At 38.0% G+C, this 60,948-nt stretch overlaps 1 protein-coding gene, 1 long non-coding RNA gene and 1 other non-coding gene across 3 annotated transcripts in view; 2 read left to right on the forward strand and 1 right to left on the reverse strand.

Moving 5' to 3' along the window:
- The window catches only part of LOC125491522 (putative disease resistance protein RGA4), a 4,533-nt gene extending 3,513 nt beyond the window's left edge, over positions 1-1,020 (reverse strand). Inside the window, exon 1 of the mRNA XM_057393920.1 lies at positions 822-1,020. Within this exon, the coding sequence (XP_057249903.1) occupies positions 822-1,020 (199 nt within the window). The remainder of the gene's footprint in view (positions 1-821) is intronic.
- Positions 1,021-22,315: 21,295 nt separating this feature from the next.
- Positions 22,316-22,421, forward strand: LOC125497259 (small nucleolar RNA R71). The gene has a single exon (XR_007273888.2). It is a non-coding gene; the product is annotated as a small nucleolar RNA R71 (small nucleolar RNA).
- Positions 22,422-53,870: 31,449 nt separating this feature from the next.
- On the forward strand, positions 53,871-54,562 carry LOC125496311 (uncharacterized). Its single transcript, XR_007272988.2, has 2 exons — positions 53,871-53,948; positions 54,098-54,562. It is a non-coding gene; the product is annotated as an uncharacterized LOC125496311 (long non-coding RNA).
- Positions 54,563-60,948: the final 6,386 nt, after the last annotated feature.

A 60,948-nucleotide genomic window follows, 5' to 3' on the forward strand; every position in this document is an offset into this window, starting at 1 on the left:
CTGCAACAGTACGCGAGATACTCCTTTCCCTTCCTGCTCATGCATCTTTCACCCGATGCCAGGCTTGCCCTCATATGAGTCTCACCCAATCTCGCCAAGATCACTGACCACTCATCATGAACGACCCTGTCTCACAGCCTATGAGACCCATGTTGCGCATTCACCTGAAACCCAATTTATTACCCGTCGGAAATCAAATCGCCTTCACTGAACCGCAAACACACTAGCTCCACCTTAATCAAGACGAGCCAGTACCATGCCAGTTGCTCCAACTAGAGCCATTTGCACTTACGTCTAAGTACCTAAAACAAATCACCCTTGGCGCAGGGGAACTTCCGTCGAAGTTCTTCTATGCTCGCGCCGGAGCACTCCATCCCGTTCTCACTGGAACGCAGGCAACTCCTCTTGGAGTTCCAATCTAGCTACCTCTTGGTGACTCCTCCCAGAATCACCTCTCAACCCAACACTCCCTGGCAAAGACATGTCGCTCGAGATCCCATAGCTATAAGTTGGCACACAAGTATCGATAGAACCGAACCTTATCATACCAATCTGCTGCTGAGAGACCCTTGGCTGTTCTTCTTGATGACCCTTAGTTTCAACCAGTTGTGTAGAAGTTCCCACAAACTCTACCTCACTGTTGACACTCTCATCCTCAGCCCAACTAGTACTCTCAAACCCGGTTGTTGAACTCATTCCCGTTGACTCTGACCTCTCAACCTGTGAAGAAGCCCCCATAAGCTCCACCTCACACTCAAGACCATCATTTTTCAACCCAGAATGCAGCTTCAACTCAGAATCATCTCTAGCCAGTGCCGTACCCTGCAAATCATACAAGTTACCCACACCTGACTTCACGCCACGAAGTAACTCACAAGAACCCTTCACCACATGCAAAACTCCATCCCCTCCTTGGAATCGAAAACCCTTACGGTCTAACATCCCAAGAGATATAAGATTTCTCTTAAGTTGTGGAACATGCCTCACGCCTCTAAGATCCTTAACTCTCCCATCATGCATTCTAAACCTCACAGAGCCTACTCCAACCACCTCACACACCGTATTGTCACCCAAAGTAACACTACTCTTGCATAAGCTATAGGTCGAAAACATCTCCTTGTCAGAACACATATGTGAAGAACATCCACTATCAAGAACCCACTTATCTTCTAAGCGTTTCTCCTCATGGACAATTAGAGCTAAATCCTCCTCAGAATCGTAGTCAATCTTATTTTGTTTTGCAAAAGAAGCCGAACCATCCTTCTTAGGACATTCACTCTTCCAATGACCCGGTTCTTTACAATAATGGCAAAGATCACTACTTTTAGGACCCTTCGACCTAGGTTTTCTCCTATCCCTACTCGAATCTCCCTTATTTTTCTCAGCATTTGCTACCAAACCTGCAGAATAATCACGATCCTCTACCATATCACCAGTTGCTTTATGACGCAATTCCCTAGTATAAAGTGCCGACTTTACCTCCTCTAGGACACAGTGTCTTTTCCAACCACAAAAGACTCTACAAAATGTTCATAGCTACTTGACAATGAAACCAACAATATCAACGCAGCATCCTCATCCTCAATCTTAACATCTAAATTACGCAAGTCCAGTAAAATAGAATTCAAACGATCGAGATGATCTTTTAGGGACATACCTTCTCTCATGCGTAGGCCAAACAACCTTTGCTTCAATAGCAATTTGTTTGTGAGCGACTTTGTCATGTACAGGCTCTCCAGTTTCAACCACAAACCTGCAGCCATGATTTCATCTGCAACCTCTGTGATGACATCGTCCGCCAAGCATAGCAAGATAGTGGAGTGTGCTCTTTCCTCCATAGATTCCAACTCAGCCTCAGTTAGACCAGTCAGATTTCCCTCTTTTGATGTCGTTGTGAAACCCTTAATCAATGGTTTCCAGATACCTTGTTGTTTCAATATAGCTCTCATCTTTATCTGCCATAGCCCAAAACTATTCCTTCCCGTAAACTTGTCGATCTTTAAGGTTGTTGTTGCCATGTCCCAAAAGCGATTAACCCCGGTGTTAACCTGTAGCTCTTGATACCACTTGTTATGCGGAAGCGTTTAAATAAACCAACAAGAATTCACAACAACCAAGCACACACACAAGAAAACAAGAAAGCGAATAAATGAACACACAAGATTTAACGAGGTTCACTATCAATGTGATAGCTACGTCCTCAAGGCAGGGAAAAAGATCGCTTCACTATGAACGAGACGATTACAAATACAATAGGCAAGATTCAATTGAATGGATTTCCAATTGAATCTCAAAGACTCTCTCTAATCTTCTCTATTGTGTTTTCTCTAATCTCTCTCTCTAGTATTTTGTGGTTAAGAAACCCTAAATATGACAAAACATATTTATATGAAGTCTAAGATACAAGCCCTAAGTCGTAAGATAAAAAAAAACCCGGAAAAAATTTCGCCTCCCCGATAGGTGCGGGAGCACCATCATCTGGTGCGGGAGCACCAACCTGATGTGCGGGCGCACATGCCTCGAGTGCGGGAGCACCAAAGTTTCTGCCTCACTTCTTGAAATCTGTCGTCGTGACTGTGCGGGCGCACCATTACTTGGTGCGGGCGCACCGAACCTGGTGCGGGCGCACCGACATTTGGTGCGGGCGCACCACTCGTGCCGAGCCATTCTTCTCTCGCGCAAGCTGCTGCCTTCCTCCTTCGGCAAGTCACAACTCACATGCCTTGTGTAGCATAACTGCAGGTAAGATCACCAGCAAAAGTAGCAATGTGTGCAAGTGTTGTTTTTGTGACAGCCCACATTAGTGCTTCAGACATACTAATGATTATTGATCACTTCAGGGGGAAGGATTTAGAAAGGGATGAGGATGTAAAAGTGGTGCAGAAATTACTTAATCATGATTTGTGAATTTTGACAATTATTGAAGAGATGGGTTGTTGAAGAGAAGTATGGAAACTGCAAAAGTCTGTAACTTTCACAGTTGCAAGTGTGAGAAGAAACAGAATTAGCTTTGTTTTCACATTATGAATAAAACCAATATAAGCAGTGATGTCATTGGGTCACAAATTAACGGCTATGGTGTAATAGTACAAATGTACAATATCACTATTTGGATCTAAGAAATATCACCAGCCAGCCATAGTTGACCAAATCAACTGTTTGTAAAGGTTGATTGATCAAAGAACCCAATAAAAATAGGCACAAGTAGATTAAGGAGTAATATTAATGTACTTATTATGCCCAATTTTTAAGCCTTTATATTAGTTTCATAATAAATGACACCAAATAAGGTCACTGTATTTGACAAAAATGTACATTGTCATCTTTTTCAAAGTTTCCACAAAAGCTCTATTATGTTAGAAGTGTCTCAATCATGCCTATATAGTTATCTCTAAATTAATAGGTTTTGTTAGTAAAATGTGTTCTTTGTGTTCTAAACTTATGATTTGTGTCTCAATCAGCCAAATTTCTTGTAATAAAGCAGAGAAAATTAAGGTAAACAGAATTTTTTTCACTTTACATCAACAAGTTCAAAACTAAATCAGTTTTTAATTTAACATTAAATTAAAGGAATAAAACACCAATCTGGCACAAATTTTTGACAAAAATATAAGGATATGGTCATAACCTCATAGGGGCATCATCAAGACATTTTTAATACGACAAGCGTACCGTCGAGATTTAGGAAAAAAAATATTGGCAATGTAAAAGAAATTCGAAGAAAAAATAATATATAGATGTTGCTTATTTTCTACTTTTTATACTTCCCCTGAAATTAGTGGAATTGCACATTATCAGACTGAAAAAATATTTTCTCTTTGTATGTTATTTTCAAATATACTACTATGAGTTTTAGATCACCCTTCTAGGTTCTAAGTGCATATAAGATGAGAGAACCAAGGTAAATAAAGGGTCTTGCTAAATGCCGCCCTAAAATTTCCAGTTAACGCCCTGTATTTTTGTATTTGTATACATGGGTTGTATTTCCCTCCCTATATCTCTTTCATCCACAATAACTCCGGCAATTATTCCGGCTAACTTTCCCATCAAGATCACCGACAATTTTCCGGCTAACTTTCCGACGACAATATCTCCTGCAAAATAAATCCGGCAACTTTTCCGGCCAATTTTCCGACCACATTATTGCATTATTAATATTAAGTAAATTTTATAATTCTTTTAATACACAAAATCGGACTATATTTACTTTAAAAAAAAAGTGTCCAGGCACCTAAAGTAGGTGCCCAAACCTGTGGTCAGGCACCTAAATTAGGCGCCCAACCACAGGTGCATGCGCCTAAATTAGGTGCCTGTACCTGTGGTTGGGCGCCTAATTTAGGTGCCTGACCACAGGTACAGACACCTAATTTAGGCGCCTGTACCTGTGGTTGGGCGCCTAATTTAGGTGCCTGACCACAGGTTCGGGCACCTAATTTAGGTGCCTGGACACTTTTTTTTTAAGTCAATAGAGTCCGATTTTGTGTATTAAAGAATGATAAAATTTCATTAATATTTAGGCGCCTGTACCTGTGGTTGGCTCGTTCCGCTTCCGAAAAGGTATCACAATAGGCAATCGGACTCCGTCGCCATGTTTAGTGCAAATCATTTCAAGGTTTTTGTCGCAAATGTTTATGGGAGATTTTGAGAGAGAAGAGAGGATGAGAGAGAAGAGAGGATGAGAGAAAGGAGGAAAGGAATAATGAGGGACGTGAGAGAGGAGAGAGAATGAGAGATAATATATTTGACGAATCCCCGCTCAATATTTCAAAGCCCGCGATTCCGAAATTTCAAATTTTTTCAGGAAGGGCTGCGCTTTTTTAAAAAAGCGCAGCCCTACTAAGCAGAAGGGCTGCGCTTTTTAAAAAAGCGCAGCCCTTCACTTAGTAGGGCTGCGCTTTTTTAAAAGCGCAGCCCTTCTTACCTACAGAAGGGCTGCGCTTATTTAAAAAAGCGCAGCCCTTCACTAGTAGGGCTGCGCTTTTTTAAATAAGCGCAGCCCTTCTGCTTAGTAGGGCTGCGCTTTTTTAAATAAGCGCAGCCCTTCACTAGTAGGGCTGCGCTTTTACGAAAAGCGCAGCCCTTCCTGCGCAGCCCTTTATGTTTTTTCCCCTAGTGCTCATCTACCCCTCTGCTTCCCAGGCCTTACGCATCGTCATCTCTAGTTAGGTAACCGTTAAGAATCCTAGCCAATTAGATTTTGTTGAAGGAAGCACTAGGCGATATTGTTACCAATGTAAATCAATATACACCAAAGGTAACTGTTGGAACCCAAGGAAACACTCAAGAAGGGGGGGAGGTTGAATTGAGTGGTGAAATCTAATCGTTTTTCGCAAAAAACCTTTTGTGGCTCAGTGCCTGGCACTGTGCTGAACACTCGTAAATCGCTGATTTGGGTTTTTTCGAATAATAAACTTAAAGAATATTAGAATTGACACAAGATATAACGTGGTTCAATCTCACCTCTGAGATCTACGTCCACAAGAAACAAAAACTCTTTTATTTCTTTGAATCCTAAAATATCAAACTCTTGATACAATACGATTCCCCTCACTACTAACCCTAGTAATGACTCCCAACACTTAACTCTAAGTGTTGACACTCTCTATAATGTAAAAGTTACAAGAAAGAATGATCCTCAATGATGTGCTTCTTAGTCAAGCAAATAGAGGACAATTACAATTGTGAAATAGTAACTTAAACCTAACTAGCTCAGTGCTATGCTTAGTGCCGGAGGAAATAGTTTTCAGCTTTTAATAGACTCGATTTTTTCTCTGAAAACGTGAGATTTAAAAGTGAATTCTGATTCCCTTTTATAAGACTTGTTTAGGACGAAAATCACTTAAAAATATCTTTATCTTTTAATCCTTGATTTAAGGGATAAAACTTTATCTTTTTCTATCTTTATCTTTTAAACAAAAAAAGATAATTTTCCACATAGATTTTCTTTTTCAACTCAAAGTCTGTTTATATCTAAAAAGTATTTTTCCAAATCCTTTTAGAAAATCTGAAAACATGTTTTAATAAAATTCTGTTTTATAAAAATCTTTTTATTTAAAAAACTCGGTTTTATCAAAAACGATTTTTATCAAAATATTTTTTTTCAAAAACTCGTTTTATTAAAATCTGATTTTTATCAAAATCTTTTCAAAACTCGTTTTTATCAAAACTGATTAAAATATTTTCAAAAACTTGTTTTTATCAAAATCTTTTAGAAACTCGGTTTTACAAAATCTTTTTCTAAAAACTCGTTTTCCTTAATCCCTTTTTATTTCTGATTTCGAAAATCTATTTCCTCTTATATAGATATATAAATTTAATATAATTATTTACTTTCTTAACTCTAAGAAAATAATAACTATACTAACTTTATATTTCTATATTTAGCACATAGCATATTACTAAGTTAGAACATATTACATTTTATTCTAAAGTTACTATTCTAAGAAATTATAAACTAGAACTTCATTCTTGATTCTTCTTTTCTTCAAAGTCTTCGTTTATCAATTTCTTTCTTCATGCATCTGTTGCAACTATTACATACTTTCACGCTACAACATATTATATTAATTTTCATCATCAAAACATAACATGTGCATAAACCATAACATGTACATGCACAACAAATTCCCCCTTTTTGATGATGACAAACTATGAATATAATATTGTTGAATAAACATTTGTTCCCCCTTAAAGTATGCATATTGACTTTTGTTCCCCCTCAAACAATGCATGTAATGATTATTCACCCTTTTAGAACCTATCCGTACATCAGATTTATAGCCTTCAATTATGCACTTTTCCCTACATGCTCGTTTATATTTTATTCACATTATCTCAACCTAGGATATCATCAAGATTCTAGTCAATATTATATGCTTTCTTTTCCCCCTTTTGTCATTCTCAAAAAGTAGCAAAAAGACAAAAAAACATGCACATAGTCAGAATATATCCAAAATAATCCAATAGCTCAACCAAGTGAGCTAGTGATGCTGGTGCTACAACCACACACCATTTCACAATCATCAGAATTATCCAAAAAAAACATCCAGAAAGTATCAAAACATTTTAACAACTACAAGTTTAGCAAAAAAACTACAAAGCATCATCAGAAGTTCAGAGGAAGACTACGAAGGGTTTAGGGTTTGGACATGAGTTAACGGTGTCTTTGGGCAGCAATGGTATCACTTGCTCTTTGACGAGCTAAAATCTGCTGCAACTGCCTGCGCATCTCACGCACCTCCTCCCCGAGCTTCAAACACCCGACGCATGCTTCCTTAGGAACACAACCCCGAAAATCTTTCTTGACCAATTCACCATTCATAACACATAAGTCCATCTTGCTCAGCAGCCCAGTACTCATAACATCAACACAGGTGACCCCCTTAGTGTGGGGACAGATCACATCAAAAGCATCAAAAATCTTAGTAAGCCAGACACCATAAGGATAGTACAGAGAAGATTGAGAGAGGTTTTTCATATGGAGAATCATAAGGTGAGGCAGACTAATAGGAAGGTCATGAATCAACAACCATAGAAGAACCTGGTCCATTATGAGGCATTCACCGCGATTTTCAATGCGAGGCAGAACAGACTTGGTAATCAAGTTACGGAGGAGCTTATGTGGTGCGGAGAGGCGGGAAACAGAAAATATTTGGGCGTGGGTTAGGGGCTGGTCGGATAATGTCTGGCTAATCGTGGCGTTGTCAATTCCCGACAACAACGGCCATGATTGGTGAGGTAATTCCGAAAAACCACTGGAAGGTACTCCTAAAATCTGAGCGAGCTCAGTCACAGTGAGTGTAATCATAGTACCATTAACAAACGAACTTAGCACCAAATCCTCATTAACAGACAAATTCTCATAAAATTCAGCAACTTTAGACTCGTACACCCCATCGTTATAATTCATCAGTTTCACCCAACCTTGAGATTGTAGAGCCTAAAAAAAAAACTTAAATTCTGGTTGTGTAACCCAATCAGTGGGAAAAACACAACCGGACAAAATCTTAACAGACGAGTCTTGCGGTTGTGTAGCAGAGGACTTACCGGAAGTAGGAGGCTTCCGTTTTCGCGACGGAGATGCGTCAGAGGGAGCAGCGGAAGTAGAAGCTTTCCTTTTTCGCGATGGAGTTGCTTCGGAAGTAGCAGCAGAAGAAGACTTGGGTGCCGAAGAATTTGCAGATCTGGTAATGGGTTTGCGCGGTTTCGGAATGTGGAAGGACGGTTTTGATGGGGTGTTTGTGGTGGAGGCAAAGGTTTTGAAATGGCGGCTGGTTTTGGAAGTTGAAGGGGCAGGGTTGTCGGTTTGCGGTGGAAAAGGAGGTGGAGGGTTATCGGTATTCGGTTGAAAAGGAGGTGGAGGGTTGTCGGTTTGTGGGGGAGGAGAAAACGGAGGGGGAGAAGCTTGTGAGGGAGAGGACGGGGGTGTGGGAGTTGGTGATGGAGCAGCGTTTTTCTTGAGGAACCGCCGAGCCACCATTTTTCTTCCCATGGTGAAAGTTTGACGGTTAGAGAAGAGAGAAGGTGGAAAGTTGTTTTTGGTAGGGTTGAGAAATAAAAAAAAAGCCGGTTAGTTTAAGGGGTTTAATGGGGTTAGGTGGGGTAGATGGGGTTTGGTGTTATGAGTTTAGGTTGTAGTCCACTTATCCTTACTTCTTCAAATGCCTTGCATTAATTTTCGAAAAAATTTTATAAAACAATTTTTGAAATTATTTTAGTTTTATCAAAGCAACATCAATGGAAATTTTCGAAAATTGTGATACTTTTGTTGGAATTTTTCATGGAATTTTTCTGAAGCAACTTAGGTGTCAGTTATCAGAACAGCATCAATAGCCTTTTCAGGAGTCTTGGATTAAATCAAACATCTGACTTAGTGTAGGTATAATCTTTTGAACTCTTAAGTTTGCAAAGGGATCAAATAAACACATAAATCAACTAGGCACTAGAAATCAACCCCAAGGCTAATCTTAGTTTTTCAAATCTTTCACGAGCAAGTGGTTTAGTGAAAATATCAGCTATTTGGTCTTCAGTACAAATATATTCAAGGGCTATATTACCTTTTTCTACATGATCACGTAAAAAATGATATCTGATTTATATATGCTTTGTACGTGAATGCTGAACAGGATTTTTAGAGATATTTATGGCACTTGTATTATCACACATAATGGGCACATTATCAATCAAAACACCAAAATTTCTAAGTTGTTGTCTTACCCATAATACCTGTGCACAACAAGATGCGGCTGCAACATATTCAGCTTCTGCAGTGGAAAGAGCCACGGAATTTTGCTTTTTGGAAGCCCATGAGATTAAGCAATGACCTAAGAAGGTGGTTGTTCCAGAGGTTTTCTATCTACTAAAAATCCTGCATAATCTGCGTCAGAAAAACCAATCAAGTCGAAGTTGCCTCCTTTAGGATACCATAGATATAAGTTATTAGTGCCTCTTAAGTATCTAAGGATTCGTTTGACAGTTTTGAAGTGAGACTCCTTTGGACATGATTGAAATCTGGCGCAGAGACATACACTGTGAAGAATATCTGGTTGACTGGAAGTTAAATAGAGAAGAGAACCTATCATACCTCGGTAGATTGTTTCATCTACTTTCTTACCATTTTCGTCCAGATCTAACTTAAGTGCAGTAGGTACAGGTGTAGGATAAGTCTTTGAATCTTCCATACCATACTTCTTCAATAGTTCCTTCACATATTTCTGTTGATGTATCATGATGCCATTATCCAGTTGCTTGATTTGTAAACCTAGGAAGAAACTTAATTCTCCCATCATAGACATTTCAAATTCACTTTTCATTAGTTCAGCAGAATAATGACATAATAATTCTGTAGTTGCTCCAAAAATAATATCATCTACGTAAATTTGAACAACTAACAATTCTTCCCCCTTACTTTTCAGAAACAATGTCCTATCTACTGAACCTCGTTTAAAGCCATTTTCCATTAAAAAGATAGATAGGCGTTCATACCAAGCTCTAGGAGCTTGCTTTAAACCATAAAGTGCCTTATCTAGTTTATAAACATGTTTAGGAAAATTTTGATCAATAAAGCCAGGAGGTTGTTCAACATACACTGTTTCTTTTAAGTACCCGTTTAAGAATGCAGTTTTGACATCCATTTGAAAAAGTTTAATATTTTTAAAAGCTGCAAAGGATATCAAAATTCGAATAGCTTCTAAACGGGCTACAGGGGCAAAGGTCTCATCATAATCAATTCCCTCTTGTTGGTAAAGCCTTGGCACACTAGTCTGGCTTTATTTCGAACAATCATCCCACTATCATCCAGTTTGTTTCTAAAAACCCATTTTGTTCCAATTACTGATTGATGAGTGGGACGAGGTTCTAGATGCCAAACTTCGTTTCTTTTGAATTGATTCAACTCATCCTGCATAGCCAAAATCCAATCAGGGTCAGTTAATGCAATTTTATAATTAGATGGTTCTATTTCAGATATAAAAGCATTGAAAGCACAAAAGTTATGAAGAGATGAGCGAGTTTGGACTCCCTTTGATATGTCTGTGAGTATTAGGTCAGTAGGATGTGATCCTTGGTGTTTCCACTTCTTCGGAGTGAAAATTTCGTTCTGTGGCTCAGTGCCATGCTCTGAGCGTTCACTGTTGTTTTCGCTTTCTTCAGCTTCTGTTGGTTCTGCCAACACTTCTTCTTCGACAGTTTCAGTTACCTCTTCTGCATCTTTTTCATTCTCGTCGCAATTGTTGTTTTGTTCTTCAGACTGTGCCATGCTCTGAGCCTCATAACTTGTTTCAGGTTGATTCTCATCATGCTGTTTGTCTCGTGACTCTCTAATCAGTCCAATAGAGAAGTCTTCGTCATCATCTACCTGCACATCTTGTAAGCTTTTATCAGATTCATCAAATATGACATGGACACTCTCCTCCATACGCATTGTTCTTTTGTTGTATACTTTATATGCTTTGCTATGAGGAGAGTAACCAATGAACACTGCTTCATCACTTCTTGGATCAAACTTACCCAAATTATCCTTGCCATTGTTGTGAACATAACAAGTACATCCAAAACATCTTAAGTGAGAAATATTTGGTTTCCTACCTTTGATGAGTTCATATGGAGTTTTATTCAAGATGGATCGTACTTTAGTTCTGTTATATATATAGCATGCAGTACTTACTGCCTCGGCCCAAAAACTTCTAAGTAAGCCACTATGTAGAAGCATGGTTCGAGACATGTCTTCTAAAGTACGATTCATCCTTTCTACAACTCCATTTCGTTGTGGTGTTCTTGGTGCAGAGAAATTATGATCAATTCCATTGTCATTGCAAAATTTCTCGAAATCTGTATTTTCAAACTCAGTGCCATGATCAGTACGGACAGACAGCAATTTACAATTTGTTTGATTTTGAACTTTTCGAATATGAACAAGAAAAACATCAAATGTTTCATCTTTCCCACCAATGAATAATGTCCAAACAAATCTAGAGAAATCATCAACAAGTACCAACACATATTTGCTACCACCTCTACTCCTTACACGCATTGGGCCACAAAGATCCATATGAATTAGTTCCAAGGGTTTAGAGGTGCTAACAAATGTCTTTGACTTAAAAGATGATCGAACATGTTTGCATCTAGCACATGCATTACAAACTGTTTCCCAATCAAAGTTTATGGATGGTAAACCATCTACTAAATCCATTTTTCTCAATTTGTTAAGCTGTCTAGACCTAACATGTCCAAGTCTTTTATGCCAAAGTAGTGGATTATCTTGTAGGGCACTCATGCATGAAATTTTCTCATTAGGTAAGGTATCTAGACAGATTATATAGACATTGTTTAATCTTTTACCTTCCAATATTACTTCCCTTGTTTTCATATTCAAGATTTGGCACAAATTTGCATGAAATTCAACAACATTACCTTTATCACACAGTTGTGATATACTTAACAAGTTGTGTTTCAGTCCATTACCAACATAACATTCTCGATGGAGTGTGTTAGAGATTTGCCGACGTTGCATATTCCAATGATCTCTCCCTTTTTGTTGTCGCCAAATGTAACACACCCTCCATTGTGGGCTACTAGTGAGAGGAATTGTGTTTTGTCACCAGTCATATGTCTTGAGCAACCACTGTCGAGATACCATAGGTTGCTTCCTCTCACGTTTACTGGTAGGCGTGTCGCCCACCTATCAAAAGTAATTACCTAACCAACTACCCAACTATATATGTAGCAGAGCAAGTCAGGGTCGAATCCACAGGGACAAACGTATCAAACACTAGATATCTTGACTCAATTTAACTAAACGAGTGACAAACAATGATGAAAAGGGTGTTGACTATAACTACATAAACTATGACAATTACTAGAACACACAAGATATAATCAATTAATTAAAACATCTAGAATTAAGCATCACCACTAGCATGACCAATACATGAATAATTTCCATCCCAAATAACATAATCAAGAATCAAGAGGAGTAATGCACCCTATAATTACCAAAGATCTCTCCCGAGTACCAATGGCTACTCTAAACAAGCAATCAAACCTATTCCCATAGAATCATGCAAGAAAGAGGCATTAAGCATAGCATCACAATTAAATTCCTAGCAATCCCATCTAACTATTCCCATAGAAGATATTCATACCATTGATTGGATCAACAAAACCATCTAGATTCAATTCCCATTGAAAATAAGATATACGGAGTCAAATCAAAATCACCTATCCCTAGTATGATAATGAGCATAAGAACAATCCAATCAAACAAGAACAATTGATCATATAAACTTGGGATTAATGGAAGAATTCATATATTAAATATTGCTAGGGTTTTACTTAACCCTAGATTAATGGACTACTCACACATAATTGAAATAGCAAAACAAATAATGAACAAATTAAGAGATAATAATGAAAGGAAAGAAGAGATTAAGAAAACTTAGTCTTTACTTGAAGGAATCAAAGCGTAGTAATCAATGTTAACAATGGAGTAAACTCAAAAGCTCTCTAAAAATTATAAAATGTATTCTCTAGTAAAAAGGCGTAGTTTTTAACTCTAATAAAATAGTATTTATATGTCTCGAAATCCGGCGCAACACGCGCTCAAAACAGCCAAAAGATCGTCCGCCCGACCGGTCGCTGGCGGTCGTCAGGTCTGATGCTTCTTCGTCGCGCCTGGCCGGGCGCCTTTCAGCACAATATCTTCGCCTCGCCCGACCGCCCGGGCGGATTTCGCCCGGTCGGCCCGCATGTAAAGTTGCCTGGCAGCTTAACTTCTGAAAATGCGCTAAGTAAGTTCGCCGACCGCCCGGGCGGATTTCGCCCGGTCGGGCGCGGGAGCAAATTTCCTTGGAATTCAGCGTTCGATTCTGACTAAGTAAGACTCGCCCGACCACCGGGGCGATTCGCCCGGTCGGGCGGTTCAGGTTTTTGGCCAATGTGAGATTTTGCACGTCCCGACTTCTTGTCTCATGTAGCGATTCAAGGATTAGGAAATGCACCAAAATAGCTTTTCCTACAAATCACTGAAAACACAACCACACTACAAGACACACATTAGTACTAAAAAGGGCTCCGAAGAGCGCAATTAATACCAATAATCCATGGGAAATGGGGGTAAAATTCTATATAAAATAGACATATCAAACTCCCCCAAGCTAGACTTTTGCTTGCCCCTAAGCAAAACCTGTCTGAAAATCAACAGTTCAAAGCATCAATAGTAGTTTCACCCCATCATAAAATTCTTGAAATGACAATAGATCGAATCCAAACACACCACAAGTCATAATCGGTAAGGTTCGACAAAAACAAATACCAATCAGGGATAAGAATCAATGAGAGGCCACTAAATATGCGCTGCAAATCAATGAGAAGGATCTCACAAGGGGACTCACCACTCATTTGTAAAGCACTCTCCAAGCAGTTAAAATGACTGCTTCTTTCCATCCCCAGTACCCGTCCCTACTCTCACACTCGTGTGTTTGAAGGGTATATATGGCGCTCAATTGCTCCACTTCACCAAGTTAGTCCATAGGCTTGTATCATCTCTCCACATCAGGTAGTTATACATGCAAACAAATCATATGACTCAATTAAGGTTGTAATGGGGCTTAAGGTGGTAGGTGTGGCAAATATTTGGGAATGTGGTGCTTAAGGTAGTGAAGTATTACTACAACTTTTGAACGAAACATCCCACACATCAAATAAATTGCAACACAACTATGACCCATTTTTCTTTCATCTCACCTCCTTTATTCTTCATATAACCCAAGTAATGACTTCCAATATGACATAATTCAAATGAGATCTCTCTCTTAGAATTTTTTTTTTTTTTTTTTTCAATTTGATTTTCATAATTGCTCTTGGAAATCTTACTTGTCATGTTTTTAGGAGTTCTCTACTTTAGCTACTAGCTAATGAGGATAGAGAAGAATTTCTTTTGCACATGTAATCAATCATATTTGTTCTCTTTCTTGCAATCTTTTCATTCATACCAACAACCAATTTCATAATCCACAAGTTAATCAACCAAAAATTCCTAAATACTTCACTACCAATGGTAAAGAGACGTATTTTTGGAAAAATGAGGAGCTCATAATGTAGTTGTCAAAAGAAACAGGCTCAGCTCAGAGTGGTTAACTAGGGGAAATGAATGCAGGGAAGGTTATTTGGTCTTTTGGTGCAAATTCCTACGTGAGTCATAATCATTTTTGTTTAGACATTGTATAACTAATGCATCAATGGAGAGAAAACACAAGTTCTAGCATCCCTCATGAAGTGGGCATACACACAAGAAAAGCATGACGTTAAGGCACAGAAGCTCACAGTTAAGCCTAAACATGCTTGCAGGACATATAGAGTGCCACAATCTTGATTCTTATCATAGATCTAAGTACAGTTATGCCATGCCTTGGTGATCAATCATTGTTTCGTGTCCATCAACAATCCAAAGTCAAAACAGCATTATGATAGCATGGGGCACAGGGAAACAACTATTCAACCTTGACTTTGATTTTTCTCTCTTTTTTTTTTTTTTTTTTTTAGCAGGCTTACACATCATACATGGTGAAGACAAAACAAACCAAAAGAAAAAGAAAGAAAGAGAAAGAAAAGAAAAACACACAAAACACACCAAACACACAAAAAAACTATGCTAAACTGAACTACAAAAGCTGTAAACTACCTAAGAAGTGATAGAAGATACCATATGTGCAGTGAAGATCCTCCCCCAAGCTGAACTTGGCAATGTCCGCATTGCAACAAGGAGAAGGCAAGGAACACGGCCCTCAGTCGGCCATAGAATCGGAATCAGAATCATCAGCAGCAGGATCCTGAGTACCGGTGCCTGCGCCACTCCCTCCAGCTCCACCATAGGCGGGGTTCCAGGTGTACCAACTGGGTGGGGACCCGCCTGTGCGATCGTACCAAGCCTGCAATAATCATCATACATAGGGAACATAGCAAGGCGTGGTCATCGTAGATGGTGTCTACGCGGCGCTCTAGGCGCTCTGAGCTTGAGTGTTGCAGTCATATTCAGTTCCATACGCTGCAACACACTCATCATCCCCTCAAAGTCAGCAGTAGGGGGAGGGGTTGGGTAGAGGAGGAGGGCATGAAGGAAGAGGAGGGCATGAAGGGGGCGGCCTCTCGCCTACGGTAGACGTGTGGAGGCTCAGGTACGGGACCAGTCTCAGGTGGGTGGGCCGCATCTCCAACAGGAAGGAGATAGGTAGGTAGAGCGGCATTCCCTGTGTGGTCATCCTCTATAAGCGGCTGGGCTAAGGTGGGGTCTGGAAGAAGTATAGACTGGTTAGCGGCAATCATCCACCTATAATTCCGACCACTAGGGACAATGTACCGGGCGCATAAGAAGTGGTCAAGGTCAAGGTAAGAAGGCCCCGGAACAGCATTGGCCCGAATCTCAACATGGCCGAAATGACAGGCGATGTGGGTGACTAGTCCCCCAATGACAATAGGTACGGAGGAACGGACACTGCCATCCTCCTCAAAAGTGGGGTAAGTCGTAGAAATCTTATGCAGATGATGCATAAATGCATACGCAAGATCAAACTGCATAGGCATGGTGACGGGCCACAGATAAGTGCCAAGAGCACTTAGTTCCTCAGTCCTAGAGGTGTTGGGTTCCCACCGCCCAAAGATAGTACTCCCCAAGAATTTTAACAGGAATCGAATGCTAGGATGATGGACCGACTTAATCTGTAAATGCTGACAGTTGGGTGGTCTAACACCAGTGAGGGCTTCCCAAAGTTGGCCTAGCAGAAATGTTCTGGTTTCTTCCTTTCCCCCCTAACGGTCATACCAAATAGTTGGCAAATTGGCGAGGGTCAGTCTCCTATCCACATTGGAAAGCGAAAATACAGGACATGGTCTTTTGAGCGTGTTTTCGAATCTCTAAGGAACTTAGAAATTCTAGGGTCAGGTCCGCATATGTGCCATGGTACAAGGTGAGGAATTGTTCTATTCCCATACCAACAAATAATGTGCGGGTAATTTCAGCAATACCCAAAACATGCAAGAGGTCACTATGAACAAATCGGGTGGGGCAATCATACGGTGCTTAAGTTTTTGAAAACGCACCTTTTGAGCCTCATCCTTGAAAATTATATGAGGAAAGTCAGGATCTACCTCAATTGCAGTAGGTTGAGAGCCACGTGTACCTCGTCGACCCGCCATTAGAGATGATGAAAAACCTGCAAAAACAGAGCAATGGTGGAGAAATTGAGAATTTCACAAAAATTTGAAGGAAATCATCTCATAATGCACATAAAGTTTGAAAACGCAATTTCAAGGTTAATCTAGCAAAAATCACCATAAAAATCAAACCTTTACTCAAGAAAAACCCAAAGAGGAGGAGTGAGAAGAAGGAGGAAGAGGAGAGAGAGTGAGGTGGAAAAGTTTGTAAGTAAGATGGGGAATTTGGTGAGGATGAGTGAAAGATTAGAAATTTTGAAGAAATTTGAGAGTGGAGATGGTGAGGAAAGAGAGAATTGGGGTTAGGGTTTTGAGAGGAGAGAGAAAGAGTGAGAGGAAGAAGATGAAGTTAGATGGGGGGTTTGAAAGAGAGTGAAAGAAAATCAGAAAAAACCGTGGGTTTTATCTCGAGAATCTGCGTCTCGCCCGACCGGGCGGGTTTCGCCCGACCGCTCGGGCGAGAATTCTTCCTTAGTTTTTTCGTGTTTTCTGATTGCTCTTGGATTTGTGCTTGCGCGCCCGACCGGGCGGATTTCGCCCGACCGCCCGGGCGGAATTTCTTCCTTAGTCAATTTTCACGTTTTGAATGGCCCAGCTTAAGTGTGCTTGCGCGCCCGCCCGGGCAGAATTCGCCCGACCACCCGGGCGGTGCCAGTGCACATATTTTTTCGCTTTAGTCCGTTTTTTCTCATGTTCCTGCAGTAGAGTTCCACACTATGCAAATTTTTCACTCCAAAATCACTCCAAAAAAATAAAATAAGAGAAAAAAAAATAAATAACAAATCAAAGAAAAAGAAATGAAAAAGTAGGAAATTGGGTTGCCTCCCAATAAGCGCTAGTTTTTAAGGTCATTAGCTCGACCTCCTCTAGTATCACTCAGGTGAAGGGATGGAGAGTATGATGTCAACTTGCTCAGCAATGGGATCTCCAGCTCGGTAATGCTTCGGTGGCCATTGACTTTGAAAGTATTCCTTGCCGGTTCCAAAGCTCCACTGAACCATAAGGAAAAACCTTGTAGACCTTGAATGGACCGGACCACCGCGAACGAAGTTTACCAGGAAATAGCTTCAGACGAGAATTAAAAAGAAGAACCAAATCCCCTTCCTTGAACTCGCGGCGCACAATTCCCTTGTCATGCCATCTCTTAGTCTTCTCCTTGTACAATCTAGAACTCTCATAAGCATCCAGACGAAGCTCATCAAGCTCAGCAAGTTGAAGGAGTCTCTTCTCGCCCACCGTGTGAGAGTCGAAATTGAGGCTCTTAATAGCCCAAAATGCACGATGCTCTAACTCAACAGGGAGATGACATGCTTTCCCATAAACAAGACGATATGGGTGGTACCTATGGGGTCTTGAATGCTGTCCTGTAAGCCCATAATGCATCATCAAGTTTAGCAGCCCAATCTTTTCGTGTTCGTGCAACCGTCTTCTCTAGGATAGTTTTGATCTCACGGTTGGAAACCTCCACTTGTCCACTAGTTTGGGGATGATATGAAAGTCCCACTCTATGATGCACCCCATACTTCTTAAGCATAGCTTCAAATTTATTCTCCAGAAAAGCTTACCTCCATCACTAATCAAAACCCGTGGAATGCCAAAGCGAGGAAAAATAGTTTTCTTGAAAAATCTACTAACCACACGAGCATCATTAGTTGGAGAAGCAAGAGCCTCCACCCATTTGGAGACATAGTCCACAGCAACCAGAATATACTTGTTCCCATAAGAAGAAGGGAACGGACCCATGAAGTCTACACCCCACACATCAAAATCTCCACTTCAAGAATAGCGTTAAGAGGCATCTCATTCCGACGGGAAAGATTTCCCGTTCTTTGACAGCGATCACAAGAATGCACATAATGATGAACATCCTTGAACAAAGTAGGCCAATAAAAACCACATTGAAGAATTTTCGCTGCAGTTTTATTAGTACTAGCATGGCCTCCACAAGGTAAATCATGACAATGAGATATAATAGAGGATACCTCATTTCCAGGAATACACCTTCTAATCACCCCATCTGCGCAAGACTTGTAAAGGAAGGGCTCATCCCAAAAATACCTCCTCACATCCTTAAAGAATTTCTTCTTTTGTTGAGATGAATATCCATGAGGAATAGTGTCACTAGCCAAATAGTTGGCTATATCAGCATACCATGGGATCTCTGCAGTGGCTAAAGCTAGAAGCTGCTCATCAGGAAAAGTATCATCAATTGGTAGAGCCTCATCACCCTCAGCATCCATAACAATTCGAGAAAGGTGATCTGCAACAACATTCTCAACACCCTTCTTGTCTCGAATCTCCAAGTCAAACTCTTGTAACAACAAAATCCACCGAATCAAACGGGGCTTAGCATCCTTCTTGCTCATCAAATATTTAAGAGCCGCATGATCAGTGTGAATTATCACCTTCGACCCCACCAGATAGGACCGAAATTTCTCCATCGCATACACCACTGCTAACAGTTCCTTCTCAGTTGTGGCATAGTTCATCTGGGCCGGAGTAAGAGTCTTGCTTGTATAGTAGATGGCATGCAGTTTACCATCCTCCCTCTGACCCAATACTGCTCCCACTGCGTAGTCACTAGCATCGCACATAATCTCGAAAGGGAGATTCCAGTCAGGCGATTGAATTATAGGAGCAGAAATAAGAGCCGCTTTTAACCTGTGAAAAGCCTCAGTACAAGCATCAGTAAACACAAAAGGGACATCTTTGCCTAAAAGCTCAGTTAGAGGTCGAGCAATTTTGGAAAAATCTTTTATGAAGCGGCGGTAGAATCCCGCATGACCAAGAAAGCTCCTTACTCCTTTGACAGAGTTAGGAGGTGGTAAACGCTCAATGACCTCTATTTTTGCTTTGTCGACTTCAATGCCCCGATGAGAAACAATATGACCCAGAACGACTCCTTGTTGCACCATAAAATGACATTTTTCCCAGTTGAGAATCAAATTAACTTCTTTGCATCTATGGAGCACCTTTTGTAAATTAGCAAGACAAATCAAAAGATGTTCCATAGACGGAGAAGTCATCCATAAATACTTCCATAGAGTTCTCAATAAGACTGGAAAAAATTGCCATCATGCAACGCTGAAAAGTGGCAGGAGCATTACACAGTCCAAATGGCATCCTTCGATATGCAAAGGTGCCATAAGGACATGTGAAGGTAGTCTTTTCCTGGTCACTTGGATGAATAGGAATTTGGAAAAAACCAGAGTATCCATCCAACCAACAGAAAAAGGAGTGTTTTGCCAGTCTTTCTAGATCAATGAAGGGGAGGGGAAAATGATCCTTGCGGGTGGCCTTATTCAATCGTCTATAATCAATACACATGCGCCACCCTGTCACAGTCTAGTGGGAACTTGCTCACCCTTATCATTCTTGACAACGGTCATACCTCCTTTCTTAGGGACTACTTGAACAGGGCTAACCCACTTACTATCTGAGATAGGGTAGATTATACCTGCATCAAGCAATTTAAGAACCTCTTTCTTGACTACTTCCATCATATTTGGATTAAGTCTTCGTTGAGATTCTATAGAGGAAGCATGTTCGTCCTCAAGAATGATTTTGTGCATGCAAAATGAGGGATTAATACCCTTGATATCATCAATGGTGTACCCAATGACATTCTTATATTTCCTTAAAATAACGAGCAATTTTTCAATTTGAATGTCATCAAGCTCAGCATTAACAATAACAGGGTATGTATCATTGGGACCCATGAACACATATTTCAAAGTAGAGGGGAGAGGTTTCAGTTCTACCTTAGGAGGCGTAGTACTCTCCTTAGTGTCCTCAGAATGCAGCAATTCCTGGAGAGGCTCTTCAGTTCTTCAGTGGCTCGTGTCTCCTCTAGAAGTCTCTTGTATTCCTTAGTCTCCCAATCTTCCTCATCAGCACTACCCATCAAGACCGTTTGTAGCGAATCATCCAGTTGCAGATTGAAAGCCTCTGCTTCTATCACCTCATCAAGAGCATCCACTCTATAAACAGTTTCTCCCATAGAAGGAGAAGTCATGGAGTTTGTGAGTGTGTACTCCATCTTTTCATCACCTACTTCAAAAGTGATTTTACCCTTCTTCATGTCAATAATGGCTCCAGCAGTGGCCAAAAAAGGTCTTCCAAGAATTATGGGAACTTGTGCATCTCCTTCATCTCCATGACGACAAAATCACAGGAATAAAGAATTTACCCACTCGAAGAGGAACATCTTCAAGTATACCAAGTGGAAACTTCACTGTCCTGTCAGCTAGTTGTAGAGAGATGCGTGTGGGTTTTAGTTCGCCCATGTTGAGTTGCTTGCAGATAGATAACGGCATGAGACTAACACTAGCCCCAAGATCACATAAGCATTCTTGATAGCAATATCTCCAAGCTTGACCGGAATGGAATAGCTGCCCGGATCTCCTAGCTTTTCTGGAAGCGTATTCTGCAAAATAGCACTACACTCAGCAGTTAGTGAAACAGTGACATTTTCTTCAATTTTTCGTTTGTTAGAGAGCATGTCTTTCAAAAACTTAGCGTAAGAAGGCATCTCAGATATGGCATCCAAGAAGGTATGTTGATGTGTAGCTTCTTCAGGATGTCAAGGAACTTCCCATATTTCTTTTCAAGTTTTGCCTGTGCCAATCTTTGAGGGAACGGAACAGGTGGCTTGTATGGTTTAATAGGAATGACAGTGGGTTCCTCCTTCTCAGGCTTCTTAGCTTCATCTTCCAAACCCGTCTTCTCTTGAACTTCTCACTCAACTCTATAACCTCTTTTGCAGTGTTGTGGTCTCAGTTACCCTCCTTGTAGGCTCTTGCAATTCTTACCGCTCCTCAATGAAATGGCATTGATATGCCCTTGGATTTGGTTCAGTTTGCCCAGGAAGTTGGCCTGAAGGTTTAGAGAGGTGGCTTATTTGTTGGGCTAGTTGGGTCATCTGACTCTCCATCAATTTATTATGAGCAGTGATTTGTTGGAGAGAGTTGTTGAAAATTCATTCTGCTTGGCTTGGTATTCAACTTGCTTAGCCTGAGAGGAAGCTAAATTCTCCATGATAGTCTCAAGGTTGGGTCGAGAGGATGATGATGAAGGGTTAATGGTGGTCTTTGTTGGAAACCAGGTGGCTGGGAGTAGTTGGTGTGTGGAGGTTGAGGTTGGTTATTTTTGTAGGAGAAATTTGGGTGATGCTTCCAACCTGGGTTAAATGTGTTTGAGTATGGGTTGTTTTGTGGCCTTGTATTTGTGTTAAGGAGGGCATTGACATGCTCAGTTCCCGCTCCCAGTTATTATATTGACACTCAGTGAAGGAGTGACCTTGCACTTCACAAATCTCACAAATAGGCGCTCTGGTCCGCTACTCAACTGATCAACTTTAGCTGCCAAAACTTGCACAGTGTTAGTTAAAGTAGCAATAGCATCAACCTCATACTTACCTCCCTTTTTAGGGGCTCCACGAGATATACTCCAGTCATTCAGGTAATTGTTGGCAGCCATATCATCCAACAATGTCTTCGCGGCTTCTGGAGTTTTTGCCATGAAAGTACCGCCAGATGCGGCATCAATAGAACTTCGAACTTCATGCTTCAGACCATTGTAGAATGTCTGAATCAGCAACCACTCAGGAATGCCGTGGTGTGGACACTGCCTTTGCAAAGCCTTGTATCTCTGCCATGCTTCTAGAGAGACTCCAATTCATGTTGTTGAAAGCCAGATATCTCGTTTCTGAACTTGGAAGTTCTCATAGGAGGGAAGAATTGTAAAGAAAGCCTTCTTCAGTTCTGGCCATGTGGCAATCTTCCTCACTTCTTCTTCCTTAAACCATTCCTTTGCTTCGTCCCTGAGAGAAAAAGGAAAAGCACAATACCGAATTAAATCGTCAGAAACATTAGTTAATTTCAAAGTATTGCATTTTTCTAAAAAATTAGCCAAATGATCAGTAGGGCTCTCTTTGGGTGTTCCCGCATAGGAATCCTGTGAGATAAACTGGATGAATTGTGGCTTGAGCTCGAAATGATTGGCAGCGGTTGTCGGTCTGTTTATGGTGGTGGTGGTCTCATCGGGCATAGCATATTCCCGTAGAGACTTTGGTGGTGCTTCGTCTCCCATTGTTGGTTCTTGTTGTTGTTGTCTTCTTCGACCTCCTAATCTCCTTGCTGTAGCTTCGATCTCGCGATCAAGAGTAATCAGATCTTGTGGACCCTTGCTACGAGTAGCATGCAACAAAAAGACTGAAAGAAAAGAGATCAAACAGCAAATAGAGTGACAATGATCGAACAAAGACAGTTTAGCTAAATAAAATCAAAGATAAACTAATCTAATACCGTTAGTCCCCGGCAACGGCGCCAAAATTTGGTAGGCGTGTCGCGCACCTATCAAAAGTAATTACCTAACACTAACCCCTAATATGTAGCAGAGCAAGTCAGGGTCGAATCCACAGGGACAAACAGTATCAAACACTAGATATCTTGACTCAATTAACTAAACGAGTGACAAACAATGATGAAAGGGTGTTGAACTAAGTCTAACACTAAACTATGACAATTCTAGAAACCACAAGTATATAATCAATTAATTAAAACATCTAGAATTAAGCATCACCACTAGCATGACCAATACATGAATAATTTCCATCCCAAATAAACATAATCAAGATTCAAGAGGAGTAATGCACCCTATAATACCAAAGACTCTCCCGAGTACCAATGGCTACTCTAAACAAGCAATCAAACCTATTCCCATAGAATCATGCAAGAAAGAGGCATTAAGCATAGCATCACAATTAAATTCCTAGCAATCCCATCTAACTATTCCCATAGAAGATATTCATACCATTGATTGGATCAACAAAACCATCTAGATTCAATTCCCATTGAAAATAAGATATACGGAGTCAAATCAAAATCACCTATCCCTAGTATGATAATGAGCATAAGAACAATCCAATCAAACAAGAACAATTGATCATATAAACTTGGGATTAATGGAAGAATTCATATATTAAATCATTGCTAGGGTTTTACTTAACCCTAGATTAATGGACTACTCACACATAATTGAAATAGCAAAACAAATAATAAACAAATTAAAAGACATAATAATAATGAAAGGAAAGAAGAGATTAAGAAAACTTAGTCTTTACTTGAAGGAATCAAAGCGTAGTAATCAATGTTTAACAATGGAGTAAACTCAAAAGCTCTCTAAAAATTATAAAATGTATTCTCTAGTAAAAAGGCGTAGTTTTTAATCTAAAAAATAGTATTTAATGTCTCGAAATCCGGCGCAACACGCGCTAAAACGCCAAAATCGTCTCGCCCACCGGTCGGGCGGTCGTCAGGTATGATGCTTCTCGTCGCGCCTGGCCGGGCGCCTTTCAGCATAATAATCTTCGCCTCGCCCGACCGCCCGGGCGGATTTCGCCCGGTCGGGCCCGCATGTAAAGTTTCCTGGCAGCTTAACTTTCTGAAAATGCGCTAAGTAAGGTTCGCCCGACCGCCCGGGCGATTTCGCCCGGTCGGGCGCGTGAGCAAATTCACTTGGAGTTTCAGCATCCGATTCTGACTAAGTAAGAGCCCGACCACCGGGGCGGATTGCGCCCGGTCGGGGTTACCAGGTTTTTGGGCTCGATGTGAGATTTTTGCACGTCCCGACTTCTTGTCTCATGTAGCGATCTCAAAGATTAGGAAATGCACCAAAAATAGGTTATTCCTACAAAAATCAATCTGAAAACACAACCACACTACAAGACACACATTAGTACTAAAAAGGGCTCTGAGGAGCGCAATTAACACCAATAATCCATGGGAAATGGGGGTAAAATTCTATATAAAATAGACATATCATTTACCTGCACAAGAATCACTTGTTATTTTTAGGAACCCATATTTGCTTGGGTCCCTTTTTCTTACGTTGAGCATCTAGAATGTCTTTTCTAACCCAGATTTGAGTGACATGTTTAATGTTCTTTGCAATTCGATTTTTCTTTTTTGTTGCAGTCCTCAATTAGGTGACCATTATTTCCACAAAAATTGCAAATAAGATATTCAGGAAGGCCAACATATTTTCTTTTTCGAAAGTGTCTTTCGAAGGGTCTGGCACTGAGCCTGGCACTGAGTCGCTGGTCAGAATATCCTAATCCTGTTTTGTTCATGTTGTTTGTGGTGCAAGTTAGGTAATTTAGAGCATTCATCCCATTGGTCCATTTTTCGTGCATCTTTCGAGCAATAGAAAGTTGTGATTCCAAATATTCAACCGAGGTGTTCAAATCACTACTTCTTTTTTGGGAAATCTCTAAGTCCTTTTTAACCTTATCCAGTTCTTCTCTTATTTTATCATCACTAGGTAGCGTGAGTGGGACAATTTCAGATTGTTGTCTTGAGTTCTTAAGTTCATTCAACTCGTGATTTAAATTTTCAATTTGTTCCTCAAGACTAGACTTTTCAGCTTGGAACTCAGTGACTGGCACTGAGTTATTTACGAGATTATTATCAACTAGAGTCTTTTCTTGTTTTAGTGTGTTTATCTCTAAGTCTTTCTCGTCAATCCTTTTCATCAGAGTTTTATTTTCTTTAAGTAATTCCTTATATTCTGTTTCTAATCTAATTTTTACCTAGTCAAATTTTTTAATTTCCCTTTTCATGTTATCAAAATTATCATCATGTTTTGACAATCATCAATTACGTTTTCAAGCAATATGACAAGCTTACTTTTGGAAAGAAGATGAATTGAAGGTTTTAAAGAAGTTAGACTTACCTCACTGTCTTCTTCCTCTTCATGAGGGTTCGAACTTTTAGCCATCAAGCATAGATGTGAGTCGTCAGGGCTCAGTGCCATCTTCAGAGTTGTCTGTACAGCATTCAGACATAATTTTGCTTCGTGGCTCTGTGCCTGGCACTGATCCTCGTCAGAATCCGAGTCTCCCCAGACTGCTGCTATCATGGCTTTCTTGTACTCCTTCTTAGACTGCTCTCTCGTTTTTCTCTAGGCTTTTCTTCATCCCACAGAGGGCATTCTTTAATCCTGTGATCATACTCACCACACTTGAAACAACCAGAGTTAGTAGCACTTTTCTTAGGGTTGAAAGTAGTGCCTTTACCTTTGGAGTTTCCACCTCTCCTGAAGTTGTTATTCCTATTCTTTTTCAAAAAGTTTTGAAATTTTCTAGTTAGAAACGCTAGTTCTTCATCACTATCACTATCATCCGTTTCTACTTCAGTTTTTAAGGCCAACCCTTTATTCTTAGGTTCACTTGATTTAGAGTCTAAAACAAGTTTGTGAGTCATTAAGGAACCAATGAGTTGTTTTAGTGAGAGTTTTGTTAAATCCTTAGCCTCTTGAATAACAGTTATTTTCGGAAGCCATTTATTAGTCAAACTTCTTAACACTTTTCTAACTAAATCTTCAGAAGAGTAGATTTTTCCTAAAGATCTTAGTTCATTAGTTATTAGTGTAAATCTGGTAAACATATCTTTAATAGATTCATCCTTATTCATTGTGAACGGTTCATATTGTTGGACTAGTAAATGTATCCTAGACTGTTTTACCTCGTTTGTACCTTCATGGGCCAATTCCAATGTGTCCCAAATTTCCTTAGCAGTGGTGCACGCGAGATTCTTGAATATTCATCAGGTCCAATTCCAGATTGGAGAATACTCATAGCTTTGAAATTCTTTTCTGCCTTTCCGTAGTCAACAGAATTGTATCATCTTCCTCCTTGTCGATCAGGTTTCCTTCATCATCTTTGTTTTGGATAGGAAGAGGTCCAGTCTTTATGATTCTCCAGCATTGAAAGTCAGAACCTTGAATGTAGATCCTCATCCTAGTCTTCCACCATCCATAGTCTTTCCCGTTGAAAATTGGACACTTGGAATACTTGTCGCGAAAGTCGTCTTGTGTGTTCATGGTTTCTATTCTCTAGATGTGAGTCTTACGAGAATAGCCTGCTCTGATACCACTTGTTGGAACACAAGGGAACACTCAAGAAGGGGGGGTTGAATTGAGTGATGAAATCTAATCGATCATTTTTCGCAAAAACCCTTTTGTGGCTCAGTGCCTGGCACTGTGCCGAACACTCGTAAATCGCTGATTTGGGTTTTTTCGAATAATAAACTTAAAGAATATTAGAATTGACACAAGATATAACGTGGTTCAATCTCACCTCTGAGATCTACGTCCACAAGAAACAAAAACTTTTTTATTTCTTTGAATCCTAAAATATCAAACTCTTGATACAATACGATTCCCCTCAATACTAACCCTAGTAATGACTCCCAACACTTAACTATAAGTGTTGACACTCTCTATAATGTAAAAGTTACAAGAAAGAATGATCCTCAATGATGTGCTTCTTAGTCAAGCAAATAGAGGACAATTACAATTGTGAAATAGTAACTTAAACCTATCTAGCTCAGTGCTATGCTCAGTGCCGGAGGAAATAGTTTTCAGCTTTTAATAGACTCGATTTTTTCTCTGAAAACATGAGATTTAAAAGTGAATTCTGATTCCCTTTTATAAGACTTGTTTAGGACGAAAATCACTTAAAAATATCTTTATCTTTTAATCCTTGATTTAAGGGATAAAACTTTATCTTTTTCTATCTTTATCTTTTAAACAAAAAAAGATAAGTTTTCCACATAAATTTTCTTTTTCAACTCAAAGTCTGTTTATATCTAAAAAGTATTTTTCCAAATCCTTTTAGAAAATCTGAAAACATGTTTTAATAAAATTCTGTTTTATAAAAATCTTTTTATTTAAAAAACTCGGTTTTATCAAAAACGATTTTTATCAAAATCTTTTTTTTTCAAAAACTCGTTTTATTAAAATCTGATTTTTATCAAAATCTTTTCAAAACTCGTTTTTATCAAAACTGATTAAAATCTTTTCAAAAACTTGTTTTTATCAAAATCTTTTAGAAACTCGGTTTTACAAAATCTTTTTCTAAAAACTCGTTTTCCTTAATCCCTTTTTATTTCTGATTTCGAAAATCTATTTCCTCTTATATAGATATATAAATTTAATATAATTATTTACTTTCTTAACTCTAAGAAAATAATAACTATATAACTTTATATTTCTATATTTAGCACATAGCATATTACTAAGTTAGAACATATTACATTTTATTCTAAAGTTACTATTCTAAGAAATTATAAACTAGAACTTCATTCTTGATTCTTCTTTTCTTCAAAGTCTTCGTTTATCAATTTCTTTCTTCATGCATCTGTTGCAACTGTTACATACTTTCACGCAAAATATATTATATTAATTTTCATCATCAAAACATAACATGTGCATAAACCATAACATGTACATGCACAACAGTAACTAAATCTTGTGGCCTTGTACATGTGTCTGTTTGGTGACTAGTTTTGGGGTACCTTTTTTTCATTGACTATTGTCTTTTCATGTGACCAAATAGCCAAAAAGTGTGTTAGATGAATGGTTATTCTATGTGCATGTTTCACTTGGTGCAAGCGTGTGAATTATTTATGCATTGCCTAGACGAGTAAGCGAAGACTAAATCTGGATGAAGGTAGATTTTAGGCTCAAAAGGGCATACATCAATTGTTGTATATCTAGTAAATTTCAATAACAAGTACACCAAATCCTATACATACACGACTTCAACAACAATAAAAGTGGTGCACCTCAATTCTACATTATTAGATTAAAATAAATTCCACGTCGCAAAAAATTGATTTAGATTTGGTGGAGTATCTAAGTTAAGCAATTAGTTGTCTTTTACTGGCTAAAATGAAACTCGTGATGCATATCATTATCATTATCATTATCATATACTACTAATTCATATCACTACGTAGTTACAGCTCAGATATTGCTAATGCTGCCATTGAGAAACTTTATAAATAGTAGACAACGTAGAGGATGAACCTATCACCAGTTCACCATATCTTCATAACATAAGCTCTCTTTAGCAATCATCAAATAACGATGGGGATTCACAGCAACTATTCTGTTATTGCTATGATGTTAGCAATTCTGTTACTTTCTACATCAGGTTTAACTCCTTTCAATTAACTTCCCTTATTAGCTTATAGTAGTATATAATATATGTACGTAGTTCTCATAGAATCAAAATATTTTATTGCTCCATCTGTTTTCTAAAACTTTTTCTAATTGGACTTGTTGCATTATAACCACACAATAACTTTTTACTAGTATTGGAAAAAAACTATATTAAGTACACAATATTATAAGATTTGTCTTATTGTATATCTACATATATACACGATATCAAAATTTTATGAGTTATTCTAACTGAGACTTGAAGACATCGATCGTTAAAGTTGTGTATAGAGTAATATCGTTGCTATGAATATGGTATTAACAATTCTTTTGGAAAATGATTAGTTCCGATAGCAAAGAAGTCTATACAGGATTTTTTTTGAGATAACGTCAAATAGCTATGTGAAGGTCATTTCTGAATTGTTCTTATAATAGAGAGTTAAGATGGATACTATTTTCTTGTATGCTTGCAGTTCCAACATTAGCAGGGCGATCATCGTATACTCCAGGGCCATATGAGTCTCAAAAATATGTTCCAGCTCCTGAGTCACCCTCACCCAGTAAAACACCACAATGTCAGCAACAAAATCATGTCTGTCCAGGTGAAGGTCCATACGCTTGCTGTGATGGACTGGAGTGCATTCATATTCCTGATCTTGGTGGAATTGGACTTTGTCTATAATTTCTAACTAAAACAACCAGGCCAAACCATGATACCATTTATTTATGTGGGAGTTTTTTTCCGATGTACCACATTCTTGAACTCTTTAATTTCATGTTTATATCCAGTGAATTTAGTTTTCCTTTCCTTCGATTGATGCTTTTGTTTCGGCGGAAATCTTAGGTGATTCAATTTTATACATGTTCATGTATTTGATGTTTAATTGATGCTATGAGTTTGTATTCACTTCTAGTTAGTGTTTCCTATGGTGTATACTGTTTAATGTTTATCAACACCATCTCCATCAAACGTTTTAGAAGCCCTGTGTGCTAATAATACATAGTGGTTCATAAGATCCTCTTAAGCACAACTACTACAAATTATTGCATCTTCCTAATGATATTCAAACAGACATCTCACACAAATTCAACAATACTGAAGGAAAAATTAACAAAACTTGAAACAAATATCAATTAAATTTATGGAATAGACGAGAGCAGACCTTATCACATTCTTTTAATCTTCTTAAACATAAAAAAGATGACAGCTAATGTGGTGCTTTAGCCAGTGGCTTACACAGTATTATCAAGTGCTAATCCAAGATATGAGCGAAAGCGAAACGTGGAAACTCAAAACAAACTGAATTCCATTTCATGAAAACAGAACACAGGGTAAAAACAGGATACAAAGTTAGCGAATGGTTCGGTTGGTGATCCTGTGATCATTGAGCCTGTTTGAAGTGTTGGGTCCTGAGCTAGAATGCAAGCTGCTAAGTTAGGGTCCATGGGAAGCTAGAGTTTTGCATGGCGCCCAAGTAATTTTTGTCATTCAGATTTACAAGAGTAATATCATGAAGTTCTGGTCCGATTATACTAATTTCTCATTATTTTCAGATTATATCCTAATCTTTAATTATAGGAGAATGAATGATTGAATACATTCTATGATGAGCGATATATTTTCTATAATCCTCTCATTTTCAGCCCCTCAAAGTTAGCTATTCAGAGGGATACTCTAAAAATTGCTCATCAGTTGCAACCAACACATCCCAGGAGCAGAAAATAACACATCAAATTAAACTGCACATCTACTCAAACTAATCTCTAAAATGATTTTAGAAACTCCAACAACATGACAAGTGAATCAAAAGGCTCGAAATGGAGTCTATGCTTTCCGCGCACCCAACTCGAACCAAAGCAATTATCTGATCAACAATTTTACTGGTAGAACTAGCTACCACTTCATTGTAAGATTATAACTCCAGTTCATCAGGAATTGCCAAATTTATTTAAACAACCAACTATAAAATTCTCCACAACAAGAAGAAAACAGCAATGTAGATACTTAGCGGAGGCTTATTGATTGACTTGCAAAGCTATGATAGTTATGGAATATGTACTACTGGGAAAAGTGAAGTAAAAAACTTTGCTATGCAGGGAATACATGGAACACCTCTTCAATGGTAGAAAGTTATCCTTTGTGGAAAGGATCTAAAAGTACAATTCAGAGAGCCAAACGTCCAGGTGCATCACACTTCGAAGAGAAAGTTGAATGCTACAGGGGAAACTGAAGAGGTTAGAGGAGGCTTCTTGGGATGAGTCTATTCTACATATAGATGTAATAGCAACTGAACAAACAAATTTTGTATTTGTAAATGGTGGTTTTAGTACCTCCTATATTATTAGGCACCTATGAATTGTCTGAACTTTTATTTCAAATGTAATTAGATGTCTAGCAACTAGGACAACAACTGAGTGAGCAACTATTTTGATTTGTAAATGGTGGTTTATGGCTGTTGCGTTCCAAATTCTAAAGCCACTACACTAGTTTAAATATTGTTAGGAAGATGCAATAGTTTGTAATTGTGCTTAAGAGGAAGATGCAGTAGTTTGTAATTGTGCTTAATATTCAATATCCAATAGTTTTGCTTGAAGCATAAACTCGAGAAAATTAACTTAGCAAGAATATACATATATATATATGTGCCGCTTGTACATAAAAGAGTTTCAAATGTAAGCATAAATTCCATTGATCATTATTCAAAGAACTCAATCTTATAAATCCACAAACACAAACTAAATTGGTAATTAGCACAGTTACTTTGATAAGACACTAATAATTACACTAATTGGATAGAACAAAATCTTATTTTATACATCTCTAAGGAACTCATCCACAAGTTTGAATTCTATATATTGGAAGCCAAAGTCAATATCATGAAGGTTGTCTTCAGGCACCTGTAAAGGTTCACACAAATACTCCATAGAAGTAGTAGTACTATTGCCACAAAGATGAGTAGAACAAACGGTATCGCAATCTCTTTGATCACCCTCCATGGTATCATCCACAATGATATCCATACTTTCACCCACTTCCTCCACAGTAGTAGTAGCAGCAGCAGCATAGCAGCTAAGATCAGAAGAAGATGCGGTTTTATTTACATTATCATGGACATCCGTATCTTCACCCATATTATTTTCTTGGTCGCTAGAATAACCAAATATATCCGAAAAACTTGGTTCGAAATACTCCACATCAGTAGTAGCATTATTACCATCACCCTCCTTCATGGTATCATCCACGATGATATCCATACTTTCACCCACTTCCTCCACAGTAGTAGCAGCAGCAGCAGCATAGCAGCTAAGATCAGAAGAAGATGCGGTTTCATTTACATTATCATGGACCTCCATATCTTCACCCATATTATTTTCTTCGTCGCTAGAATAACCAAATATATCGAAATAAGTTGGTACGAAAGAGTTCTCCACATGATCAGTAGTAGCATTATTATTACCATCACCCTCCTTCATGGTATCATCCACGATGATGTCCAAACTTTTACCACTATCGACAAACTCCATACTTTCACCCAATTCCTCCATAGTAGTACTAGTAGTAGCAGCAACATTGCAGCTAAGATGATAAGTTGGTTGCTCAATCGTCTCTTGTACAGCTGCAGCGGCAGCGGCGGGCGGTTGCATCATGACGTTGGAAGAAGCAGGAGGTTTGCGCACATAAATCAGTCCTCGACATCCACGCTTGTTTTTTGCTCTACTATTTCCCTTGACTTTCATAGTTATCCGGCATAGAACAAACTCCCTGATCTCTACTTGTAGTTGTTGCAAGAAGTCTGGATGGAAGGAATATTCATGCATCCTCCACTCTCCCTCCACCATTAATATACTGTTACTATCTTCTTTTTTAGGTTCTGGTACAAACTTAAAATACCTATCATAAGCAAAAACTTTTCCATCCTCATCATAATCTCGTCAGGACGCTCTCCTTTCCATGTTCCAACTCCGACAATTCGACGTTGGTTATTTCTGACTTTATTTAGCTTGCTGCTAACTTTCTTGAGTTCGGTAAAAACGTAGCGAATTCTTTCTTCCTCTCGATCTTCTTTCATGACCATATCTTTGAATAACTCATAGGGATGACAAGCATAAAGATTAACTTCGGTTATTGGATACTCCTGCGGAAGTTTTTGTTGGAGATTTAGAGTATAAGTTAGTTTATTTCATGATATGTTGTTTCAAGTTACTTGGTTATGGTGTTGTTACTTGAAACATTATATGTAATACATACTATGCTTTGTGGTCTGCTTGCAAACTTTGATAGCCAAGCATGCCATAGTAACGCACAAACATGGAGGATGGGTGCTGGTCGCACCTCGCGACATTTGTCGCACCTCGCGAAGCTGTCTCGCTCAAGCAGGAAGTGAAGGTCGAGGCTGGTCGCACCTCGTGACCTGGGTCGCACCTCGCGACACTGTTAAGCAAAGCAGAATTTTGTTGTCGAGGCTGGTCGCACCTCGCGACCTCGATCGCACCTCGCGAGGCAGTTTATTTCTGTGCGATTTTGTGCAGTTTGTGGTGTTTGTGCGGTTGAACAAATGCATTGTTTCGGTTGTATTCTGAAATAATGGAGCAGTAGTATATATATGATACTACTCATATGATGAAGGTGTTAGATAGAAAAATAGAAAATTCTCTCTATTGCATAAAAGAAAAGAAGTTCATCATCTTTAACAAATTATTTTCTTTCTTTCACTCATTTGACAAATCTCATAACGAGCGTGATATTTGTTGTTCTTCTTTGTATCTCGGAAGTGAATTCCTTGTAACCCTGCTCAGTGTAGGGTAGGAATATTGCTTTTGGGAAAGTGTCCCAACACGCCTAGAAGATTCATTGTTCATATAGTAGTCATTTTCATTACCCTTATACATATTCTAACAATCCAAAAGCAATATTACTTGAAGATGGCTACGGTACGTGAAATGACTTCGAATTTTCAGAAACTTGAAAAGTTTGAGGGTGTGGGATTCCGTAGATGGCAAAAGAAGATGCATTTTCTTCTCACTTCTCTTTCGGTGGCATATGTTTTGAGTACTCCAAAACCCGAGTTTGTGGAAGATGAAACTTTGGAGGCCTCAAGGAGAAGGAACAAGTGGGAGAATGACGATTATATATGTCGTGGTCATGTTTTAAACGGTATGTCTGACACTTTATTTGATGTTTATCAATTTTATGAATCCGCTAAAATGCTTTGGGATGACCTTGAGTCAAGATACATGGCCGAAGATGCATCTAGTAAGAAGTTTTTAGTTAGTAACTTTAATAACTTTAAGATGAATGAAACAAGGCCTGTGATGGAACAATTCCATAGATTCAAAGGATTTTAGGAAGTTTTAAACAACACAATATTAGTATGGATGAAACTTTTATGTATCTTCAATAATTGACAAATTACCACCAAGTTGGAAGGATGTTAGAAATACTCTTAAACATAGGAAAGATGATATAAATGTGGAACAATTGGGTGCTCATCTTCGGATTGAAGAGGGCATTCGGGTTCAAGATGGACAAAAGGAGGTAAATCCTAATTCTTCTACCATTAACATGGTGGAGGATGGAAAGTTCAAAGACTCAAATCCTAAGAAGAGGGCTAATAATTTCACCAAAGGCAACAATTTAAGAAGCCTAAGAATGGTGGAGGTGTTCAACAACGTGGTTGTTGGGAGTGTGGCAAGCCCGGACACTTCAAAAAGATTGCTTCCTATGGAAGAGGAGAAGAACAAAAAGAATGAGCAAGGTGGAGGGAAAGGCGAGTCTAGCCAATCCCAAGCCAAACAAGGTACTTGTACACAACTTTCATGTAATTCGAGTTTGAATTATATGTGTATGATTTCTGAAATCTTTTGTGTACAGGATGATTGTTCATGGTAATCGATTCAGGAGCTTCAAGGCATGTGTGCAAGGAGCGGTCTTCATTCAAAACCTTCAAGGAGGTGGACAATGGAGAAGTTCTATACATGGGGAATGACTCTACAGCTCAAGTTCTTGGTGTAGGACAAGTAGAGTTGGTCTTTAGTTCCGGCAAATCTCTAGTGTTAAGAGATGTTGTATTTGCTCCGGAACTTAGGCGTAATCTAGTGTCAGGAGCTATCTTGAATCGAATAGGTTTTAAAATGGTCTTTGAGTCGGACAAATTTATATTATCTAAAGGTGGTTTGTTTGTTGGACTTGGTTATTTGTGTAATGGTATGTTTAAACTCAGCATTTCAAATGCTTAGTAACAATGTGTGTGTTATTAATGATAATTCTTCTCTTTGGCATTTAAGACTTGGTCATGTTAATTATAGAAAATTATATTCTATGGCTAAGGATGATTTAATTCCTTCTTTTGATCCAAGTATTGAGAAGTGTAGAACATGCATGCTTACCAAAATAACTAGGTGTTCTTTCCCTAATAATGTGGAAAGAGATACTAAATTGCTTGATTGTATAATAGTGATCTTTGTGATTTTCATAGTACACCTTCTTTAGGAAACAAAAATATATAATAACATTTATTGATGATCATTCACGATTTTGTTATGTATATCTATTGTCTACTAAAGATGAAGCCTAGAAAATTTGAGATCTATAAAAATGAAGTAGAATTGCAACTAAGTGACAAGGTTAAACGGTTTAGAACCGATAGAGGTGGTGAATTTCATAATCCTAGTTATTTCCAAGCTTTAGGAATAATACATGAAACAACGCGGCTTATACACCACAACAAAATGGTGTAGCGGAAAGAAAAATAGAACTTTACAAGAAATGGTAAATTCTATGTTATCTACTCGGGTTTGAGTGATGGTTTTTGGGGTGAAGCGGTTTTAACTGCTTGTTACATCTTAAATCGTGTTCCTATGAAAAAGAACAAAGTAACCCCTTATGAATTATGGTACAAAAGAAAACCAAATCTAAGTTACATTAGAGTTTGGGGATGTAGGGCAATAGTGAAAGTGCCGGAACCTAAACGTAAAAAGTTAGGTGAAAGAGGAGTTGAATGCATCTTTATAGGATATGCTGCTCATAGCAAATCCTATAGGTTCTATGTTATAGAACAAAACGACTTTTGGTCGGTTCACACTATTGTGGAGTCAAGGGATGCAATTTTGATGAAAATAGATATTCATCGGTTCCTAGACCAAAGGATATAACTCCAAGTACCGAAATTCAAGAGATTGATCAAAATGAATGATCAGAGTTAGATGAACAAATTCTAGATGAAAATGTTGCATCTACATCAACTCAACCAAGGAGAAGTAAACGGGTTAGGAAAGAGAAATCTTTTGGCCCGGATTTTCATGTATATTTGGTTGAAGGATCAAGAGATAGTGTTTTGACTAAATTTCCATATGTCTATAATGTGGAAGGGATCCTTTAACTATGATGAGGCCATGCAATCTCAAGATGCTTCATTTTGGAAGGAAGCTATTGATGATGAAATGGACTCAATCATGGGGAATAACACATGGGTTTTAGCGGACTACCTCCTAAATGTAAACCAATAGGGTGCAAATGGATTTTCAAGAAGAAAATGAAAATCGATGGAACTATTGACAAGTTCAAAGCCCGGTTAGTGGCACAAGGCTTTTCTCAAAAGCCGGGTATCGATTATTTCGATACATATGCACCTGTAGCTCGAATCTCCACTATAAGATTATTGATTGCCCTTGCAGCAATTCATAATCTTGTGATCCATCAAATGGATGTCAAGACTGCGTTCTTGTATGGAGAATTAGATGAGGAGGTTTACATGAGACAACCGGTTGGATTTGTTGTCAAAGGTCAAGAACAAAAAGTTTGCAACTAATTAGATCTTTGTATGGGCTAAAACAAGCACCTAAGCAATGGCATCAAAAATTTGATGAGGTAGTGTTGTCTAATGGATTCAAATTGAACAATTCAGACAAGTGTGTATATAGCAAATTTGATGACAATGGTCATGGTGTGATGATTTGCTTATATGTAGATGACATGCTAATTTTTGGAACTGATTTATCCCAAGTTGAATGGACTAAATCTTTTCTATCGTCTAAGTTCTCAATGAAAGATTTGGGGGAGGCGGATGTCATTCTAGGAATTAAAAGAAGCAAAGGTAAATTGAGTTTGTCTCAATCTCACTACATCGAAAAGGTTCTTAAGAAATTCGATGTTAGTGGTTGCTCTTTTGTGTCAACTCCAATGGACCCTAGTGAGAAATTATTACCTAATGTAGGTAGTGCTGTATCTCAACTTGAGTATTCAAGGGTGATTGGATGTTTGATGTATGCAATGACGAGTACTAGGCCGGATATCGCATTTGCGGTAGGCAAACTCAGTAGGTATACTAGTAATCCTAGTGTACAACATTGGCAAGCTATTCGTCGTGTGTTAAGGTATTAGGAAAAACCAAGGACTATGGTTTATCCTATAGTGGTATCCTTCGGTTTTAGAAGGGTATTCGATGCAAGTTGGATCTTAATAAAGAAGATCATCTTCTACAAGTGGATGGGTATTTCTACTTGGGGAGGTGCTATATCTTGGGCTTCCAAGAAACAAACTTGCATAGCGGATTCCTCCATGACTTCGGAGTTTATCGCTTTATCTTCCGCAAGCAAAGAGGCGGAGTGGTTGAAGAATCTCATGATTGAGATTCCTTTGTTGCCAAAACCGATATCGCCAATAGCGATTCATTGTGATAACGATGCTGCTTTGGCAAGGGCATATAGTCAAGTCTATAATGGTAAGTCAAGACACATTGGTGTGAGGCATAGCTACATCCAAGGACTTATCAAGGATAGTGTAATACTGTTGACTATGTACGTACAACGTATAATCTAGCGGATTGTTTTACAAAGGCCTTGGCTAGAGATAATGTAAAGAGGATGGCAATCGGTTTAGGATTGGAGCCCCTCGAGAATCACGAATGAGGGAATCTTAACTTAACGCCCAATATGACGTTGGGTCTTAAGTTCAATAAGATTAATTTCTTCATTTAGATGATTGTAGAACTTTAATTCATCCTAAGTTGTAGTTCTGTCACTGTGTTGTATAAGGAGGTTGTAAATCTTAATAGGTCTCTTGTTTGTGCTTGTCACAGTAGCATGTATTTTAGAGATCTACCTATGTAAGTGTGAAGTTTAGCCGCTTCAAGGAGCTAATGGGGCATAGCTTTGATACACTTATGAATAGATATGGACACAAGGCTTTATGTGTCGGTTTATAATGAGTGTAAGTAATTTTATCTTGTGTGTATAGTATCTTCGGGTTTTCCATTATGTATTGAAATTGGTTCAATCGTTATCGACACCAATTGGATACGGATACTTGGAATGTGTACTATACTATATGGAAGTTCAAGTTTTATACACTTTCATTTATGCATAAGATTGTTTTGTTATGATTGTTTATGCATAACTATTATATATACTCTAAATGGGGGAGGATTGTTGGAGATTTAGAGTATAAGTTAGTTTATTTCATGATATGTTGTTTCAAGTTACTTGGTTATGGTGTTGTTACTTGAAACATTATATGTAATACATACTATGCTTAGTGGTCTGCTTGCAAACTTTGATAGCCAAGCATGCCATAGTAACGCACAAACATGGAGGAGTGGGTGCTGGTCGCACCTCGCGACATTTGTCGCACCTCGCGAAGCTGTCTCGCTCAAGCAGGAAGTGAAGGTCGAGGCTGGTCGCACCTCGTGACCTGGGTCGCACCTCGCGACACTGTTAAGCAAAGCAGAATTTTGTTGTCGAGGCTGGTCGCACCTCGCGACCTCGATCGCACCTCGCGAGGCAGTTTATTTCTGTGCGGTTTTGTGCAGTTTGTGTGTTTGTGCGGTTGAACAAATGCATTGTTTCGGTTGTATTCTGAAATAATGGAGCAGTAGTAATATATGATACTACTCATATGATGAAGGTGTTAGATAGAAAAATAGAAAATTCTCTCTATTGCATAAAAGAAAAGAAGTTCATCATCTTTAACAAATTATTTTCTTTCTTTCACTCATTTGACAAATCTCATAACGAGCGTGATATTTGTTGTTCTTCTTTGTATCTCGGAAGTGAATTCCTTGTAACCCGTGCTCAGTGTAGGGTAGGAATATTGCTTTTGGGAAAGTGTCCCAACACGCCTAGAAGATTCATTGTTCATATAGTAGTCATTTTCATTACCCTTATACATATTCTAACAGTTTTTTACCACAGATTTTGGGTTTTAGACACTCTGTAAATATTTCTTCAACTGTTGGTTTAAATTTGTAGCAAGGAATATTAAAAAAAGTGGTGCTCATTGTTACGTTGGAGCTGGTGCTTGGTGGTGTACTGGTGTGGGAAACAAGAAGGTATGCTGGTGCTTGGTGGTGTGGGAAACAATTCAAGAAGCTACGTATGCTTGTGCAGTGTGCTTGGTGGTGTTTAAATGTTTATCAAGTTGTAAGAAGTGCATTTAACTTCTTGATTTATAGAATACTTGATCGTAAAAGATAACTTCTTGATTTATAGATTACTCTAAAATCGTGACTCTCCTCTCCTACGATGTTGGGTCGGATTCTCTTTTTTTTAAAAAAAATAAATTTTTAGATTATTGTAATTTCAATTCTTAACATCATTCTTTTTTTTGTTATTTTTTTTTTTTTTTTACAAAGTCTTTTTTGCTGTTGAAGCCAGAGGGAAAGTATTGATCATGTTTAGAAATGTTGTACTTCTTGTGATTTTATTTTTTTTTGTTTTACCCAAAATTATTGGCTTTTTTTACCGTACTAGTTGTTTGTATCCAAAATAGCGTATTTGCAATATTCGAATTACGTTAAATTTAATTAGCAAGATGATTGTGAAATAACTATTCCAAAACATTTGGTGCTTGCACTTGTTGTTTGGGGGTGACAAAAGTGTTCATAAACAATTTATTCATACCATACTATGGGGCAGACAATATACATTCTAGTAGCACTTTGACGTGCAATTTGAAGCTTAATATAGTATTTTTTCCGAGTTCAATTGATTCAGTTTAAACTTTTCCAGTTTCAATCCATACAATTAATTCAATTTCCAGTTAAGTTCAGTTTACAGTTGTCTTTTGGTTTGACCCGTACAGTTTTGGTTTAAATAGTTGATTTTTTATCTATTACTATCAGTTAAACAGTTATTTTCAATTGGGATTCAGTTACTTTCGATTTCTTAAAAAAAAATGCATCAACTCAGGTGGAATTTGATATTGGTTATGTCACATGCATCCTTTTTAACTCTTCATATTCGGGTCAAAGGCTTACCCGTTGCATAAATTTTGAATTCGGTTGGACGTTTGTCATATCGGTTGAACTAATAAAAGCACTATATTATTTATTGTGATGTTTAGTGTATTCTCTTAGTCAACTCTTATTTCGACTAATCAAGTGCGTAAAATCACTTTAATGAATAAAGGAGTAGAACGACTCTTCATATGTTCTAACATTATATATTATAACCAACAATAATAATAACGAGTCAACGATCAATTCCAAGGTTTATATAAATGATTTATTATTATAAGCATTATGATTGGTATATATATTTGTAGATAGCTATGATGATGATGATGATGATGATGATAATAATAATAATAATAATAATAATAATAATAATAATAATAATAATAACAATAATAATAATGATAATAATAATAAATAAAAAAACTTAAAACAATGATGATAATAATACAAATAATAACAGTAATAGTAAAAATGATAACAATAGCAATAGTAATACAAATAAGAACAGGAATACTAACAATAACAATATAAATACTAATAGTAATAGTAACAACAATGCTAATAATAGCAATAATAATAACAAACATAACGCGATGTATATGTATTATGTTGTGACTATATATGACTATATATGTTTACATGCATATGTTTACAACAGTTCATATAAACTCTAAGTGATTATAATGAGTGCTCATATATATGTTTTTTTTTTTTTGACGGGAAAACCAGGAACCAATATATTAAGTAATCAAAGCCTTGTCCGCCAAGACAAGGGGAAGCAAGTCAGGACGGTGATCCTCCAGCCACACCCTCATCTCATCATAGGAAAGAGAGAGTTGTGCCATAGAGTGAGCCAGCTTATTACACGACCTATTAGCAAAAGAAAATGAACCAAAGGAAAACGAGTTTGAAAGAGATAAATTATCGTTAACAATAACTTGAGTAAGGGTCCTTGCTTTATGCCCATTAAGAAGCTTTATCACATTCAAGCAATCCGATTCCACTTCAAGGTTCCTGAGGCTCGCATCGAAGGCAGTTTGCAGTCCAAATAGAATAGCTCGTGCTTCAGCTTCTTCAGGAGATGATACATCCTGCATCCTGACCCCTACCACTATTAGAACATTGCCTACCTCATCTCGTATAACAGCCCCCACCTTAACTGTCGCGTCCGAATTGAGTTTACCACGGCCTTGGCTCGGCTTCCTCCAATGCTGCGCAACCTAATCTGCGCTGGAGATAATAGCCTTCACACGCGTTGTAGCAGTAGCAAAGTCCTCCATCAGTTTAAGAGCTCGAGCACACGCTTCATGCGGGTCGGCCTTCCGCTGATCAAACACCCAAATATTCCTTATATTCCATATTTGCCACATTACCATCATTGTAATCTCCCAAGCTTTCACATCTACACACTTCTCCAGCCATTCACAGCACCACTCAGCCATCATCAAATGTTGCTCTAATCAGTGAGAATTTGGTCTCACTCATATGCATATTTGGCAAGATTTACATGATAATTTTGAATCTAAAAGCGCTTTTTCCTTTAATTTTCTCATTTTCATCCTCTTAATAGTGCATGCTAGGTAGATGAAATTTCATGGTTCTTTCCCCTCTCCTTTGACCACTAACTATTGTTTGATGTGTTTGTATATGAGGAAGAAGGCAAAAAGGAAAAAGGAGCGGGCGCTCCTGCAAGTCCCTGTACGTGCAAAGTAAACCAGAAAATTGGAGCTAGGAGGGAGCTACCAAGGAGCTGGAGCTCCTAGCATGAGGAGCAAAGGAGCGGGCGCTCTCAAGGAAACAGGAGCAGGCGCTCCTTTATGCATTGAGGATGGCAGAGGAGAGCAGAGACTTTGGAGCTACCAAGGAGCTCCCATTGAGCAAGCGCTCCTTGGGGCGCATTTAACAAGGAGCGGGCGCTCCTTACCTGCTGGGCATCTACCTTGTTGGCAGTAGGGATGGAGCTACCCAAGAGCTACCCTTGAGCTCCCGCTCCATCGCCTCATTTTATTAGGAGTGGGCGCTCCTATTTAACAAGGAGCGGGCGCTCCTTGTTATTTTTCGCGACAATTTTTATGTTAATCGCTGTTTTTAGCCTCATTTTTGTGGGGATATAAATACTTTTTTCACTTAATGATATTTTAATTTTTATTCCAGAAAATCATTTTTAGAGAGTTCTTAGCTTAATCTAGTGAGAGAAAGTGAAGTTCTAGAGAGAGAAAGTAGATTTCCATGGTTTTGTAGCTTGGATTATGACAAAAATTGTGGTTTTTATGCAAGATCTTCATTTCTTCTTCATGGTTTAAGTAGTATCTCCTCTTCTCTCTACTTTTGATACTTTTATCTTTTTACTTATTTAAGTTTTGTCTAAAATTAGTTTAACCCATGTTTAGATTTTAGTTTTCTTTTATCTTAATCTTGTTTTAGATGGTGTGTTGATTGTTTAGTTGTTCATGTTTGATTTATTTTCTCCTTCTATTAGTATTATTATGATGACTATGATGATTAGTGAGTAGTTAATTAGTTGGGGGTTGGGGTGAAAACCCAACCATGATTGATTTTGGTATTTGAATAAAAAGTTAGGGGTTCGTTTGGATTGCTTAATCGATCAATAGCATAACTATTATCTACTTGCTTTCTAGGATTAGGATGTTTGTTGATTGATACTTTAGTCAAGTTGAGAGAGGAGACTAGAGTTGATGTTTATGTTATGTTCTTACTTAATTGCTCATGAGAGTGGGAATTGAGTGAGGGTTGTTGCTTGATCCTTCCCCCTATACTTCGCGCTTCTTATTTCCTAAATCATGATTGGATGGTGTTTACCCCCTTCTCCCAATGTTTTTATCAATCAATTTCTTTCCCAATCATTTAGCATTCTCTTAAGACCTTGGTTAATTACTTAATCTAGTTCTTAGTTTAACAAGCCAAACCTTTTGCTAAATCTTCGTCTTAGCTTGCAACAATTAGCAACATTAGTGTTCTTCTTGCTATTCCCTGTGGATTCTATCCTTACTTATCACTTTACTTAGTCTAGTGATTTAGTTAGGTTTGTTTGATTTTAGGAGGCTAGTGACGACCTAGTTTTTCCTATGTCATGCTCCACCCCACTCTCAATTCTAAGAGGAGAGGACCGCCATACAAGCCTACTTTCACAACAGTGCAACAGCAAGTGTTCAACACTTTCCCGTTCTTCCCCACATCTCGGGCATTGTGGATCAATCCTCAGCCCTCTCTCCAACAGTTTCCTTCGCGTAAGAAGGCTATTTGTTACCGCTCTCCACACAAGATGTTTTACCTTTTGCGGAACTTGCGCTCCCCATATATTCTTCCATAGCTTTTTTAACACATCCCCGCGTGAGCCTCCTGCATTGCCACTCCTTCTCTCCATCTCCAAGTGATACGCACTTCTCACACTAAACTCCCCATTCTTCGTGTAACACCAACTCAGAAAATCTGGACTCACACAGCAACGTATATATGAGCTCGCTCAGTTGGTGACAGATGCCGAGTTGGGTGCTCATATATATGTTACACAATAATAATAATAATAATAATAATAATAATAATAATAATAATAATAATAACCCCCAAATCATTCTCCCCTATAAAAGCTAACCACAACTTATTAAAAAGTAAAATCAATAAGTTAACTGTTAACAAGAAACAACCATAAGTGAATTATTTAACAAGTACTTACTAGTTACTAGATAGTAACTTGTTAACAACCATATAGTAACTTAACGCTTAGTCAGTTACTCCATTGTCGTCTTTATAAGTTATAAGATTATTTAAGTTAATTGTCATGTTATACTATAGTCTAATACTAATATAGTGTTTATGATCTTCTCTTAACTTTGTATATATATAAATATACATGTGGCTATAAACAAACTATTTTATCAGTATGCTTAAATATTTTGCGATATAATAATATTGGAATCATTGTAGCTAATACGCAATTGATTATTAATGAGTATCGACTCTTAATATGCTCTAATAGTATAACTAACGATAATAATGAGTATTATATATTAAGTATGAATGTACGATCAATTACTGGAATTTTATAAATGAATTGATTATGGTAAGCATTGTGATTCTAAATAATAAAATAACATAATAAAAATACCAATAACGACAATAATAATAATAATAATAATAATAATAATAATAATAACAATAGTAACAATAATAATAACAATAATAATAACAATAGTAACAATAATAATAATAATAATAATAATAATAATAAGCATTATCATTTCGCAAATCTCATTGGCCAAAAAACAAACACATGGATCCTTAATTTTAGCCTTTGATTTGTAAAAGAATAAAGATCCAATGGCCCAAAATGATCTAATCTCCCCTTCTTTTCAGAAACCCTTATCTCTCCTATCCTACTATTCTAACCGTTAGATCTAATCCAATGGTTGAAATCACCCCAAACAACCCCTATAAAAACTAAACCCTTAAATGAAACCCTAAACCTAAGTCTCAAACACACACTCTCATCTCTCTCAGCGGCGTCGATTCTCGCATACCCTCATCTCTCTCTCTTTTTTTATTCATCATTTTATTACTACAGAATAACTTGTTAACAACCATATAGTAACTTATCATTTAGTCAGTTACTCACTTAGACATATTAACTCAGTAATTGACTAACTTATTATTTGTTAATTGTTACTAAGTGCAAAAATACTAATTAATAGATAATTGATAAAGTGATAACATATTAATGATATTACAAAGTTAACACACTAGCAAGTATCAACAATAAGACATAAGTCAAATTGCCAATGTAATTATTAAGACATTAAGTCCTAAATCCTAATATCGGGCCATCAGTAATAATCGGATAATTGTTATTGTGTTATGTCTTCCATGTTAGTAACTAATACTCTATTGATTATAAATTAGTAAAACGACTCTTGACATGTTATAATACTGTATCAAATGACAATCATATGTCTATAAGTACGATTCATACACTAGTAGAAAAAGGTCAATTTGCATCGCCTCATTTGCGTCGCACAAACACGGAAACAACGCAGAAATACTATTTGCGTCGCACACAATGAAGAGTGCGACGCACAACATGGGTCCAGATACGAGTTGTAGTCATAAAAAGAAGATTTGCATCGGACAGTTTGAAGTACGCGACGCAAACGATCCAACAATGTGCGTCGCACGTGACCAAGTGTGCGACGTAGATGACACAAAATAAGTTTGGGCCAAGCTTTGCGTCGAGTGGGCCACGTCATGGTTTATAGAATACTTGATCGTAAAAGATAAGGTCGAACTTGATCAAAAGTTGTATGATGTTGGGATTACTCTCAACTCGTGACTCTCCTCTCCTATGATGTTGGGTCGGTTTTTTTTTTTTTTAAATTTATTTTTAGATTATTGTAATTTCAATTCTTAACATCATTCTTTTTTTAGTTTTACCCAAAATTATTGGCTTTTTTTTACCGTACTAGTTGTTTGTATCCAAAATAGCGTATTTGCAATATTCGAATTACGTTGAATTTAATTAGCAAGATGATTGTGAAATAACTGTTCCAAAACAGTTGGTGCTTGCACTTGCTGTTTGGGGTGACAAAGGTGTTCATAAACAATTTATTATAGCAAACTAGTGTAGTTTTACCACAAACATGGGTTGGTTTAGCATAAAACAGTGTAGTTTAAACACAAACATGGGTTAGTTTAACATAGATTAGTGTAATTTAACCACAAGTTTACCATAGATTAGTGTGGTTTAACCATAAACATGGGTTGTTGTAGCGCATACCAGTGTAGTTTCACCACAAACATGAGTTGGTTTAGCATATATTGGTGTAGTTTAACCACAAGTTTAGCATAGATTAGTGTAGTTTAACCATAAACATGGATTGTTGTAGCGCATACTAGTGTAGTTTCACCACAAACATGGGTTGGTTTAGCATAAACAAGTGTAGTTTAAACACAAACATGGGTTAGTTTAATATAACATATATTAGTGTAGTTTAACCACAAGCTTAGCATAGATTAGTGTAGTTTAACTATAAACCTGGGTTGCTATATATAGCACAGACTAGTGTAGTACTGTAGTTTCACCACAAACATGGGTTGGTTTAGCATAAACCAGTGTAGTTTAAACACAAACATGTATTAGTTTAGCATATACTCCCTCTGTTTTTTTTTATCTTTCTCACTTTTCTGTACACATCTCCAATGCACATTTTTGAACTTAAATATCTTCCATTATATATTAGTAAAAATTATAATGATTGAATATTAATAATGTACTAATTGAGATGAATCAAACAAGATCCCACATGACTATATTTTTTCTTATAAATTGAAAAAAATTGAGAAGATTCTCTCTAAGTATGAATAGTGCCAAGATTCTAAGTGAGAACAATAAAAAAAATAGAGGGAGTATTAGTGTAGTTTGAGCATAGATTAGTATAGTTTAACCATAAACATGGGTTGGTTTAGCGCAGACTAGTGTAGTTTTACCACAAACATGAGTTGGTTTAGCATAAACCACTGTAGTTCACTAGTAGAATAAATGCTTATTGCAGCGGTTTTTGGCGTGCAACAATTAAGAGGGGAGCAATAGGTAATAATTATATTGCTGCGGTTTTTAACCGCAGAAATATTGGAAGATATTGCTGCGGTTTTTGGGTAAAACCACAGTAATATATCTAACTTATAGCAGAATAATTAAGGATATTGCTGCGGTTCCTAGGGAAAACACCAGCAATATGCTGTATTTAATAATGAAAAATACGCATATTGCTGCGGTTGTTGCCTTAAACCGCGGCAATATTTACTGGTACAACTAAAAAAAAATTCCGTATTTTACAATCAAATTTGAAATATTAAAACCAAGCAATTAATCAATCCACTATTTGCCAAATTTACAGCCCATAGAAAGATAAAATGACATCTTATAATCAACAACAAAGTAAAAAAAAATTCAACTTCTAGAAATATTATTAAAAAATGTAAATGAATCAAAAAAAATTCTAGATCTGGTAAAATTACCAGAAAATTAAACAAACATATAGTAACAACAGATCTGGCCGCAAGAAAAAAAAAAACAAAATTACACCCAAAATAAAACAGATCTGGTCGCAACAACGAAGGAGTCACATAGCAACAACAGCAACGAACGGTCGACAACGATGGCACTGGTACGGTAATGAAGAGAAAAACGAAAAATAAATTTAGATCTAAAAACAACTACCAAAATATTAAAAAAAAAATGAAAAAAAAAACAAAAAAAGGGAAACATGTTTCGTTTCCGGTTGGTCTTCAGCCATCGAGGCAAAACTTGTCCGGTTGGTCTTCATTTCATGCGCTTGGTCTTCATTTCATGTGCTTGGTCTTCATTTCCGGTTGGTCTTCAGCGATGAATGTAAGGAGGAGAGAGAGATGTTTCCTTTTCGGTGGGTTAGAAAAGCAAGGGGGGAGAAAGATGAGAGTGGGTAATGGTAATGAAGATGGTGTGAGTGAGACGCGAACACATAGCGGGAGTGAAACTCGAGGAGAGGGCGGTTATGGTGCATCGAAAAAGGAGGAAACTCAAGGAAAGAGACGACTGAAAAGGAGGAAACTCAAGGAAAGGGACAACTGAAAAGGAGGAGGAGAGGGACGGCTGAAAAGAAGGAGTAGAGGGACGGGTGAAAAGAAGGAGGAGAGAGAAAGGAGACTTGAAACCCTAGCGCCTCTTATGCGGCTGAAGGCTGAAAAAGGACTAAATGAGGGAGTGTCCAAACCTAGCGTCTGTTATGAAATAAATGATGATATTGTTGTGGTTTTTTTAAAAACCGTAGCAATATATTAAAATATTTTTTTCCAATATTATTTTAATATATTGTTGCGGTTTTTGTCAGAAACCGCAGCAATATGTCTGGTCAAAAAGTAAACTTTTTTCAAAAAAAATTCCGTTGAAATATCATATTGCTACGGTTTTTGGCCGAAACCGCAGAAATATCTTTATTATATTTTTTTTCTTTTTACGTGATATATCGTTGCTTATGGGTATAGTGGTTTAAACACAAACATGGGTTGGTTTGGCATAGATTAGTGTAGTTTAAACACAAGTTTTGCATAGTTTAGTGTAGTTTAACCATAAACGTGGGTTGCTATAGCGCAGACTAGTGTAGTTTCACCACAAACATGGGTTGGTTTAGCATAAACAAGTGTAGTTTAAGCACAAACATGGATTAGTTTAGCATATATTAGTGTATTTTAACCACAAGCTTAGCATAAATTAGTGTAGTTTAACCATAAATATGGGTTGATTTACCGCAAACTAGTGTAGTTTTACCACAAACATGGGTTAATTTAGCATAAATCAGTGTAGTTTAAACACAAATATGGGTTGGTTTAGCGTAGATTAGTATAGTTTAAACACAAATTTAGCATAGATTAGTATAGTTTAACCACAAACATGGGTTTAATGTGGGAATATGGGATATTGGAAATATAAAACCATAATGGTACTTTGAAAGTCACATGAAATTAAATGAACTTTTTTCATGACAAAAACAACCGTTTTCTTTACTCTTTCTCATATCCTCTTCTCTATTCATGACAAAGACATGGATATTGGAAAAAGAAAATAGACAACACTACATCATCAAACTTTTGATGTCAATGCTTAGGTGCTTGTTTTAGCCTATACAAAGATCTAATTAATTTGCAAACTTTTTGTTCTTGACCTTTGACAACAAACCCAACGTTGTCTCATGTAAATCTTCTCATCTAACTCTCCATTCAAGAACGCTGTCTTGACATCCATTTGATGGATCACAAGATTATGGATTGCCGTAAGAGCAATCAATTATCTTATAGTGGAGATTCGAGCTACAGGTGCATATGTATCGAAATAATCGTTTCCCCGGCTTTAGGGAAAAGCCTTGAGCCACTAATCGGGCTTTGAACTTGTCAATAGTTCCATCGACTTTCATTTTCTTCTTGAAAATCCATTTACACCGTATTGGTTTACATTTAGGAGGTAGGTCCACTAGAACCCATGTGTTATTCCCCATGATCGAGTCCATTTCATCATCAATAACTTCCTTCCAAACTGGAGCATCTTTAGATTTCATGGCCTCATCGTACGTTAAAGGATCCCCTTCCACATTATAGACATATGGAAACTTAGTTAAAACCACCCTTATGGTGAGAACCACTCATTTTTCCTCATTTTACGAAAATTTTGATCATTTCATAACATTTTTGCTCATTTTTTGTTTCACTTATTTTATGGTTTTGCTCATTTAACAATTTTGTGCTCATTTATCAACGTTTTTGCTCATTTTACGTTCTGCTCATTTTACTTTTTTTCTCATTGAACTTTTTTATGCTCATTTTACTTTTTTTTCTCATTGAACTTTTTTATGCTCATTTTACGTTTTTCTTCTTTAACATTTTTATACATTCTACGTTTTTGATAAGTTAATTAATGTTTTCTACTCATTATATTTGAAGCCCGCAAACTTTTTTATTTCAAATTTTTTTAAGAAGGGCTACGCTTTTCTTCAAAAGCGCAGCCCTACATAGCAGAAGGGCTGCGCTTTTTTAAAAAGCGCAGCCCTTCACTTAGTAGGGCTGCGCTTTTAGGAAAAGCGCACCCCTTCTTACCTACAGAAGGGATGTGCTTTTTAAAAAGCGCAGCCCTTCTGCTATGTACGGCTGCGCTTTTTTAAAAAGCGCAGCCCTTCACTAGTAGGGCTGCGTTTTTAGGAAAAGCGCAGCCCTTCCTGCGCACCGCTTTCTTTTTTTTCCCCTAGTGTATATATATATATATATATATATATATATATATATATATATATATATATATATATATATATATATATATATATATAATATATATATATATATATATATATATATATATATATATATATAAGAAACACTTCTACTTCCTCCGTTTTTTTTTACTTACAACACTTTCCTAAAAGGGAAATAATTAATTACTTGCAACACTTTTTACTTTTGCTTTTTATTTCTCTCTCTCTCTCTCTAATCACATGGGGCCCTCTCTTTTTTTCCTCTCTACCTCTCTCCTGACCAAATTTTTCAATGGAATTGATGAAAAAAAAAGTGTTGCACGTAAAAAAAACGGAGGAAGTAGTTAAAAATAAAACCATCAATAATCCCTTACCTAGCCACACTCTAGCAATTTCATCGTACATCTAACCCACTCTCTCGTTCTAAACTATTTTTTTGTTCATATTTGGGATGGAAAAAATCATGTATTCCTATGTAATTAATATGATATTTTGTTGTGTTAATTGACAATTTATATAGAGAATTGTGCTTAACAATTATATATCCACGTGAAGTGTAAGCGGAATTTTTTTTGTATTGGATCCTACATGTACGGGTAAGGGTCCTAAATTTTTTCATCCTATGGGTATGAGTATGGTATGAATCTACATTCAAAAATTAGGGTATGGGTAAGGGTCTAGCCTTAGCCTACCCAGATCTTACGCATTGCCATCTCTAGTTGGGCTACCGTTAAGAATTCTAGCCAATTACATTTTGTTGGAGGAACCACTCGGCGATATTGTTACCAATGTAAATCAATATACACCAAAGGTAACTAAATCTTGTGGCCTTGTACATGTGTGTGTTTGGTGACTAGATTTGCGTATCTTTTTTTTTTGATTTTTGACTTTTGTCTTTTTCATGTGGTCATATAGCCAAAAACTGTGTTTGATGAATGGCTATTCTATTTGCATGTTTCACTTGATATAAGCGTGTGCACTATTTATACATTGCCTAGACGAGTAAGCGAAGACTAAATCTGGAGGATGAGGGTAGATTTTAGGCTCAAAAGGGCATACATCAATTGTTGTATGTATATCTAGTAAATTTCAATAACAAGTCCACCAAATCCTATACATACACGACTTCAACAACAATAAAAGTGATGCACCTCAATTCTACATTATTAGATTAAATTAAATTCCACGTCGCAAAAAATTGATTTAGATTTGGTGGAGTATCTAAGTTAAGCAATTAGTTGTCTTTTAATGGCTATTTGCTGTTCTGAAAAAGTATCATTAAAAAAAATACATTATTAGCTTGGAATGTAATTAGAAGTTTCTTATTAGTCCAGTCATGATCACAAAGCTAAAATGAAACTCGTGATGCATATCATATCAATATCATTATTGTATTGGAATAATAATTACGCTACCTTAAACGGTATATATTCCCGATTACCTTAATAATAACATATAGGTCTAACACGAGTATAATTGTTCCTTTATTGGGAATAACTCGTTATATGGCCCGTAGGCCCTAAGAGGCTAAGAGACTCATTTACTCTATTTAACCTAATAAGTCACTATTATAAAGAGGGAACGAACGGTCAAAGTAAGTGGAGATTTCTCTTCACTCTCTACAAATTATCCTACTTTCTCTATTATATTTGAATACTGACTTAAGCGTCGAAGGCTCCGCCACGAATTATTATACATGGTGGCTCACAATATCAGGTACCCGGTACGTTAAACACATGCTCATGAGCTCATCTACAGAAAATTCTCACGCTAGTAAGTAGTAAGTAATTAACTTGGGGTGTGCTATATATAGCAAAAAAAAGGCTAAATACAGCAGAACATCTTTAAAGACTAACCTACCCTTTGGGGGGTCATCTATGACAAATGACCCCCTTATACGGGGGTCATCTATGACAAATGACCACCCTATAGGAGGGTCACCTATGATAAACGGCCACATTCCCGCCATACTCCTACCGCGTCAAACATATAATATAACCTAACATGAAAACTTTAGGCGCCGACTATTATGTTAGGGGATGCGATAGGCCCGACCATTTCAGAAATTTTTCCAACCCTAACACATCCAACTTTATAAACTAGTATTTTTTGCACGCGATGCGTGCTTGGATTTTTTTCAAAACAGAAACTCGATTTTTTTCGACGTATGTAAAAGTCAAAATTTGAACATTAGACATACAAAGTATAATTGTTTTTATTTATAAAATTTAATTGGTTTAGTCTCTGTCACTTAAGTCTCTCACCAGTCTTATTTTTTTTTACTTTTCAAGGTCAAAATTCTATGAACAAAATAGAAATGTTATTGAATTTATATCTGATTTCTAATATTATAATTTTTTAGTTGATTTTTGAATTAAGTACACTACTTCATATATTGTGAATAAAGTGGACACTTGGATTTCAAGTCAAATTTTTGTGAGTATGTATTAACGTTGTAGTATATTGGTTGTAGTTTGTAAGTTAATCTTTTGGTTTTGTTAAAGTTTCATCATTTGAGTGATTTGTATAATGTAAATTATACAATTATATGATTTTAGTTGACTTGTGAGTGATTGTTATAATTTTATTTCCAATATTTTTATTTGAATCTCCCTTTGGTTTGTAAGTGGATTTGTAATTTAGAAAGGAAAAGGGATAAAATAGTCTCTTCATTCGGGGACACCATAGCTCCCGCTTCCCTTATATAATAGAGATATGTTGTACTTTAATTCTTGAATGATAGTTTACATAAACCTTTTTACCTTGATAATTAATCGCTATAATATAATAGAAAGAGATAGGTCCAAATATATGTAAGAGTTTCATTATATATAGGAAACACTATGAAAAAGTAAATAATTTTTTTTCCTCGTCTAACTTCTAAATTATAATTTCACTACAAATACACCTCAGTTTTTTTTCCTTGTCTAACTTCTAAATTTTGTTTGCACACATTGGTATTTAAAAATTTCCATCATTTCAAATTTGGTCCTTTTCTAAATTTTAACACTTTTAGCTTCAATTATATTTGAAATGAAATTTTGATTTTTTCATACACAATTTGATACTGGAATTTTTTTTAGAAAAACAAAAATCGTTACTTTTTGCAAATTAATTTAGTTTTTTTTTTTCTGAAAATGGATTTTTGCAAAAAATTGTTTGCAAAAAGTTTGATATTGTTTTGTTTTTCAAAATTTATTTATGAACATGGATTTTTTGCAAAAGTTTTGGGCAAAAATTTAAATATTGGCATTTTTTTTAGAAAAAACTAAATTTGTTTTATATGAAAATGAATTAAATTTAAGTCTGATTGTATAAAAGTCCTTTTGAACTTATTGTTGTCATCTCTATTTTTTTAACTACATAACAGTCAACTAATTTCCTATTGTTTATTTCAACTAATGTGAAATAATTTGGAAGTTCGCAAATTATGCCGATGGATGAATGTGTGATATCACCGTCAAAATCTTATGTTTTTCTCAAATTTGTGTTTATAGGTAACTTTTGTGAGTAATTGTTAATGGTCTTGAGAACAGTGATTTGTAAGTAAATTTTTGTAGTAAATATTTTTTTATGTATTGATGTTCTAGATTATTAGTTTTACTTTGTATGTTAATTTTAAGTTTTTATAAAGTTTTTTTATTATTTGAATGATTTGCAACATGATTTTCTTAATTGTATAAGTGATTTGTAAAGTTTCTTCTTTTAAGTGATTTGTGAGTGAGTGTTGTAAATTAATTTTCCGTAGTTTTTTTTTAGTCTCGATTTTAATTTTGAGATTCCTTTTGTAATTTAGAAAGGGAAGGGGGGCAAAATAGTCAGTTCAAAAGAGGATACCATAGCTCCCCCCTTCCCTTATATAATAGATATAAATGTGACTCGTTGGCTTGTGTGCACAAGTACTTATGGTAACTTATTTTGCTGCACCCCTGTGTACGAGATTTTTTTTTAATTAAAAAAAAATTAAAATCAACTATGGTTAAGTTAAGCATAATTTTAGATGTTGTATTTAGCTTTTTTTTTTTTTTTTTTTTGGCTGTATATAGCACTTATGTACAGTTTTTACTACTCGGACTAAGCTACTCTAAAAAGGGAAAACTTGAATCCTTTCAAAAAAAAAAAAAAATTGGAAACTTGGGAACGGTCAATGATCATCACCATGATTAGTGAAATCTGGAGTCATTCCGACGGAAAGCAAGAGAAATATGCAGATCAGGTATATAATGGGTTCATTATATTATCAAAATTCCCGATTACCCATTGAAATTGGATAGAAATCCATGGGAAATTTTGACAAAAACATAAGCTTTATATCTGCTTGGCTTTGCTATTTCATCATGATCTCGAGATGATTTAATGCTTCAGGGAGTAAAAAAACGGTAGCAGACGCACATCAACAACATACTTCGATTGATTTTCGATGGCTCCACTCAAGTTCAAGAATCAATTACTTCACAAACAAAGAGAAAGAATCAGAACTTTCCCAAACAGAAGGCGAGAGAATTCAATGAAAAGATAACTTCTCTTTCTTTGCCATTATTGTTGATATACAATTTAGAACGTGAAATTGTGTACAGTGACTTGAATGCTGGTCTGCTATGGTTGCTATGGTTGAGATCAATGTATGTTTACTTCAAATGAATATACCTTTATCATTTTGGGGCTAGATTAATCAATGAATGTTATATAGGCAAGCACATATCAATCACGCACATAAAGTGTGTGATAATATGCTTCAATGAAATCAGAACATCAAGTTAGTGTTATGCGTGCATCAGTGACCCCCACTATTCTATTGATTAATGTGATACATTGACTTGAGTTCACCTACTATGCTATTGAATAATGATCACTAAACCAAGTCTCATTGGTCTCTAGAAATTCCAATCACTACAATATGACATTAATTTTCTTAAATATCCTTATTATTGATGGGATCAATTAATCATTTATTTGGACCTGGTAGTATTATTTGTTTGCACACTAATCATTCGGCAAATTGCTCAGGAGAATTTCATTTGCTATTTAAGCACCCATGATTATGCACTATCTAAGCAACCATGTGTCTCGAGGAGCAAATGTAAGAAATCTATGAAGTTACTCTAGTACTAAGGGCCAACAAGCAAAAAAGCTAGACCCGAAAAGAACTCTCTAGAGAGAGAAAGAAACCCTAAAGTTAGGGAAAAACACCCTTCCTTTTCGCCTTTCAAGGCGCCGCAAACTCATCCAATAGAAAAATTCCCCAGCTGCCCTACTGCTCCTGTCTGGTTCTAATTCCCAACCAGCGCCAAGTGGCGGCCATGCGAGGATGGAAGCTCCACTTCATTCCCTTATGCAGTAGGTAAAACCTCTATTTAATCAATTTCGCGGATTCCTGCTCCCCACCAACCTTCCTTAGATTTACTACTATCCTTCCAAAAATCCGCTTTCCCAAAATTATCTTTCATAAAAATGCCAGTGTCTAGCCCAGATTCTTCTAGTTCTACAGACTCACAATACCATTTTCAAAGATTTCATGTCCAGCGTATGGGCATCTTAATCACACCCCCACCTATGAATATACCTGACACACATGTTAACTGGTCCCATGCTGTAGTGGGTGTCTTCTTCGATAATTCCCCACCTACATCTAGTTTTGTTTCGAATATAGTCCACAATCATTGGGAAACACGTGGACCTATCAATGTCTATCGTACAGGTCCGTACTTTATTTTGGAATGCCAAAACTTTGCTGATAGGGAGGCCATTCTGCACATGCATACCACCTTTATAGATGGAAAACCTATAACTTTTAGGGCAACTTCCCCCACCCAAGTTCCCTCTAGTATCAGCTTCACTGCTGGCCGAATATGGGTTCGTATTTCTGAGCTGCCGTGGGCGTTTTTACACTCAGATTGGACAATCAGGCTTCTCAGCCATATTGGTCATGTTGAAAAGGTGGATAACTATGGAACCAGCTTCCCCCTTCAGCCATACCTACGAGCCTTAGTTACAATCGATCTTACTCAACCACTGGTGCCGGGGTGCTTCTTCCCTCTTGAAGGTAATAGTGTCACTTGGGTATACTTTAGGTATGAGGGCATTTTCAAGTTTTGTAAAGAATGCGGGTGCGTAGGGCATAATACGGGGAGATGCAACTTATCTGCTTATGATGCCAAACGGTTACTCCGGCGCTGTGCTCAGGATTTCGAAGATGATGGCATGACGGTCCTCCGCACTAGGGACGGTATTCCGTTATATACCAATATGGTTCGTGGGCTACCAGATAGGTTTTTGCATCGCAATCCTCGGATAAACTTACGTCGCATCCTTCCTCATCACTTTAACAGACAAGAAGATCCTTATAGATACTATCAAATTCCAACGCCGCCTATGGATGCCCCCTATGAGTCGCCGGAAAGATTTTATGAAGCTTCACCACAGTTTCCACACCGGGTGTTCTCGGGTTATTCGCCGGATAACTCACAATTGCATACGAATCCTCCCCCAGATTTTTCCAATGACACTATGCGAAATCTATCTCCATCGCAACTTCGGGAAAGATTCCAAGCCTCACCTACTCCTGGTTCAAGATATGGGCCGGACCTCCCTTCTCGGGCCTCGGTGGCCTCCGCTTTGAGTCCAGATACGGCGGTGGTTCCTGAATTGGACCTCAATGGATCCCGAGCAGGTGATGACTACCGTCGGACCTTGCATGCTGGCCCCACTGGAGATAACGACGGTCCGGATCGCAGTGGGCGACTGGGCTCGTGGGCTCAAAGGTCTTGGCGGGCAGCCACGAATTTTTGTCTTGGGTTTGGTACGGTGGACCACACTCCATTGAATACTGAGTTGCACCTCTCTATTGATAGGCGGTCCTATCACACTACTTATTACAATGAATCCGGGTCTCTGGAGGATGTTGTTCGACAAGGTTTGGCCCACCCGCGACCACCGCGGCCGGATGAAGCGGGACCTAGCACTTGGTTTCAGGGTCCTCAGGATCGGTCACCGTCGCCGGAGATGGAGCTGGAACCACCGGAACTCCAAAACATTTCCACGCTCATCAATTCCAGGTTTCGAATCTCGCCTCCTCTTTTTGCCGATCCACTTAACCCCTTGGTGCAGGTTCCTTCAAGGACTGACCCAGATCAGGTGGGACCGCTTGGTTCAGCTCTTTATTCGCCGACGACGCCGCTGGATTTTCGTGAACTTCCCTCAGATCACTCTCAGCCGGATAACACTCCAGCTCCTTCACCCCTGGCCACAACACTTCAGCTTCCGAGTTCACAGGTAGAGCAGTGGTTTCCGGGTAAACGACGTCGGGAGAATCCGCCTGAACGACCTCAATCTGTCTCCAGTTATTTCGGTCCCATGACCGATATCCTGCAGGATCGTAAGGCAAGGAAGAAATGCCGCCTTGAAGAATGGGACTCCAAGGGCGGGTTCACAATTTGGGGCAAGCAAAATAGGGCCCCTTTTCATGCCAAAGCACTCACAGATGTCTCCATGGCTCGTGGCTTTGGGGTTGAGGCTGATATAACCACCTTTGGTTCATCTCCTAAGAAGAGAGCTGCGACGACTTCTCCCCTATGTTCGACATCTCCTTGCTCCCTTAAACGCAGCCGTTTATCTTCCGTGGGACCTCAGGCAGTTCAGGATGATACATCCTCTTTCCTTTCTCATACACCCATGGAGGCCCATGTTGATACAGCCGGATTGGACTCTCCTCAGCTACATGCTTCAGGTTCGGGGGTTGTGACTGACCCAGATTAGTCACCAAAGGGTCAATGAATGTTTTGTCCTGGAATTGTAGGGGTTTAAATGCTAGCAATAACTCTACAATTCCTCATCTCTGCTGGCTAGTGTCCATGTACAAACCAAGTTTTGTGTTTCTGCAGGAAACAAAATCTAGTGTAGATACTGCTACTAGGATACTTCGGCATACTAATCCTAGGTTTGTTTTTGGTGTTGATGCGGATGGTGCTCGTGGTGGTTTAGTTGTTTTTTGCTGGGCACCTTTTGATGTTTCGGTAGTCGGTAGCTCCAGTCACTTTGTTTTTTGTAAAATATCAGCTAGTAATGGGAAAGTTTGGTATCTTCTGTTTTTGTATGGTGAAGCGCAACATCAGTTTCGTGATCTGCTTTGGATGGAATTACATAACCTGTTGCAGAACTATACTAATTATTTAATAATTGGAGATATTAATCAAGTCGCCCGGTTCGAGGATAAGTTAGGGGGGACTGATGTCATTAGAGGTTGGCAATCCTTTGTGGACTGGCAACATTCTCTTCAGCTGCTTGATATTCCTTTTCAGGGGCCTAGGTTCACGTGGACGAATAAACAACATGGTACGGATTTAATTTTGGAACGTCTTGATCGAGCTTATGCTACTCAATCCTGGCTTGATGAGTTTCCTTCAGCACTAGTCCGACACCTGCCCATCACCACTTCGGATCATGGTCCCATTCTGCTCCAAACTTCACCTCCCATTTTAGATCGTTTTCGGCCTTATCAGATTGAAACTTGGTGTATTCATTTCCCGGAAATCAAACTTCTGCTCCTTGAGATTTGGCAAATGCACATTCAGGGGTCTCCTAAGTACATCCTATCTCGTAAACTTGACCTCCTTCGTCTGAAAATTAAAATTTGGTGCCTTGATAAAAGGCTCTTCTGGGGGATCAATTGGAAGTCTATTATGGATCAGTTAGAGGCTACGGGCAAGGACATTGCTAATCTGACTCAAGGTGCTGCTGTTCAGGAGCAGTGTACCAGTCTTATGCAGGAGGCGGCTTTGGCTTCGACCTACTGGCAGCAACGGATGAGGGATTCTCAACTTCGATTTGGGGATGTGCCTTCAAAGTTACTTTTTAATAGGCTCAAAAGACGGCAATCTCACAACCGTCTTTACTTACTTCGGGATGTGGACAATACCTGGGTGGATACCCCCACACAAATTGATAACCTGATTCTCCGGCATTTTCAACAACTTTACTCTCCTCCCTCAAATATGGCAGATAGTTCTGTTGATATGGAGGATTTGATCGGCCTTGCCTTACGCGAGCTTAATCTTCCGACTTTATCGCCTTTGGAATCGGCAGGCTTGTTGAGGCCTTTTGAGAATTCTGAAATTAAACAGGCATTATTTGACATGGCAAACCACAAATCACCAGGCTTAGATGGGTCCCCGGTTGAGTTTTTTAAGTCACATTGGGAGACTATGGGGGAGCTTATTGTTCAAGCTGTTGTTTCTTTCCTTTCTACTGGTAATATCCTTCGGGAATGGAATCGATCACTACTTATACTTATTCCGAAAATTGCAGCTCCTGAGGAGGTAAATCACCTCCGACCCATCAGCCTATGTAATGTTATTTATAAATGTGCCGCGAAGTGCTTGGTTAATCGCATGCAACCCCTGTTGCCTCACCTCATTGATGATTACCAAAATGCTTTTGTTCCTGGTCGGCAAATGGGGGATAGTATCCTTATTTCTCATGAACTTCTTCATGTCATTAATAAACAACGGCAAGGGAAACGACATCTGGCGGCTCTTAAGTTGGATATGAACAAAGCCTATGACAAGGTCAGTTGGCAGTTTATTCTCAAGGTTCTCACTGTTTATGGGTTTCCGGCTTTCTGGGTTCGTCTCATCCACCAGTGCATTACTACTGTCTCTTATCGGATCATGATCAATGGGGTTGCTTCTGAGACCTTTTCTCCTCAGTGTGGGCTCCGACAGGGAGATCCTCTCTCTCCCTATTTGTTCCTGTTTTGTATGGATGTGTTCTCCCGTATGACTTCTTTGGGTGTGGAGTTAAGGCAATTCCAGGGCATCTCCACTCGAAGAGGTGGCCCTTTCATATCCCATTTATTCTTTGCTGATGACGCTATGTTTTTCTTTAAGGCTTCGTCGACTGCTTGTTCTAATCTTAAACGGACAATAGATCGTTTCTGCATGATCTCGGGGCAAATGATCAATCTCCAGAAGTCTTTTGTGAATTTCAGCCCTAATATTCCGCCTAAAACACAAGTGGACCTCAAATCTATCCTCTGCATGGATGCAAAGGCTTCTATTGGTACCTATCTAGGGGTTTCTATTGACATTCAAGGTTCGAAAGTCCAGCACTTCACTCCTTTATTGGACTCCATTGCTTCGAAAATCACGGGTTGGCAACATCGTAATCTCTCGCAGCCTGCAAAGCTGATCATCATCAACTCTATCTTGGTTGCGACAGTTATGCATCACCTCAGTGTTTTTCCTCTTCCAGGTACTATTGTGAATAAAATAGATAGTCTGTTGATTAAGTTCTTTTGGCTTAATACTCAGTCCAAAGGGATCCATTGGCGAAAGAAAGAGATTCTCCACTTACCCAGGGGTTGTGGTGGATTGGGTATTCGTAGTATTGGTACCTTTAATGAGGCGCTCCTTATGCGGCGCGTTTGGCGTTTTCACCATAACCCGCAGTTATTAGTGTCCAAACTGTTCAACATTCGCCAGTCTCCTAATCCGTCTCTATCATTTCCGAGTCGCAGTACTTCTTGGGGTTCGCGGGGTCTGCGGAATGCAACTGTGAATTTACAGAATACTTGTCTCTGGAAAATTGGTACTGGTCACCAAGTTAGGGTGATTAAAGATCGATGGTTAAAGGATCATGTTCCGATTTTTGAAGACCATGTTCCTCTGAGGCAAGCTGCCACCCTTCGTGTTAATGATCTTCTCATTGGACCCACGGAGGGATGGAACTCGGTAAAGGTCCATCAGCTTTTCCAGCCGCCTACTGCAAGGCGTATTCTGGGGTTAGAACTTCCCACCAGGTCTCCACAACCTGACGCCCTCTACTGGCCGCTGACCAAGTCTGGGGTCTACTCAACTAAAACTGGGTACGCCTCTCTGCTTCAGCAACAGCAAAATAACATCTATAACATGACAACTCCAGACCAGAGGCGGTTCTTCTGCATCCTCTGGAGTTTGAACATCATGCCTAAATGGAAACTTTTCCTTTGGAAACTTTGGCACGATAGTCTAGCCACGACTGCCAATCTTTTTCGAAGGGGGATAGGTGACACTGAGATGTGTCCCATTTGCTTATATGAGCCTGAAACGTTACTACATCTATTCTGTCATTGTCCACTCGCCTCTGCTGCCTGGGAGCAGAGCTTTGATCGGAATTTTGCCAGTTCGGACTCGATACCTTCATTTCGGTGTTGGCTCACGTGCAAAGTTTTGGATTTCCGC

This window comes from Beta vulgaris, chromosome 4, assembly GCF_026745355.1.
Source record: "Beta vulgaris subsp. vulgaris cultivar EL10 chromosome 4, EL10.2, whole genome shotgun sequence".
NCBI lineage: Eukaryota > Viridiplantae > Streptophyta > Magnoliopsida > Caryophyllales > Amaranthaceae > Beta > Beta vulgaris.